This window comes from Lycium barbarum, chromosome 5 (assembly GCF_019175385.1).
Source record: "Lycium barbarum isolate Lr01 chromosome 5, ASM1917538v2, whole genome shotgun sequence".
Taxonomy (NCBI): Eukaryota; Viridiplantae; Streptophyta; class Magnoliopsida; order Solanales; family Solanaceae; genus Lycium; species Lycium barbarum.
The window spans coordinates 65611388-65683476 of record NC_083341.1 but is presented as its reverse complement, the minus strand read 5'-3'; the positions used below and the strand labels follow the sequence as shown (position 1 = coordinate 65683476).

At 39.8% G+C, this 72089-nt stretch overlaps 2 protein-coding genes across 2 annotated transcripts; both read left to right on the top strand.

Annotated features, from left to right (window-relative positions):
- Positions 1–41694: 41694 nt before the first annotated feature.
- Positions 41695–45402, top strand: LOC132639456 (uncharacterized). Its single transcript, XM_060355899.1, has 8 exons — positions 41695–41739; positions 42028–42168; positions 42256–42336; positions 42392–43096; positions 43178–43646; positions 43739–43842; positions 43987–44691; positions 45085–45402. The coding sequence occupies exons 1-8, from the start codon at positions 41695–41697 to the stop codon at positions 45400–45402; spliced, it is 2568 nt and encodes an 855-aa protein (XP_060211882.1).
- A 261-nt stretch (positions 45403–45663) lies between these two features.
- LOC132639455 (uncharacterized mitochondrial protein AtMg00810-like) lies at positions 45664–46974 on the top strand. Its single transcript, XM_060355898.1, has 2 exons — positions 45664–45857; positions 45915–46974. Exons 1-2 carry the CDS (start codon positions 45664–45666, stop codon positions 46972–46974), a joined length of 1254 nt encoding a protein of 417 aa, XP_060211881.1.
- Positions 46975–72089: the final 25115 nt, after the last annotated feature.

Genomic DNA, 72089 nt, shown 5'->3' with positions numbered 1-72089 from the left:
AAATTATATCAAACTGTCTCAGACACATTCCAAACACAACCATATATGTACATATATATCAGAAGCCGACAAGGCTGTCAAATGGCGCAACGACCCAAAACATATACAAACGCACGCCGACAAGACTGCCATGGCGAGTGGGATCATACAAACACACCTATACAGAAGTAGGCACAACCCACATATACGTCTACAGACCTCTAAACAGACCAACCGAATCATATGGCGGGACAGGGCCCCGCCGTACCCCGGAACAAATATATACATATGCAACGAACGAAGATATATACCAAAATGTAGGCTCCGGAATAAGAGGAGCACTCCAAGCAGCAAAAGAGGGTGTCCTAAACTGGTGGATCACCAAACTGTGCGTCTGTACCTACGGGCATGAAACGCAGCCCCCCCCCCCCCCCGAAGAAAGGGGTCAGTACAAAATATGTACTGAGTATGCAAAGCATAAGATGCAGAAATCCAACAATAACTGAAGCATAAGGTACAGAAGGGAATACCGAATCAGTATATCAAAATCGGTACGGAAATCATATGTATAAGTAATGCAAATCAAAATCATGCATAAGGCTCAGGAACGTGGTCACCACTCCGACGCTGGTGCCACAACACAGCATAACTCCAGAAGGTTTCAAATCTCCGTACAACCCCGTACATAACATATCATCACAACAAATCATAAGCCATATCACAGCATAACTCCATAAACGGAACCCGACCCTATGGCGAGGTCTCGGGATCCGTAACATAGCATACTGCCGAATATATCATAGTGCGCACGATCACAAAACCGGCCCGAGAACCGGCGAACGATATCATAATAATGGGCACGAGCAGAGTAGTGCGGAAACTAATGCAATTTACATATCAAAACATTTATAAAACTTGATATAATCATATGACAACCCGTTAGGCAAACTAGTCCGGACAACTGATCAATACGGAGTTTATCTCACAAAAGTACTTCTGAAATCGTATTCATAGTTCAAAATGTAAATCAGAATATCATGGAGTAATCAAAACATCACTCTTTAATAACTAGAGTCATAAGCAAAAGTCTCTTTCTGATATCGTACAGAGTTAAGTTAACTAGGGCAATGAAGGAGACTCGGAGCTAGTGGGCCCACCTCGGTCCAAGTCGAGGCGGCGTACAAATTTTTCAGACATTTGACCTTATGGAATCAACCATGAAAGCTTAGGGGTGATTCGATCATGTTTACGAAAGTTACGAAAGTTTGAACATCTCTTTTCAACAAAGCATAAGTTTCTAATTCAACTTCACTGAATGGAATAGTACTAAAAGTAAACTCGAATTTCTATAAGTAGAATAATCCCCGAGGCTCAAACTCGAACCTAGTACATCTAGGACATGCCAAGAGAAGAAAAGGGATAGCTTTACATGCCTCACTTGCGCCTTACACTCGTCCAAGCTCAATCCCCGTTTCGCCCAAAATCTACAATTGGCCATAGTTGCCAAATATGAGTTGCAAGCTTTTAAGAATTTCAAGTCTTAAATTCATATTGTCTACCGAAATTTCGGCAGCATTTCCCTTATAAATTCAACATCCCCGAGGGTTACTCGACCATAATATATCAACAACAACAACCCAACAATGCCAACCTAACAACCCCAATGACCAATCCGAAAGGCAATATAACATTAATAACTCTCTTTTACATCATTCAACAACATTCATAATATTCAATTCGACGGCTTACATTCAAGCCACAATACCGCTCATACATTCAATTACCAACCTGAACCCATACCAACAATATTCAAGGACATTTTAAACAACTTACACAATATTTCCAACAATCCAACAATTGCTCCAATTTTTCCGAAAACAGTCCCAAACCCGAGAACCTCGCTATACACACTTCCGACTTTCGAATCATGATTTGCACCAATAATCCACATTCTAACAATGCTATTCTCATAAAAATAAAAATTGAATTAATTGCACATAATTCTCCAAATCAATCCGCAACACTTACCATATCAACTTGCGACATTAAACTCTCATTTTCAACATAAAAGTCATCACAACAACCACTAAAACACTAAGCGACATTAATGCGTTCTTTGGCATATAGTATGACCCACATTCGGCTATCACCACACATGCATATATTAGTGATTCTTAGCCATCCTACACACTACAACAATCAAACATGCTACATAAGATCAATTCATCACCTCAACACCACACAACATACACACCCCTCACACGGCTAGCACACCATGCACACGACCCACTTCCAACATACCCTATCTCATGATTTTCATCTATTTTAGCATACCACAACATGCATACAACATTTATAACACATAAAACAAGATCAAATCTTACCTTTCTTCTTCAACTCCACACTTTGCCTAGGGTTTGCGATCTACTAAACGGATGGCTTGATCGCTCCAACAACACTTCCACGTTACTTAGGGACCTCCAATTAGTGGATTTGCACCAAAGAAATATTTTTGGAATGGCTCAAATTGGATTTGGTTTTCCCTTGTTCTTGGCCGAGAGTTTGTTGTTGAAGTTCTTCAACTTCTTGGTTTATTTTCTAAGTGTGGAAGTGCTAGAAGATGACTTAGAAGTCATCTTTTAAGCCCCAATATGAACCCTCCAAGTGTCCATGGTCCACCCATGAGTTGGACCATTTAAAATTGGCCACAAAGTGTGTGGGACTACTTGCAAAGCCACACGGCCAAAGGGCCTTTTTTTTGCATGATTTTCAACTTCCAATTATGTGACTTTTGGTCCCAACTTTTCCTAAGTGTTCCATGCCAACAATTTCATGAACAACTTATGTCTCAAAATAAAATTGAAGGTCAAAAGTCTCGACTTCAAGTCCCGGAATGGTCTTGGCCCTAACTTATCATAGTTAATCCGGATTGTCTCAATGTATAAAATACGGGACATAACAAGTAAACTATACTTTCTAGCTTATAAATCTACAACCAATTACTTATAGGAATCATTCTTTAGTTCATACTTTCTTGGTTAGGATTTTGGTTAACTAAGAACTTAACGGAAATCAGGCAGCATTTCCTCTATATAACTCGCCTAACCCGAACTTTCAATTAATCTCTTGTTATCACAGCAATACCAACAACAACAATAATAGAAATATTCATATCAAATCCTTAAAATCCAGCCCACAAACAACTCAAACAACCCAATAACCTTTCTTAATCCTTTTCCAATCCAATTCATTAGCATCTAAGATTATACACCAAACAGACCAACATACGCTTTGTATACGATACGTTATACGCTTCTTTCCTCCAAATTTAGGAGCCATATCACCAACAACACGACAACAGCAAGAACAACAACACATGAACATAAAACCACACTTTTAATCTTTCAACTCAACAAGAACAGCCCACAACTTTATGAACATTTAATCCAATTCATATTCAACAATTCCATATAACAACTACAACCTTAATTATCATAATTCCTTCACTTTCATCACACAATCAACGACACCAACAACAATTAAACTCGATTAAATCGAAATAACTCCAATTCAACTCAACTCCTAATACCAACGAATTCATGCAATTTCTTACTTCCAATTTCATCTAATACAATTTTAATCTTTCCATTACAACATCTTTAACTCCAATTACATTTCAAGATGAAGAAATCTTACCTTGAATTGATTAGGAAAGATCCTACAATAACTTGCTCAACTCGCACCACTTCTTCTTCCTCACTTCAACACCCCTAGGTTGACGCCTTCTTGACGTTAGGAGATTATAAAAAAAAAATACCATGGAAGCTGGTCGTGAGCTGCTCCAAATCTGCCATGGGCGTGAGTTGCCATGGCATGGAAGCTCTCTTTCTCTCAATTAGAATGGCAATTGAAAATGAATTATATGACTAACATTAGTCATCAACATAGGTATTTATATGTTTTCTATCTATAGGACACGTGTCCCACTATAATGAGTCATCACTTTTATTTTATTTTTATTTTTTTTATTTTAATTCGGTGGGGGCCCCTTAATTACCTAATTAGCTAACTTAATTAATCTTAATTAATCACTAATCTCCACTTAATAATCTAATCATAATAAATTAATCCCTAATCTCCATTAATATTTCTATAATAATTGAAATTTATAACAAATCGTGCACTTATTAAAAATCGGGGATTAAAAGCCCTTGTCTCATATCCCAAAATAATCTTGTCCTTGAACTTACGTCGATTAGCTTACGAATAATCCAACGTACAAAAATACGGGGTATAACAACAATTTCTATAGACCCTCGAAGCAATAACAGGAATATCGAAAGGTGTATCGACAGCAAAAGGGTTCCAACAGCAGTTCAGGTTCCATACCAAAATCGAGAGCAAAATATAGGGTCACATAAGATAAGTTTGAACCCGGATCGATCAATGAATATGCATCAAAGGAGCAAATAGTAAGAATACCAGTAACCACAACGTCAGAGGCTTCAGCTGCCTCCCTACGAGTCAATCCATAAAGTTGAGTTGTTCCCTTATTAGAAGTGTTAGCAACTTCCTTTCCTTTACCATAAACACGAGCATTCTGATTATTAGCAGCATTGCCAGCAGGAAAATTCTTAATAGAAGTAAAAGCAGGCGAATCATTCCTCTAATTGGACATGTTAGCCATCTCACGCAGCCATTTCTGACACTCTCTTTTAATGTGGCCTCTAATCCCACAGTGATGAAAAATACGATCCTCTCACACAGCTGGTCGATTACTACTCTGATAAAATCTGCTTTGATTATTATTAGTTCGCTGCACTTGCCTACCAGAAAGCACATTGGCGTCAGAATAAGCACTAGACTGAGTAGATGCTGAGTACCCTTTCCTTTGTCCTCCATTAACATTACCACTAAAGCCACCCGTAGATCGGGCCTTCTTGCTTTGGTCTCTCTCCACCCTCTTCTCGTTCTTCCAGTTCTCTTGTTTCTCACCAAACCCAACTAATAGTGAGAAGGTGCAAGTAGGAGACATAGCAGTAGCAACACATGCAGACTTAATTCATGGGACCAACCCACGTACATAACGAGTCAACTTATGCTTCTCGGTCGGAATCATGTACAGTGCATATTTTGACAGACGGGTGAACTCCAAGCTGTATTCACGAACAGATTTTGTAGCTTGCTCAAGTTTCTCGAACTTGGTAGCCATAGCAAACTTCTCTTCATTAGACAGAAACCTCTTCATGAACGCCTCCTCAAATTCAGCCCAAGTAGGAGGTACAATATCATTACCTCTTTCAGACTCCCACACCTCAAAACAAGCGTGGGAAACATCTTTCAACTAATAGGATGCAAACCTTACAGCTTCAGAACCCTGGGCATTTATTTCCCTCATTCCTTTGAAAGTCTCATCCATAAGGTGTTGGGAGTCATCCGACTCTTATGACCCGAAGAACTCTGGTGACTTTAAATCCAGAAACTGCTTAAGCCTACCTCCACCATGAGATTCCATACGTCCACGCTGATGCTAAGCTGCAACTAATGCAGTTAGCATTTGGATCTCTATCTGCATTGACCCAATCTCAGGCACACCCGCAGGAACAGCAGGAGCAGGCGGTGCTTGAGGTGGCGCCTGATTCCCAGTGTTATTCCCATTACCAGCGTTTGCTCCCACTAGATTTCAAGTTCCTATGGCGCGTCCTGAGTTACCAGTTTCGGATCGAGTTAGGGCCATTTCTGCATGTTACGAATTAACGAGCGAATTAGAAAAATCCTAAAAGGACTTCAAGCTCTACATCACAATCTAGAATCAACAATAATAGGAAACATCTATAAATGTCCTGGGAGTTTCTCGGTCATACAAGTGATCAGGCTACATAAGGAAAACTCCACTAGACACAGCTCCACTGACACCGATAGCAATCCTAGGATGTATCTAAACCTATGCTCTGATACCAAACTTGTCACGCCCCAAAACTCACCCTACACATGATCGGCATCTGACATCATAAACAACATCAGAAGAACCTAAACATTCAATATCCAACACTAGAACCTGCAAGGTTCACTACTCAAGTACCAGCAGTTTATAGATAAGCAATTAACAATAAAGAAACGTCAATTATTAAATCAGCGGAAGTCTTGATAAAGGTATAACTTAGCCAAAACAGCAAAGTTGAAGCTTTAACAGTAATCCTTCAACTACCCATAGAATGAATGTAAACTATGGAGCTTCAAAGAATAAAGAATGACTGACTAATCATCGGGACGTGGCCCGGAAAACTAATATAAATAAATGGAACGAATAAATAGAGGATGACCCACGAATGAGCATGTGGGCTCACCAAATCAGCAGCAACAACAAGTTCTCCGAGCGCTTTAGTCTCCACGAACTTGCTCTTCTACGTTAGCTAACATACCATCAAAAACAACAATGGTATGCCTGAATACTTCGTACTCAGTGAGTGCCTCTGGGACAATATGACATATAAAAATATGATACAATAATAAGTAAAGAAATCAGTTCTGGAAACCATTTGGAATCTGTCACGACCCAGCTAGGGGCCGCGACGGGTACCCGGAGCAATTACCGAGCACTGCTTACTCTACTGCTTGTCTCGCTCATTTAATACTCTTTTATCAATTTTACATACTAATTGTAGGAAAATCATATTTAATCAAAATATAAAAACTTTATATACATTTGCCTCTCGGCCATCAAAATAGTATACATACATATGAAAACATCTTGTGAGACCATCTAACCCACACTGCGTATCTATGAGCCTCTACTAACATATTGAATACATGGACGGAACAAGACTCCGTCATGCCCAAAATATGCATGTGTGAATGTACATCAAAAGAATAGTCATAAGCACCTCCGAACAATGGAGTGCTATCTATCAGCTGGCAGCTACTGAGGACCTGGGCCAAGCTCTCCTCCCTGTCTACCTGTGGGCATGAACACAGCGTCCGAAGAAAGGACGTCAGTACGAATATTGTACCGAGTATGAGAGGCATACATAATGAAAGGAGACATCAATAGTATGGAAATAACATCAACATGAGACATCTGAATCTGACTGATAATCATAAATGAAGTAACGCATGCTGTCTTACTCATACTCATCATCATAACATGTATGCATCATATGCAAGCTGCTCGTCCATGTCGGAACGGTGTGATAATCAATAATATTAGCCCGTGTCCAGGCCTCCCGCGTCCGGGGTACCATCTCATGCCGCCCACTAGTGGTGTCTGCCCACGCCCGTAGGTCGTGGTGTATCCGTATCGCTACCCGCCGAAGCGGTGTCTGCCTGGCCAACTAGGCCCGGTGTGAAATGCTCATGAAATGCTCAATGTAAATGCTCATAGTAATATGCTTACCATAAAATACTTATCTTGTCATAATGCGTATATAAGACTCATGATCAACTTTACTCTATCGGGGTGACGTAAGGTCGTGATCCCCCGATTACATTATGGAACCATCATGGACGTTCTGCCTCACCTTGAAAGGACTAGTACATAAGGTGAGTGTAGGCAAGGAATAACATCATCATCATTCTAGTGTCATCATATCGTATAACTTATCTCATATAGACATTCATAGGCATAAGCTTTTAACTTCTTAGAATGTAAGAACTCATGGAAGGAATAGGGATTCAAGCTAAAAGATTCATGCCATTATAAAGAAGGACTAGCCTCACATACCTTGTCGCTTAGCTACGTTATCGATCACTTGTCTTCCTTCAAGGTCACGTCGTTACCTTCACGAGAGAATTGGACTAACATTAGTTAATCGACTAAAAGAACGCATCGTTAATTCTAGGAAACATTGGGCAGCACTCCTTTTGTTTATGCTACTTCTCCCATGTTCTATATCAACTCCCGATATTCATAATATTATTCGTAATATCATGATCGACAATCGTCATTTACGTGCGTTTGGCAAAATCCACCATTTTCCTCCAATTTTCCCATATTTCTCCTTATAACTCATCTTTGTGTTTTCACGCGTTTAATACTTGTTTCATGATATAAACATCATTATAACGTATTAATAATCACAACTCTTCAACTTTCATGATTCAATTCCACTATCATTCAATTATGTCACTATTCACTCAATAATGACCCACTTTCTATGTTCTTCTACATTTCAAGTATCTAAGCCTCCCAATACCTTAAACTACATGAAATGATCATTAAACTTACCTTGGATGATGGTTGAACAAGTCTTGAGTCGAAATACTCCACTCAGACAAAACCCTAGTTCCACCTTCTTTGGAGTTCCTTGACTTAGATGAACTATGAAGAGTCTCACACTCTTGATTTCATGAATTTGGGTGTTATTGATCTTGATTTTCACTTGAATTCTTGGTTTGGAGTGTTTGGAAGTTTCTAGAGAGAGAGATTGGGTCGTGTAGTGAGAAGAGGAAATGAGAAAATGAAACTTGGATCATATTTTATAAATGCAAAACCAGTCCCGATGCCATTATACGGTCCATTATACGGTCCGTATAATTGACCGTAAAACTGACTCAGTGATCACCCCTTTCTGTGTCAACTAGACGGTTCATTTGACGGGCCGTATAATTTTATACGGTCCGAATAATCTACCGTAAAACCCACTTTTCCTCAACTTCTTTCTGTGACACTTTAACGGTTCATTATACGGCCGTAAAACCATTATACGGTCCGTATAATCTACCGTAAAACCCACTTTTCCTCAAATTCTTCCTGTGACACTTTAACGGTTCATTATACGGTCGTAAAACCATTATACGGTCCGTATAACCTACCGTATAATTCGCCAGGTCACTGAGTCCTATTTTGTCACTTCGTTTTATCTCCGATCCTTATGGGACCTTCTTAACAGTTGTTCAACACCTCGATACCGATCAAATGAACGTTATCACTCGTCTCCACAACATCGTATACACTATATCCTTGTTAGCCTATTCATTGTACGCTTAACGGGAAAATTTTCGGGGTGTAACATTATTCCCCCCTTTTGGAACATTCGTCCTCGAATGTTAAACACTCGGGATTCTATAAAAATTTCGCCAGAGTTTCCCCTGTAATCTGGCACTACTGACCTGTCACAGCAACCCATAATATCATCGCCGCACAGGGCTACATCACAATATCAACACATCTATGGCCACACACGACCAAAAAAACATAAAAAAAAAATAAATCATACATACCTTATATCGTCGACGTTTCATCTTGAATCTCTTCCGGGGATTGGAACAAATGGGGGTACATAGATTTCATCTTATCCTCTGCTTCCCAAGTCATTTCTTCCCGATTGTTGTTCCGCCATAGAATTTTGACTGAAGCAACCTCTTTATTCCGAAGCCTTCGTACTTGTCTATCTAAAATAGCAATAGGCTCTTCTTCGTATGTTATCTTCTCTGTCACTTGCACATCGTCAACCGGAACTATTCTTGTAGGATCCCCAATACACTTGCGGAGCATCGAAACATGGAATACCGGGTGAACTGATTCAAACTCCGAAGGTAAATCCAATTCATATGCTACCTGTCCCACCTTACGGACAATTTTATAAGGTCTGATGTATCTTGGACTCAATTTCCCTCTTTTGCCAAATCTCATCACCCCTTTCATTGGCGATACCTTCAGAAATACCCAGTCATTTTCCTGAAATTCTAAATCCCGTCGGCGGTTGTCTGCATAAGACTTTTGGCGACTTTGAGCTGTTAACAGTCGGTCTCGAATCACTTTAACCTTTCAACTGCTCAATTGTACTTCTCCGGTTTCAAACCATCCAATTGGAGATCTGCATTTTCTTCCATATAAGGCTTCATACGGGGCCATTTGAATGCTGGAATGATAGTTGTTATTATAGGAAAATTCAATAAGAGGCAAATGCTCATCCCAACTACCGCCAAAGTCCAATACACATGCCCGTAGCATATCCTCTAAGGTCTGAATAGTGCGCTCGGCTTGTCCGTCAGTCTGCGGATGGAACGCCGTGCTGAGCTTAACTTGGGTACCTAGACCTTCTTGAAAGGACTTCCAGAACTTGGCTGTGAATTGTGCCCCTCTGTCTGTAATAATGGCCAAAGGAATACCGTGAAGTCGTACAATCTCCTTGAGATACAATTTAGCATAATCTTTCGCTGAATATGTGGTCCTAACGGGGAGAAAATGAGCTGCTTTCGTGAGTCTATCCACGATCACCCATATAGAATCATACTTCCCTCACGTACGGGGTAATCCTACCACAAAATCCATGTTAATTGCGTCCCATTTCCACATAGGAATTTCTATTGCTTGCAATAAGCCTCCTGGCTTTTGATGCTCGGCCTTCACTTGTTGGCAATTTGGGCACTGTGCTACAAATTCTGCTATGTCTCGCTTCATGCCATATATCAATTTGAGATCGTGGTACATCTTGGTTGCACCTGGATGAATAGAATACCGGGAATAATGTGCTTCCTCTAAAATCCGTTGGCGCAAGTTTGCCACATTCGGTACACATAGCCGGCCTCGATATCTAAGAACCCCTTCTATGGAAACTTCGAATGGAGACTTTTCCTTTTCCTGAGATAGATCTCGATAGTGGAGTAACTGAGGATCTTCATATTGTCGTTCCTTCACTTCCAGATTCAATGATGAAACTGTGGGGTCATGGATGCTAATACCTGCGTTACCCGAATCAATTGGCCGTACGCCGAGACTTGCTAACCGATGGACTTCACGAACCATTTCTCGCTTTTCCGAAGGAACTCCACATAAACTACCCATCGATCGGCGGCTAAGTGCATCTGCTACTACATTCGCCTTCCCTGGATGATATAGAATGTTCACATCATAATCCTTCAGTAATTCTAACCATCTCCTTTGCCGCAGGTTCAACTCCTTCTGTTTGAAAATATATTGAAGGCTTTTGTGATCCGTATAGATATCCACGTGCACGCCATATAAGTAGTGTCTCCATATTTTCAATGCATGGATGACCGCAGCTAGCTCAAGATCATGAGTGGGATAATTCTGTTCATGTTTTCGCAACTGCCTCGAAGCATATGCAATAACTTTCCCATTCTGCATCAATACACATCCTAATCCCACACCGGAGGCGTCATAATACACTACATAGCCATCTGATCCTTCTGGAAGTGTTAGCACTGGCCCTGAGGTCAACCTGTTTTTCAGCTCTTGGAAGCTACGCTCAAAGGCATCACTCCACTGGAATTTAGCCGACTTCTGGGTTAACTTTGTCAATGGGGCTGAAATAGATGAGAAGCCCTCTACAAATCTTCTATAGTATCCTGCTAACCCAAGGAAACTATGAACTTCTGTAGGCGTCGTAGGTCTTGGCCAAGTCTTCACAACTTCTATTTTCTGAGTGTCGACTCGGATACCATTATCTAAAATAACATGACCTAGAAATGCCACTGAGTTTAGCCAAAACTCGCACTTCGAAAACTTTGCATACAATTCCCGATCTCGAAGAACGCTAAGAACAATTCTTAGATGATCTGCATGTTCTGACTCTGTGCGAGAGTACACCAAGATATCGTCGATGAACACGATCACAAAAAGATCCAAAAACGGCCTGAACACATTATTCATTAAATTCATGAACACCGTCGGGGCATTCATCAACCCGAACGACATTACTCGAAACTCATAGTGACCATATCTTGTCCTGAAGGCAGTCTTGGGAATATCTGCTTCCTTAATTCTCACCTGATGATAACCCGATCTCAGATCTATCTTAGAGAACCATTTAGCACCTTGCAATTGATCGAACAAGTCGTCAATTCTAGAAGAGGGTATTTATTCTTTATTGTCACCTTGTTCAACTGCCTGTAATCAATACACATTCGTAACGAACCGTCTTTCTTCCTTACGAACAAGACTGGGGCTCCCCATGGCGAGGAACTAGGCCTTATAAACCCCTTCTCAAGTAAATCTTTTAGCTGTGCTTTTAGCTCTTTCAGTTCTGCTGGAGCCATTCGATACGGAGGAATAGAAATAGGCTCGGTGTTTGGTAATACATCAATGGCGAAATCAATCTCCCTTTCTGGAGGAAGGCCTGGTAACTCGTCAGGAAACACATCTGGGAATTCATTCACTACCGGGACAGACTGGAAAGTTGGCACTTCCGCTTCCTTGTCATGAACCCGAACTAGATGACAAATATAACCTTTGGCTATCATCTTTCTCGCCTTAAGGTAGGAAATAAACCTACCCTTTGGGGAAACTGTATTACCCTTCCACTCGAGTATGGGCTCTCCCGGAAATTGGAATCGAACTACCTTTGTCCGGCAACAAACATTAGCATAGCATGATGCCAACCAGTCCATACCCATAATTACGTCAAAATCTATCATCTCAAGTTCAATTAGATCAGCCCTTGTCTGACGATCACCTATAATGACTACACAGTTATGATATACTTGCCTCGCTATTACAGGATCACCAACCGGAGTGAACACCTCGAAGGGTTTAATTGGCTCAGGTTTTACCCCAACACAATCAGCGATATACGGAGTAATATATGAGAAGGTAGAACCCGGATCAATCATAGCATATACGTCATGGAAAAATATAGTCAAGGTACCAGTGACAACATCTGGGGAAGACTCAAGATCCTGTCGCCTAGCTAAAGCATACACACGGGGCTGAACAGCACCTGAAGTGGATGCTCCCCCTCTACCTCTGCCTCTGCCTGTTGTAGTCTGAGGAGTCTGTGCTGTCGGGCTCGCTGAAGAAGACCCCGCTGCTGAACCTGTGGGCTGAGTCCCCGCTCTATCTCTCGCTGAAGGGCAATCTCTCATCATATGACCAACCGGCCCGCAAGCATAACAAGCATCCGAACCCTGACGACACTATCGGGAATGTAATTTGCCACACTGGCTACACCGCGGTACTAGAGGTCTCCTCTGGCTAAAGTCTCCCCTAGACTGCGAATCTGAGGCCCTCGAACTCTGCCCCTGGTCTGACTGAAAAGAACGGTCGAATCTCCTATCCGAGAATCTGGGAGGTGCACTGGTCGCTGACTGACCTGAGTGCCTGGAATGCGTCTGTCTTGGTCCCCCTCGGTACTCACTGCTCTCCCCCATAGATCTATCCCTCTTACCTTGTCTTCTGTCACCCTCACGATCACTTCTCTGTTGTCGTTGTCGTTCCTCGAGGTTCTGAGCATGGGCCTGTATCCGGGAAATATCCATCCCGTCTTGCAAAGAGGCTGTCAGGCAATCTCTGAACAAGTGTGGTCCTAAACCACTCACAAATCTATAGACTCGGTCTCCCATGTCAGCCACCATAGTCGGAGCATACCGGGCCAATGAGTTAAATTGCATACTATCCTCTCGGGCACTCATGCTTCCTTGTTTCAAATTCAAGAACCTATCCGCTCGAGCTCGGCGGACTTCAGGTGGCAAGTAGTGACGAATAAAGGCATCTACAAACTCTTGCCACACAGGAGGTGGTGCATTCTCCCCTCTTGTTATCACCCAATTCTTATACCATAGTACCGCCACGTCGCGAAGTCTATATGAGGCCAACTCTACAGATTCAGTCTCAGAAGCATGCATAAGTGTTAGCGTCCTCAGCATTTCATCGATAAAACCTTTGTGGGTCCTCATCCGGCTTCGACCCGAAAAATTCTGGAGGATTTAGAGTAAGGAAATCACGGGCTCTTGTCCTAGCTGAACGATCACTTGGGGTCGCATTCTTTCGTTGTGTCTGAGCGGCAACCAACTATGTCAATAAATGTATGGCCTCGGACACTTGTTGACCCGAAGCACTCGGTGGAGGAATCGGAGCTGAGGCTCCTCCCTGCTCTTCTACATTGGGCGCGGCCTCACTTTGTGATTCATTTTCCTTTACATTTGCCGGAGGCTCTCTTTCCACCTGCCTCTTTGTCGTAGTTTTGCCTTTCTGGGCAGCTGTAGCTTTTCCTTTCAGCGACATTTTTCTGAAACCATAACGCACTTTTAGGAAGAATATAACCCTAGACATGGCTCTATCGCACGATCTCATGAGAAGAAAAATGGTCATTTTCCTAAATGCCCTGTAGCCTCTTGTTTATTAGTGTGGCGCGCAACACACCATACACAAGACTCTACTAGACACGGCTTGTAGACACTTCCTAGGGCGAACTGCTCTGATACCACTTCTGTCACGACCCACCTAGGGGCCGCGACGGGTACCCGGAGCAATTACCGAGCACCGCTTACTCTACTGCTTGTCTCGCTCATTTAATACTCTTTTATCAATTTTACATACTAATTGTAGGAAAATCATATTTAATCAAAATATAAATACTTTATATACATTTGCCTCTCGCCCATCAAAATAGTATACATACATATGAAAACATCTTGTGAGACCATCTAACCCACACTGCGTATCTACGAGCCTCTACTAACATAATGAATACATGGACGGAACAAGACTCCGTCATGCCCAAAATATGCATGTGTGAATGTACATCAAAAGAATAGTCATAAGCAACTCCGAACAATGGAGTGCTACCTATCAGCTGGCAGCTACTGAGGACCTGGGCCAAGCTCTCCTCTCGGTCTACCTGTGGGCATGAACACGCGTCCGAAGAAAGGACGTCAGTACGAATATTGTACCGAGTATGAGAGGCATACATAATTAAAGGAGACATCAATAGTATGGGAATAACATCAACATGAGACATCTGAATCTGACTGATAATCATAAATGAAGTAATGCATGTTGTCTTACTCATACTCATCATCATAACATGTATGAATCATATGCAAGCTGCCCGTCCATGTCGGAACGGTGTGATAATCAATAATATTAGCCCGCGTCCAGACCTCCCACGTCCGGAGTACCATCTCATGTCGCCCACTAGTGGTGTCTGCCCACGCCCGTAGGTCATGGTGTATCCGTATCGCCGCCCGCCGAAGCGGTGTCTGCCCGGCCAACTAGGCCCGGTGTGAAATGCTCATGACATGCTCAATGTAAATGCTCATAGTAATATTCTTACCATAAAATACTTATCTTGTCATAATGCGTATATAAGACTCATGATCAACTTTACTCTATCGGGGTGACGTAAGGTCGTGATCCCCCGATTATATTATGGAACCATCATGGACGTTCTACCTCACCTTGAAAGGACTAGTACATAAGGTGAGTGTAGGCAAGGAATAATATCATCATCATTCTAGTGTCATCATATCGTATAACTTATCTCATATAGACATTCATAGGCATAAGCTTTTAACTTCTTAGAATGTAAGAACTCATGGAAGGAATAGGGATTCAAGATAAAAGATTCATGCCATTATAAAAAAGGACTAGCCTCACATACCTTGTCGCTTAGCTAAGTTATCGATCACTTGTCTTCCTTCAAGGTCACGTCGTTACCTTCACGAGAGAATTGGACTAACATTAGTTAATCGACTACAAGAACGCATCATTAATTCTAGGAAAAATTGGGCAGCACTCCCTTTGTTTATGCTACTTCTCCCATGTTCTATATCAACTCCCGATATTCATAATATTATTCGCAATATCATGATCGACAATCGTCATTTACGTGCGTTTGGCGAAATCCACCATTTTCCTCCAATTTTCCCATATTTCTCCTTATAACTCATCTTTGTGTTTTCACGCGTTTAATACTTGTTTCATGATATAAACATCATTATAACGTATTCATAATCACAACTCTTCAACTTTCATGATTCAATTCCACTATCATTCAATTATGTCACTATTCACTCAGTAATGACCCACTTTCTATGTTCTTCTACATTTCAAGTATCTAAGCCTCCCAATACCTTAAACTACATGAAATGATCATTAAACTTACCTTGGATGATGGTTGAACAAGTCTTGAGTCGAAATACTCCACTCAGACAAAACCCTAGTTCCACCTTCTTTGGAGTTCCTTGACTTAGATGAACTATGAGGAGTCTCACACTCTTGATTTCATGAATTTGGGTGTTATTCATCTTGATTTTCACTTGAATTATTGGTTTGGAGTGTTTGGAAGTTTCTAGAGAGAGAGATTGGGTCGTGTAGTGAGAAGAGGAAATGAGAAAATGAAACTTGGAACATATTTTTATAAATACAAAACCAGTCCCGATGCCATTATACGGTCCATTATACGGTCCGTATAATTGACCGTAAAACTGACTCAGCGATCACCCCTTTCTGTGTCAACTTGACGGTTCATTTGACGGGCCGTATAATTTTATACGGTCCGTATAATCTACCGTAAACCCCACTTTTCCTCAACTTCTTTCTGTGACACTTTAACGGTTCATTATACGGCCATAAAACCATTATACGGTCCGTATAATCTACCGTAAAACCCACTTTTCCTCAACTTCTTTCTGTGACACTTTAACGGTTCATTATACGGCCGTAAAACCATTATACGGTCCGTATAACCTACCGTATAATTCGCTAGTTCACTGAGTCCTATTTTGTCACTTCGTTTTATCTCCGATCCTTACGGGACCTTCTTAACAGTTGTTCATCATCTCGATACCAATCAAATGAACGTTATCACTCGTCTCCACAACATCGTATACACTATATCCTTGTTAGCTTATTCACTGTACGCTTAACGGGAAAATTTCCGGGGTGTAACAGAATCATTGTTAAATAGTTACTCAACTTGGTTCAATATGCTTATCAAAACGAATGAGAACCCATTTTTATCAAGTTTACAACTTTCGGTTATGTCCTTTCAATTTGCCAGATTATCATCAGAAATACTTTCACAAAGAGATAAACATATCACATGCCAATACAGGCCCAAGAATGAATCACATCGAAGGGATGACCTTTGAGGTTCCCTAGACATAACTGCGAACCACATCGGAATACTATACTCTTGGTGGCTATCCTTCCTCCCGAATAGCTAGGCATAAACCGCACCGGGGTAGCGAACTCGCAGTGGCCACTCTTCCTCCCGAATTGCTAGGAATTACCACACTAGGATCCATAGTGACTACCCTTCCTCCCGAGTAGCTAGGCCAAACACAACAACAAAGTTCATAGCATAAAAGCCGAATCACAATTCATCTCAAGGTTGTCACATCATCAATTAGCATTTAAGTTCATCATGTCATTATAAAGATACATCATTTCATTGATAATCTTGAAAACGTTTCCACTTCCTAAAACAAGGTTCAATTATCATAGTTCATCATAAAACACCATTACTAACCCTTAGCCATTATTGCTGATCATCTCTTAGAGGAAAATGATTAGAATTACGTATACATGTATAGAGTATAATACAATAAAGGTTTAATGTAGGCTTGTCCCCTCACGCACACCAACCACAATCAAAGCATGAAATAAGATTTTAAAGTATGAAAAGTTCACCTTTTTATTCAATAAAGAACTTTTAAAAAGGAGACACACATCCAAAATAAGGTTTTCAAAAGAGACATACCTTAATTGCCTTGCGCAATTCAACAATTCACTTTTACAACAAAGAACACCCAAAACCCTAGCTTGAGTCACATTGAGAAATATTACCTTGCAACCCTAGGTTTTTCATTCAAGAATCATGTTAAGAATCATGGTTTTAATGCTAGGATTGATTAATAATGTTAAAGATGTTCTCACCTTAATGTTAGAAGACTTGGAGGAAAGATATTCGTCCTTAGGGTTTATGAGAATGTGACTAATTGATAAAATTAACTGAACCCCGCTTTATATACACACTGCTAGAGGCGGGTGAAATACACCCAGAAATACGGACCGTATTTCAAAATACGGGTCGTATTCTTTTTCCGTATTTTACGTTAACAAAAACAGTGGACCACGTAGGGAGGCGGGTGAAATAAGCCCAAGAAATACAGTAAAATACGGGCTGTATTTTTCATTAACCAAAACAGTGGAGTCCAGATTCTCCAAGACGCTTTCACACTTAACCCGGATTTACAGAGTGTTACAGATACCAATTTTCCTGAAGTAGCATGAATTGAAAGAAATATGGAAAGTTTTCCTAGATGCCCTGTAGCCTCTCGTGGATGGGCACGAACATCAACGTACCATTCCACGAGACTCTACTAGACATTTCTCTAGTACTCGTGAGACCGGTAACCTAGGCTCTGATACCAACTTGTCACGACCCAATTTAGGATCGCGCGAGCACCTACCCTTCCCTCCTCGGTATGCGAACCCTCAATCAATAACACATTAATCAAGTAAGGACAATTTGAATATTCCAATAAATAAGTACAATTAACAGCGGAAATCAATTATCTAATCAACTCCAATATTGAAAATGTTTACAACCGTTAAATAAATAAAGACTCTTTTCAAGTTCCCACGACATGGTCTAGACTAGTACAAGAGCAACTAAGTGATACGAATTACAACAACACTATAAGACCCAACCTCTGTCCCGGAATGAAGTGGGTGGAGGACTTCAGATTAGGCATCGCCCATCCCCGAACATGTTGATATCAATCACCTGAAACACTCTACACCAAAAAAGAGTGTAGCAAGAGCAGTATCAGTACAATCAACGTGTACTGAGTAAGTATCATAGGCCGACAATGGTAAGAAACACATATCAGTAAATGAAATCATAAATAAACATGATCAGCGACTAAATCAAGCCCTACGTCTATTTATCGCACAATATGACACCAAGAACCTTAACTCATTCACCTTCCACTAATGACCACAAGCTAGATCCACAACAATATCATGACAATCATATATCATTAATACCATTCATTTTTAGTCTAGGAGTCGACTCTTCACTAAGATATCTTTAGTCTACATCCTTTAGAGGCCCAACATGCAACTGATCCTGCGAACGATCCACAAGATAAACCAACCAGTAAAAGTCACAGATATTCGAAGACAAGTATACATCATCGCCTAAGTAGCATCTAATCCCAATTGTGTCAAGTCTCAATATATCAATCTGAATCCAACATCACAAGTAAGCACCAAATCATTTCAAACAAGCCATAATGCAATGCAATGCAATGATGTATGAATGCAATGCAATGTCATGCCAATGTTGTGTACACATATACTCCGGACGGAAATATCGACATCTAGGTAGCACAACCCAGTGGGATTCGCGAAGTCTAAGTGCCACCCGTCCCGAATCTTTGCCCAACTATCATGCGCCAAAACCCACCCTAGACGTGTGTTATATCCCGCATTTTTCGCATTCGGATAATTTGAGGTAATTGCGGGAGATTAAAAGCAAGACTATAATTTTGATCTTGTTTGGTGTATAAGTTGTTTATAAAAATTTTGAAGTGGGAATATTAAGAAAGGTCAAGGGCATAAAGGGGAATTCGCAATATGACTCGTGGAAATATGAAGGAAGACGAAGGGCAAATTTGGAATTTGGAAATTAATATTTCATGAATTGTAGAACAAAAAAATAGTTGGGCTTGGAAATTTTTAAGGAAATAAGAGGGCCCAACCGGCCATGGGCTTGGGCCAAGCCCATGGGGGATTTAATTTAGGAAATATAAAAGATGACTAGGTCATCTTTGCTCCATAATTCTCTAGAAATTTCAAGAGATCAAAAATAAGAGAAGAGAGGAGAAAGTTCTAGGGCCATTCGGCCAAGCCTAGGATCAACAAGAAATCTTGGAAAAAAATTCTTCAAAAATCATTCTCTACTAATTAAAGGGTCCTTAACAAGGTGGAGTTTTTGTTGAAGCAAGAAAAATTCATAATCATACAAGTTGCCAAGTTGTAGTCAAGTGAGAAGTTGAAGAAGAAAGGTGAGTTTTAATCTTGTTTTATGTGTTATGTATGGTTTATATGTGTTGTAGTATGCCAAAATGGATGAAATTCATGAAGGAGAGAAATATAGAGTATGGACGTGTATATATATATATGTGTAGGAGCCATGCTTCAATTATTTTAATTAGTGTTTGGTTGTTATTGTTGTGAATGATATGTGGAAAATGGAAGTTGAATGAATTTGGAGAGATTGTGGTGTGCATGCTTGATGTTAGTCGTGTGTGTGTGCATGGCATAGGTGGCCGTGAACATGGCTTATGTAACCATGAATGTGTGTTGAATTGTTGAGGAACAATGAGCAAGTTGTAATTAATATTCTAGTTGTCGTGTTGTTGATCATGGTGGCCGAATATGGTGATGTTGTGTGGGACAATCAGATTGATTTTATGTAGTGTTTTGATTGTTGTCGTTATGCGTTCCATAATGAAAACGAAGTTGTAATCGTTGTGGAAGCGTCGAAGAAGTTAATTTGACGTTAGCGTAAATTCTTATAGTTGCATGAATGATGTTGTGAATGTGTAGAATGATGGTGAAGTCCATAAATGTGGAAGAAAGTAATGTATGGATCGCTAGTGTGATTGTTGAATTCATGTTGATAGTTTGGCCGGGTTTGAATTCCCGGATTGTGTTTGACGAGAATTTGACTAAATTGAATGTCGAGGATGGTATATTTACAGAGGAGGTGCTGCCGAAATTTCGGTAGCCAAGTATTACCTTAAGATTTCAACTCTAAGTATACTAATGAGAGTTTTGGGTATAAATGACCAATTTGCAGATTTCGACGAGATTGCGACGTGAATTTGGAATAGCAGAAAGGAGCGGAAAAGGTATGTAAGGCTTCACCCTTCTTTCTATGGCATGTCTTAGTTGTAATAAGTTGGGTACGAGCCTCGGGGACAACTCGGTTCCCCGGAATCCGCACCTAAAGTTTTCCACTTTTTGTTCAATAGAATTGAACTAGAAAGTGTGCCAATTGTTGGAAAAACCTCCTACGCCCTTAGAACTTGTATAAATGGGACCCGATTACCCTAAGACCCTCGCAAGTGACGCTATGACACGTAACATACGTAAATCGTATACGCTACCTCATCCGGCCCGAGGTGGGCCCGTTACTCTCGGATTTTTCTATAGTCGTGGTTGACTTACTTGAAGTAAATCCAAAGGGGACTTTTCATCCCAATCTCGTTACCGAATGATAAGTACTATGACTACTCTAACGAGAGTGTTTCTATGAGGATAATGATAATGACAATGTTAGACAAGAGAATGTACCTTTGATAAGTACGACCGGAACGACTCTATGACTAAGATGACTAAGCTAAGTATCTTATGTAAACATGAAAGTGATACACTAATTTTTTAATCGTATTTATATTTCCTAGTTATATCTTTATTTTCTCTGACTCCAAAGCCTATGACGGTCATCTATGAGGCCCACGATTTCATTCTACAGTTACTGTAATACTATTCTCCGTTGATAGTCTCGCCTTAAAATACTTGTTCTTTCAAGGTAAGACAAAGCTATAACTAGCATTCCATAACGTAATCGGAGGTCACCGACCTTACGTCACTCCGATGGATACATGATTTTCCTTGGCTCTTGTGTGCTTATATGATATATGTATATAAAATAGGTATATGTGTATGGATATGTATATATAAATAAGATAAGTAATTGTATATGAGACGTGTATATGTATAAAAGATAAGCAAATGTATATGTATATGTGTATGGGGAAAGGGGAAGGGTCACTGTTATATCACCACCTGATTCAGCTGGATTCCATCCTGGACGCGGGATATGGGAGATCCGTACGCGGCGTCTGTATATATATAATGCATGCTACCTATATATGATGTAATGTGTTGGGACACCGTTGGGAGGGGGCTTGGGAGAGCCGATGTATTCGGCGTCTGTAAATGTGAATCAAAGATACTGTTCACTGAAATGTACTGTTTTCTGTACACGAGAATAAGTAATATATAAATTTTAATTCCTATGCTTATGAAAAGAAACGTTTCAAAGACGAAAGGACAAGCCTACATGACAGCCGGCCTGAAAAGGGGCCTTCCTATGCACAGGTTACTTTCTCGCCTCGTTATATGCCCTGTGACTCCATGATATTATTAATCGTACTCTATGTTACTGCTTGTATTATTTTCTATGCCTTACATACTCGGTACACTATTCGTACTGACGTCCCTTCTTGTGGACGCTGCGTTCCATGCCGCGCAGGTCAGCAGACAGGTGGACTTGATCCTTAGGAGCTCTGCCAGCAGTACTCTACAGCGCTCCAGTCGTTCCGAAGCCTTATTTCAGTGGTACTATTTTGTGTATATATAATCTCGGGCATGATAGTACTCGGCCCTTTCTATTTATAAGTGTACTATGTCTAGAGGCTCGTAGGCAGATATGTACAGTCAGTCAAGTATAGTTAGATATATGGTGTTTTGGCATGTTAATGTTGTTGTATAAAGTGCTAACGAAGTTTATTAGCCTATGTTCAGAATGACGCTGCTAATGTTAATGTTCAAAAAAAAAAATGTGGCTCTGTTACATGGCTTGCTAAGAGGTAAAGGTAATATGACAGATAAGGGGTGCTCGGTACAAGTATCGGGTACTCATCACGGCCCTAGTCGGGTCGTGACAGAAGTGGTATCAGAGCAGTTCGGTCCTAGGGGTTTGTCTACGAGCCGTGTCCAGTAGAGTCTTGTTTATGGGTGTGTAGCGCGCCACACTTATCGACAGGAAGCTACGGGGCATTTAGGAAATATGACCTTCTTTGCATTCTAAGATCGTGCAATAGAGCTATGCTACCAGGCTTCCACATTCCTTCCCTAATCCTATGTTATGGTTTCAGTAATGCCGCCGAAGAGAAAGGCTACGACGGCCGAGAAATCCAAGAGGGTGACGGGCAACAGAGTTGCACGGGAGCTAGAAGAAGGAGAGTCTCATAATGAAGCTCCCCCTCAGACTGTTCCTGCTTCCCCTGCACCAGCAGAGCAGGGAAGGGTTCCAGCTCCAGCCCCCGCACCTCCAGTTCCACCGCCAGCAGCTCCGGGCCATCAGATGGCAGAGGCCATCCAATTATTGACCCAGTTAGTCGCCGCACAAGCTCAGCGGCAAGATGTAGACCCGGGAGACAGGGCGGTAAGCGCAAGGGCCCGAGACTTTATCACCTTGAAGCCGCCAGAGTTCTATAGATCAATACCAGAGGAGGACCCGCAGAGTTTCATAGACGAGATGCTGAGGACCCTGAGAATTATACATGCTTCGGATACGGAGTCCGTAGAGTTGGCTTCATACAGGCTGCGGGATGTGGCAGTTCTGTGGTACGGTAACTGGATATCATCGAGGGGAGCAAATGCACCCCGTCCGGTTTGGCAGGAGTTCACTGAGGCGTTCCTGCGACATTTCCTACCGTCAGAGGTTCGACGGGCTTGAGCCGATATGTTCTTGAACCTGAGACAGGGAAATATGAGCGTCCGAGAATACAGCCTCTGTTTTAACTCGTTAGCCAGGTATGCCCCAACCATGATAGCTAACATGGGGGATCATGTGCACCGATTTGTGAGTGGGTTTGGGTCCACATTTAGTCAAGGAGTGCTTGACGGCTTCACTCCAGGATGGGATGACTATTACTCGTATTCAGGCCCACGCCCAAAACCTGGAGGAACAGTATCCGCTACGGAGAGAGGAGCGTTATTCAGATAAGGGTTCCAGAAAAAAGGGCAGATTTTCTGGGACTAGAAGTGAGTACAGAGGGGGCAGGCACAGGGGCAACCTAGGTATTCGGGCCAATCAGTGGTCAGTGCGCCACCTCGATTTGCAGATAGGGGGTTTGATCATCCTACCTATTCAGGACCAGGTCAGAGTGCCAAGGCTTCAGGATCCCGGTACAGAGCTGATTTTAGCAGGACGGGGCTGCCCCCACCACGATGTGCTCGGTGTGGCAAGCCACACTCTGGGCAGTGTTACCTAGAAACCGGTGGTTGTTTTGCCTGTGGTCGAACTAACCATTTGGTGCGTGACTGCCCACTAAAGGATGAAGGAGGCCAAACTCAGCCTGCCGGATCGGCAATTGGTTCATCGTCAACCGTGCGCCCTCGTGGACAGACTTCCCAGGCTCCAGCGGGCCGCGGCCGAGGTAGAGGAGGGGCACCCAGTTCAGCCGGTCCGCCGCACCGTACATACGCATTGGCAGGACGGCAGGATCCTGCACCTTCCCAGGATGCGGCTACAGGTACACCATCGGCATTTTCCTATTATATGTATGCGTTAAACTGATCCAGGTTCTACTCTATCGTACGTTACTCTTTGTGTTACTACACATATTGGAAATTTGCAAACTCAGGACGAAACGTGACCGTACATATAGGAAAAAGGTGAATACTGAGGATTGCGAAGGCTAAAATAGTCGTTGAAAGAGAAATATGCGCTACGAGTGCGTTTGAACATCGCCGAGACCCTAACTTGCCCCATATTACGTGATATAGGCAGTGCGGAGGAGTGGAGGCCAATAGACTAGCATTAAGGCACTAAAACACACTGAAGTTTTGAGGTTAAGCGTGTTAGGGTGAGAGCAATTTCACAATGGGTGACCTCCTGGGAGACTTATTAACGCAGGGCCGGCGTTCGGAGCCAATACAATGGACCTACGACATAAAGGCAACCTAAGCTCCTGAAATGGATGTGTTAAGTGACATGTGAGGTACCTACGAAGGAGACCTCCCCGAAGTATCATAGTACACTACGAGGCCAGGTTTAACATTCGAGGACGAATGTTCTAAAGGGGGGGAGGATGTTATATACCGCATTTTTCGCATTCGGATAATTTGAGGTAATTGCGGGAGATTAAGAGTAAGACTATAATTTTGATCTTGTTTGGTGTATAAGTTGTTTATAAAAATTTTGAAGTGGGAATATTAAGAAAGGTCAAGGGCATAAAGGGGAATTCGCAATATGACTCGTGGAAATATGAAGGAAGACGAAGGGCAAATTTGGAATTTGGAAATTAATTTTTCATGAATTGTAGAACAAAAAAATAGTTGGGCTTGGAAATGTTTAAGGAAATAAGAGGGCCCAACCGGCCATGGGCTTGGGCCAAGCCCATGGGGGATTTAATTTAGGAAATATAAAAGATGAATAGGTCATCTTTGCTCCATAATTCTCTAGAAATTTCAAGAGAGCAAAAATAAGAGAAGGGAGGAGAAAGTTCTAGGGCCATTCGGCCAAGCCTAGGATCAACAAGAAATCTTGGAAAAAAATTCTTCAAAAATCATTCTCTACTAATTAAAGGGTCCTTAACAAGGTGGAGTTGTTGTTGAAGCAAGAAAAATTCATAATCATACAAGTTGCCAAGTTGTAGTCAAGTGAGAAGTTGAAGAAGAAAGGTGAGTTTTAATCTTGTTTTATGTGTTATGTATGGTTTATATGTGTTGTAGTATGCCAAAATGGATGAAATTCATGAAGGAGAGAAATATAGAGTATGGACGTGTATATATATATGTGTGTAGGAGCCATGCTTCAATTATTTTAATTAGTGTTTGGTTGTTATTGTTGTGAATGATATGTGTAAAATGGAAGTTGAATGAATTTGGAGAGATTGTGGTGTGCATGCTTGATGTTAGCCGTGTGTGTGTGCATGGCATAGGTGGCCGTGAACATGGCTTATGTAACCATGAATGTGTATTGAATTGTTGAGGAACAATGAGCAAGTTGTAATTAATATTCTAGTTGTCGTGTTGTTGATCATGGTGGCCGAATATGGTGATGTTGTGTGGGACAATCAGATTGATTTTATGTAGTGTTTTGATTGTTGTCGTTATGCGTTCCATAATGAAAACGAAGTTGTAATCGTTGTGGAAGCGTCGAAGAAGTTAATTTGACGTTAGCGTAAATTCTTATAGTTGCATGAATGATGTTGTGAATGTGTAGAATGATGGTGAAGTCCATAAATGTGGAAGAAAGTAATGTATGGATCGCTAGTGTGATTGTTGAATTCATGTTGATAGTTTGGCCGGGTTTGAATTCCCGGATTGTGTTTGACGAGAATTTGACTAAATTGAATGTCGAGGATGGTATATTTACAGAGGAGGTGCTGCCGAAATTTCGGTAGCCAAGTATTACCTTAAGATTTCAACTCTAAGTATACTAATGAGAGTTTTGGGTAAAAATGACCAATTTGCAGATTTCGACGAGATTGCGACGTGAATTTGGAATAGCAGAAAGGAGCGGAAGAGGTATGTAAGGCTTCACCCTTCTTTCTATGGCATGTCTTAGTTGTAATAAGTTGGGTACGAGCCTCGGGGACAACTCGGTTCCCCGGAATCCGCACCTAAAGTTTTCCACTTTTTGTTCAATAGAATTGAACTAGAAAGTGTGCCAATTGTTGGAAAAACCTCCTACGCCCTTAGAACTTGTATAAATGGGACCCGATTACCCTAAGACCCTCGCAAGTGACGCTATGACACGTAACATACGTAAATCGTATACGCTACCTCATCCGGCCCGAGGTGGGCCCGTTACTCTCGGATTTTTCTATAGTCGTGGTTGACTTACTTGAAGTAAATCCAAAGGGGACTTTTGATCCCAATCTCGTTACCGAATGATAAGTACTATGACGACTCTAACGAGAATGTTTCTATGAGGATAATGATAATGACAATGTTAGACAAGAGAATGTACCTTTGGTAAGTACGACCGGAACGACTCTATGACTAAGATGACTAAGCTAAGAATCTTATGTAAACATGAAAGTGATACACTTTTTTTAATCGTATTTATATTTCCTAGTTATATCTTTATTTTCTCTGACTCCAAAGCCTATGACGGTCATCTATGAGGCCCACGATTTCATTCTACGGTTACTGTAATACTATTCTCCGTTGATAGTCTCGCCTTAAAATACTTGTTCCTTCAAGGTGAGACAAAGCTATAACTAGCATTCCATAACGTAATCGGAGGTCACCGACCTTACGTCACTCCGATGGATACATGATTTTCCTTGGCTCTTGTGTGCTTATATGATATATGTATATAAAATAGGTATATGTGTATGGATATGTATATATAAATAAGATAAGTAATTATATATGAGACGTGTATATGTATAAAAGATAAGCAAATGTATATGTATATGTGTATGGGGAAAGGGGAAGGGTCACTGTTATATCACCACCTCATTCAGCTGAATTCCATCCTGGACGCGGGATATGGGAGAGCCGTACGCGGCGTCTGTATATATATAATGCATGCTACCTATATATGATGTAATGTGTTGGGACACCGTTGGGGAGGGGGCTTGGGAGAGCCGATGTATTCGGCGTCTGTAAATGTGAATCAAAGATACTGTTCACTGAAATGTACTGTTTTCTGTACACGAGAATAAGTAATATATAAATGTTAATTCCTATGCTTATGAAAAGAATCATTTCAAAGACGAAAGGACAAGCCTACATGACAGCCGGCCTGAAAAGGGGCCTTCCTATGCACATGTTACTTTCTCGCCTCGTTATATGCCCTGTGACTCCATGATATTATTAATTGTACTCTATGTTACTGCTTGTATTATTTTCTATGCCTTACATACTCGGTACACTATTCTTACTGACGTCCCTTCTTGTGGACGCTGCGTTCCATGCCGCGCAGGTCAGCAGACAGGTGGACTTGATCCTTAGGAGCTCTGCCAGCAGTACTCTACAGCGCTCCAGTCGTTCCGGAGCCTTATTTCAATAGTACTATTTTGTGTATATATAATCTCGGGCACGATAGTGCTCGGCCCTTTCTATGTATAAGTGTACTATGTCTAGAGGCTCGTAGGCAGATATGTACAGTCAGTCAAGTATAGTTAGATATATGATGTTTTGGCATGTTAATGTTGTTGTATAAAGTGCTAACGAAGTTTATTAGCCTATGTTCAGAATGACGCTGCTAATGTTAATGTTCAAAAAAAAAAAAATGTGGCTCTGTTACACGGCTTGCTAAGAGGTAAAGGTAATATGACAGATAAGGGGTGCTCGGTACAAGTATCGGGTACTCATCACGGCCCTAGTCGGGTCGTGACAGAAGTGGTATCAGAGCAGTTCGGTCCTAGGGGTTTGTCTACGAGCCGTGTCCAGTAGAGTCTTGTTTATGGGTGTGTAGCGCGCCACACTTATCGACAGGAAGCTACGGGGCATTTAGGAAATATGACCTTCTTTGCATTCTAAGATCGTGCGATAGAGCTATGCTACCAGGCTTCCACATTCCTTCCCTAATCCTATGTTATGGTTTCAGTAATGCCGCCGAAGAGAAAGGCTACGACGGCCGAGAAATCCAAGAGGGTGGCGGGCAGCAGAGTTGCACGGGAGCTAGAAGAAGGAGAGTCTCATAATGAAGCTCCCCCTCAGACTGTTCCTGCTTCCCCTGCACCAGCAGAGCAGGGAAGGGTTCCAGCTCCAGCCCCCGCACCTCCAGTTCCACCGCCAGCAGCTCCGGGCCATCAGATGGCAGAGGCCATCCAATTATTGACCCAGTTAGTCGCCGCACAAGCTCAGCGGCAAGATGTAGACCCGGGAGACAGGGCGGTAAGCGCAAGGGCCCGAGACTTTATCACCCTGAAGCCGCCAGAGTTCTATGGATCAATACCAGAGGAGGACCTGCAGAGTTTCAAAGACGAGATGCTGAGGACCCTGAGAATTATACATGCTTCGGATACGGAGTCCGTAGAGTTGGCTTCATACAGGCTGCGGGATGTGGCAGTTCTGTGGTACGGTAACTGGATATCATCGAGGGGAGCAAATGCACCCCCTCCGGTTTGGCAGGAGTTCACTGAGGCGTTCCTGCGACATTTCCTACCGTCAGAGGTTCGACGGGCTCGAACCGATATGTTCTTGAACCTGAGACAGGGAAATATGAGCGTCCGAGAATACATCCTCTGTTTTAACTCGTTAGCCAGGTATGCCCCAACCATGATAGCTAACATGGGGGATCATGTGCACCGATTTGTGAGTGGGTTTGGGTCCACATTTAGTCAAGGAGTGCTTGACGGCTTCACTCCAGGATGGGATGACTATTACTCGTATTCAGGCCCACGCCCAAAACCTGGAGGAACAGTATCCGCTACGGAGAGAGGAGCGTTATTCAGATAAGGGTTCCAGAAAAAAGGGCAGATTTTCTGGGACTAGAAGTGAGTACAGAGGGGGCAGGCACAGGGGCAACCTAGGTATTCGGGCCAATCAGTGGTCAGTGCGCCACCTCGATTTGCAGATAGGGGGTTTGATCATCCTACCTATTCAGGACCAGGTCAGAGTGCCAAGGCTTCAGGATCCCGGTACAGAGCTGATTTTAGTAGGACGGGGCTGCCCCCACCACGATGTGCTCGGTGTGGCAAGCCACACTCTGGGCAGTGTTACCTAGAAACCGGTGGTTGTTTTGCATGTGGTCGAACTAACCATTTGGTGCGTGACTGCCCACTAAAGGATGAAGGAGGCCAAACTCAGCCTGCCGGATCGGCAATTGGTTCATCGTCAACCGTGCGCCCTCGTGGACAGACTTCCCAGGCTCCAGCGAGCCGCGGCCGAGGTAGAGGAGGGGCACCCAGTTCAGCCGGTCCGCCGCACCGTACATACGCATTGGCAGGACGGCAGGATCCTGCACCTTCCCAGGATGCGGCTACAGGTACACCATCGGCATTTTCCTATTATATGTATGCGTTAAACTGATCCAGGTTCTACTCTATCGTACGTTACTCTTTGTGTTACTACACATATTGGAAATTTGCAAACTCAGGACGAAACGTGACCGTACATATAGGAAAAAGGTGAATACTGAGGATTGCGAAGGCTAAAATAGTCGTTGAAAGAGAAATATGCGCTACGAGTGCGTTTGAACATCGCCGAGACCCCAACTTGCCCCATATTACGTGATATAGGCAGTGCGGAGGAGTGGAGGCCAATAGACTAGCATTAAGGCACTAAACCACACTGAAGTTTTGAGGTTAAGCGTGTTAGGGTGAGAGCAATTTCACAATGGGTGACCTCCTGGGAGACTTATTAACGCAGGGCCGGCGTTCGGAGCCAATACAATGGACCTACGACATAAAGGCAACCTAAGCTCCTGAAATGGATGTGTTAAGTGACATGTGAGGTACCTACGAAGGAGACCTCCCCGAAGTATCATAGTACACTACGAGGCCAGTTTAACATTCGAGGATGAATGTTCTAAAGGGGGGGAGGATGTTATATCCCGCATTTTTCGCATTCGGATAATTTGAGGTAATTGCGGGAGATTAAGAGCAAGACTATAATTTTGATCTTGTTTGGTGTATAAGTTGTTTATAAAAAATTTGAAGTGGAATATTAAGAAAGGTCAAGGGAATAAAGGGGAATTCACAATATGACTCGTGGAAATATGAAGGAAGACGAAGGGCAAATTTGGAATTTGGAAATTAATTTTTCTTGAATTTTAGAACAAAAAAATAGTTGGGCTTGGAAATGTTTAAGGAAATAAGAGGGCCCATGGGGGATTTAATTTAGGAAATATAAAAGATGACTAGGTCATCTTTGCTCCATAATTCTCTAGAAATTTCAAGAGAGCAAAAATAAGAGAAGGGAGGAGAAAGTTCTAGGGCCATTCGGCCAAGCCTAGGATCAACAAGAAATCTTGGAAAAACATTCTTCAAAAATCATTCTCTACTAATTAAAGGGTCCTTAACAAGGTGGAGTTGTTGTTGAAGCAATAAAAATTCATAATCATACAAGTTGCCAAGTTGTAGTCAAGTGAGAAGTTGAAGAAGAAAGGTGAGTTTTAATCTTGTTTTATGTGTTATGTATGGTTTATATGTGTTGTAGTATGCCAAAATGGATGAAATTCATGAAGGAGAGAAATATAGAGTATGGACGTGTATATATATATATATGTGTAGGAGCCATGCTTCAATTATTTTAATTAGTGTTTGGTTGTTATTGTTGTGAATGATATGTGGAAAATGGAAGTTGAATGAATTTGGAGAGATTGTGGTGTGCATGCTTGATGTTAGTCGTGTGTGTGTGCATGGCATAGGTGGCCGTGAACATGGCTTATGTAACCATGAATGTGTGTTGAATTGTTGAGGAACAATGAGCAAGTTGTAATTAATATTCTAGTTGTCGTGTTGTTGATCATGGTGGCCGAATATGGTGATGTTGTGTGGGACAATCAGATTGATTTTATGTAATGTTTTGATTGTTGTCGTTATGCGTTCCATAATGAAAACGTAGTTGTAATCGTTGTGGAAGCGTCGAAGAAGTTAATTTGACGTTAGCGTAAATTCTTATAGTTGCATGAATGATGTTGTGAATGTGTAGAATGATGGTGAAGTCCATAAATGTGGAAGAAAGTAATGTATGGATCGCTAGTGTGATTGTTGAATTCATGTTGATAGTTTGGCCGGGTTTGAATTCCCGGATTGTGTTTGACGAGAATTTGACTAAATTGAATGTCGAGGATGGTATATTTACAGAGGAGGTGCTGCCGAAATTTCGGTAGCCAAGTATTACCTTAAGATTTCAACTCTAAGTATACTAATGAGAGTTTTGGGTAAAAATGACCAATTTGTAGATTTCGACGAGATTGCGACGTGAATTTGGAATAGCAGAAAGGAGCGGAAAAGGTATGTAAGGCTTCACCCTTCTTTCTATGGCATGTCTTAGTTGTAATAAGTTGGGTACGAGCCTCGGGGACAACTCGGTTCCCCGGAATCCGCACCTAAAGTTTTCCACTTTTTGTTCAATAGAATTGAACTAGAAAGTGTGCCAATTGTTGGAAAAACCTCCTACGCCCTTAGAACTTGTATAAATGGGACCCGATTACCCTAAGACCCTCGCAAGTGACGCTATGACACGTAACATACGTAAATCGTATACGCTACCTCATCCGGCCCGAGGTGGGCCCGTTACTCTCGGATTTTTCTATAGTCGTGGTTGACTTACTTGAAGTAAATCCAAAGGGGACTTTTGATCCCAATCTCGTTACCGAATGATAAGTACTATGACTACTCTAACGAGAATGTTTCTATGAGGATAATGATAATGACAATGTTAGACAAGAGAATGTACCTTTGATAAGTACGACCGGAACGACTCTATGACTAAGATGACTAAGCTAAGTATCTTATGTAAACATGAAAGTGATACACTAATTTTTTAATCGTATTTATATTTCCTAGTTATATCTTTATTTTCTCTGACTCCAAAGCCTATGACGGTCATCTATGAGGCCCACGATTTCATTCTACGGTTACTGTAATACTATTCTCCGTTGATAGTCTCGCCTTAAAATACTTGTTCCTTCAAGGTGAGACAAAGCTATAACTAGCATTCCATAACGTAATCGGAGGTCACCGACCTTACGTCACTCCGATGGATACATGATTTTCCTTGGCTCTTGTGTGCTTATATGATATATGTATATAAAATAGGTATATGTGTATGGATATGTATATATAAATAAGATAAGTAATTGTATATGAGACGTGTATATGTATAAAAGATAAGCAAATGTATATGTATATGTGTATGGGGAAAGGGGAAGGGTCACTGTTATATCACCACCTGATTCAGCTGAATTCCATCCTGGACGTGGGATATGGGAGAGCCGTACGCGGCGTCTGTATATATATAATGCATGCTACCTATATATGATGTAATGTGTTGGGACACCGTTGGGGAGGGGGCTTGGGAGAGCCGATGTATTCGGCGTCTGTAAATGTGAATCAAAGATACTGTTCACTGAAATGTAGTGTTTTCTGTACACGAGAATAAGTAATATATAAATGTTAATTCCTATGCTTATGAAAAGAAACGTTTCAAAGACGAAAGGACAAGCCTACATGACAGCCGGCCTGAAAAGGGGCCTTCCTATGCACAGGTTACTTTCTCGCCTCGTTATATGCCCTGTGACTCCATGATATTATTAATCGTACTCTATGTTACTGCTTGTATTATTTTCTATGCCTTACATACTCGGTGCACTATTCGTACTGACGTCCCTTCTTGTGGACGCTGCGTTCCATGCCGCGCAGGTCAGCAGACAGGTGGACTTGATCCTTAGGAGCTCTGCCAGCAGTACTCTACAGCGCTCCAGTCGTTCCGGAGCCTTATTTCAGTGGTACTATTTTGTGTATATATAATCTCGGGCACGATAGTACTCGGCCCTTTCTATGTATAAGTGTACTATGTCTAGAGGCTCGTAGGCAGATATGTACAGTCAGTCAAGTATAGTTAGATATATGGTGTTTTGGCATGTTAATGTTGTTGTATAAAGTGCTAACGAAGTTTATTAGCCTATGCTCAGAATGACGCTGCTAATGTTAATGTTCAAAAAAAAAAATGTGGCTCTGTTACACGGCTTGCTAAGAGGTAAAGGTAATATGACAGATAAGGGGTGCTCGGTACAAGTATCGGGTACTCGTCACGGCCCTAGTCGGGTCGTGACAACGTGATCGGCATCCGATGTTATGAACAACATCTGAAGGACCCGTTGCACTAGCGACACTTGAACCCGCCAGGTTCAACATTCGCCTCCAATAATTTAATAAATAAATTTAAACGAATCATGATATAAGAATAAAATTAGCGGAAGTCTATAATAACGTAAACCTCAATCAAAATGTATCACATGCCCAAGAGTTAAACAACTCCACAACTACTCACTAGAATGAATGCTATGGAGCTTATAATATAAAAAATGATTCTCTAACACATCGGGATGCAACCAGTTAAAATTCTAAACTAATGAATAAATATAATTAGGGTGTCCCACAAATGAACATGTGGGCTCACCAAGTCAGCAACAACAGCAAGTCCTTCCTAAGCGCCTGAAGTATCAAGAACCTGCTCTTCTCCGTTACTTAACATACCATCAAAAACAATAATGGTATGCCTGAGTACTTCGTACTCAGTGAGTGCCTCGGGGACAATAAGTAATACGAAAATAGAGTACAATAATGCATAAAGAAATCAGTCTTGAAAATCACGTGAAACCGATGTAAAAATAATTATTCAACTTGTGTATCTCGATAAGAATTATCAAAACCGATTATAAAGCCTTTTGTCAAGTTACAACTTCAAATATGCCTTTCAATAGATCATGATTATCAACAACAATTCCATGAGAGAATAAGAACATCACACATGCCAATACAGGCCCAAAAATCAAGTGCATCGAAGGGAGGACGGTAGAGGTTCCCTAATCACAGCGCACTACATCGGAATATGTAATTATCGGTGGCTATCCTTCCTCCCGAATAGTTAGGCATAAACCGCACTCCAGGTAGTGAACCCGATAGTGGCCACTCTTCCTCCCGAATGGCTAGGAAATTACCACACTAGGATCCATAGTGGCTACCCTTCCTCCCGAGTAGCTAGGCCAAACACAACAACAAAGTTCATAGCATAGAAGCCGATTTACAATTTGTCTCAAAGTATGTCACACTATCAATTAACATTAAGGTTCATTGTTCCATTACAAAGATCCATAACTTCATAGATAATCTTGAAAATGTTTCCACTTCTTACAACAAGATTCCATTGTCATAGTTCCTTTTTAAAACATCCATGCCAACAATTAACCCTCATTAACGGCCATCTCTTATACAAGAAAACGATTATGATTTCATGTTGGTATATAGAGGATAATACAATCAAGGCTTAATGTGGGCTTTCCCCCTCACGCACACCAACCACAATCAAAAAATGAAGTAGGTTTTGTATGAGAAGTTCACCTTTTTATTCAATAAAGAACTTTTGAGAAGAAGACATACAACCATAATAAGGTTTTTAAAAGAGAGACATACCTTAATTAAGCCTTACGTAACTCAACAATTTACTTTTACAACGAAGAGCACCCAAAACCCTAGCTTGAGTCACCTTGAGAAGGATTACTTTGCAAACCCTAGGTTTTTCATTCAAGAATCATGTTAAGAGTCATGGGTTTAATGCTAGGATTGATTAATAATGTTAAAGATGTTCTTACCTTTATGTTTGGAGACGTGGAGAAAAGATTTCGTCTTTAGGGTTTATGGGAATGAGAAAAAGTCATAAAATTAACTGAATCTCGCTATCTGTATACACAGTTGGCGGCTGGTGAAATACGACCAGGAATACGGGTCGTAAGCTCTGGCTGTATTTAACAATTAACAAAACAGTGTGCAGTCTTAGGGAACGGGTGAAATACATCCAGAAATATGGACCGTATTTCAAAATACGGGCCGTAAACTCTGGCCGTATTTTATGATAGCAAAACAGTGAGCACCCTAGGAGGGTGGTGAAATACGCGCAAGGAATACGGGTCGTATTCTTGGCTGTATTTTACATTTTACAAAACAGCGAAGTCCAATCCTCCAAGACACTTTCACACTTAACTCGGATTTACGGAGTGTCACACTAACAAACAGACGGGACCCCAGATCTTTGCCCACGGGGGGTTCTCACCGGAACCACTCTAGGGGACCCGTAGAGTCCATGCACTCACTCAATCAACGATTTCGGAACTAACATCAGATAGCGGCCTCTCACTTCACTCAAGTAAAACTGAGCCCAGCTCACTACAGTGTTCATCCAGTATCATCAGTATCTCAATAGTATATCATGAAGAATGAGAGTGAGTTCAATGCATGTATCATTATCAATAATCATGCTCAATATCAAAAGTACCGACAATGGGTACGCCAATAATATATCCGAGTCACAAACACCAACAATGGGTGCGCCAACAATATATCAGAGTCACAAGTACCAACATGGGTACGCCAACTAAATATCAAAGTCGCCAATACCCACATGGGTATGCCAACACTATCATCAATATCTACACAAGTCATACAGAATTCTATCCACGTATCAACATCAAATTAAGGTACCATCGTAACAAAAACAAGTTGTAACAATAATTCCCAATACCAATTACTCACTCGTGGCATCAAGCCAACAAGATAGATCAAATCTATCACAATAAAATATTACCGCTCTTCCTTTATTAGCCTATTAGCTTCGTACAAGTAAATTCACCTCCTACCCACAAGGCATTCTTTCCTACTCAGTCTAGACCTCAATCACCAACCGTTGGTACATTTTATCCTTCCATTTATCAACTGGATTCACTATTAATAGCATAACACACTTAATCACGTATTACAAAAATTCTCATTGTGAGACACAGAAAATAGGTATCACCCACTACTCCCAAGTCATATAAAATCCACCGATACTCACGAAAACCAAATCAAGCACCATAAAGAATCTACAGGACACAAGCCCGAACATACCAATCACGCAACAATACCATCCTAGGATTCCATCCCAAATCTCCAATTCCGACACATGTATTATCCGTTCCTTCTGATACATGAATATGGGAAACTAACCGAAGTCTACCGAAAGGAAAGTCGTAACCTACCTCAGTGTCGAGCGGGTGCCACGAACATCCATTGATTCTTCAATTTGTTCACCACATTATAATTCGCACAAGGAACTTGATATCATCATGAGACCCAAAGTAGGAGTCATCGTTAGAACTCTTATAAAAGATTTGAATTTAAAAAAGAAGGTTGGGGACTTAACCCACCTCTAGATCCCATACCTAACGACAATAGGTGATTTATCAACTTCTATTCATGACTAATGTCAACTCTTCAAGCCACTAACTAGGTCAAACTACCATTTTTATCTATCCCTTAGAAACCCATTTTCAAGATTCATAGTAGAGACCCATTTGTAATCCAATGGGGAAAATGAGAAATTAGGGTAGTAACCATTCTAAGGTGATGAACAATGGAGAAATAACCCAAAGAGTACATATTAAGAACAACTAAGTAATCATCTTTTTAAATCTTAGGAGATTGAGATACCCATTTGCAGTTTCTAGATGAGGGACTCTTAATGAGAATCGTTAATAGGAAGTGAATGGGAGGAGTTAAGGGGGTTACCTTTCCCAAGAAACTATCCATTTTGGCTCCATAATAGCTCTAATGGCGGCTGGTCCCTTTAGGGTTTTGAAAAATGGGGTCAAATCCCGAAATGTCACTTAAATAGGGGAATTCACTACTCGTAACCACTGTAGTGGTCTGAGGCGCCGCTTCTATGCCCAAGGTACCGTTGGGGCGGTCCTTGAGGAATTTTGCTACACCACTTTTGCGGTTGCCCAATCGTTACTGCGCCACCGCTGGGGCGGCATGGATGGCGCTGTAGCGGCACAACTAGGCCCAGGTGGCCCGTATCCAATTTCTTTATACGCAACTCGTACGATTTTCCGCTCAAGTTAACGGTTTCCAAAAATTCAAGAAGGGTCAAGTATGTCTCAATGGGTCAACACCACGAATATTTTGGAATTCATAGTAACGATGAAACGGGTCGTTACATGTAATTTCCAGTTAATCAAATCTTATTGATAAGTTTTTATAATTGTTAAATTTTCTTCATCATGTAATTGAATAATTTTTAAAGAAACATTTACTTATGAGGAAAAAAATAAAAAAATTAGCAAATTCCAAAGGGACACAACTCACAAGTGATTCGATATCCTATAAACAAACATGATAAAGTATGATAATTAACAACTTGGTGAATGATCATATATTGAAAAATATCTTCGTATTTTTATGAATTTGTGAGCGTGTTTTTTTTTATTTACGGATAAAAATAGATCTCTTTTTGTCACGACCCAATTTAGGATCACGCGGGTACCTACCATTCCCACCTCGGTAGGCGAACCCTCAACCAAAAAAACACATTTGCAAGTAAAGAACGAGATTCATTAACCTTCAAGATATAATATAATCGAAAATCAGAAGTTAACCCAATACATTCAAATAATTTAGCAGAAGTGTTTACAACAAATTAATAAATGCACTGACTCAGTTTTTCCTATGACCTAGTCTAGACTAGTACAAGAGTGACTAATGTTGAACCAGAATACAATAATAAACTTAATATACAACCTCCATCTCGAAATGCAAAGGATGGAAGCCTTCAAGATAGGCATCGTGCATCTTCCGAAAAACTCCAACAATCAATTTCCTGAAAAACTCTACACCTCGAAAGGGATGTAGCAAGAGTAGTATCAGCACAATACTAGTACTGGTAAGCATCATAGGCCGACAATGGTTAGAAAAACTTATCAGTAAAAGAGTTCACAAATAAGCATGGTAGGTAAAACTAGGTCAACAGTACATATTACCTACCGTTCGTCGCAACAACAAAGATTCTTATTCTCACCAACTCTCCCCTAGTGATCCGTTTGCCTAATTTACATTATACTCTCTTCTAGCTCGTCTAACATACAGTAGAAAATTTCACTCAAGTATCACAATTCAACTACCATTACGCTATCCACTCTTAGTAACGGAAAGTCATTCCATCATTCAGATATTCATGAATCGCCTCAGTTTAGGAAGCCAAAATATACACTAAGTTAACGTAAATCAACAAAAGTAATTCAAGATCATGGCCTATGGTTATAGCAACTAAGCCCAACTGTGTAAAGTCTCAATTCATCAATATGAATCCGTATAACACAATTACATCACAAGAATATCACAATAGAAGTCACATGCAATGGAATGGAATGCAATAATATATGGAATGTGAATGCAATGCAAATGTTGTGTACACATGTACTCCGATGATGGAACATCACATCTCGGTAGCACAATCAATGGGGGACCCTCGAAGCACATGTACCTTACGGCTCCAGCAACAACCTCGGCAACCGCTACCTCACGATTCTGACAGAAACCTCGATAACCGCTACGTACAACCTCGATTCCGAGACAACCATTGGATATTCGTCCTCACGCCACTCTCATCCAACTGGGCTCAGCGCATAACAGTGTTTCCTCAAGTATCATCAATGTATCAACAATATATCATGAAGGATGAGAATACGTGCAATGCATGAGTTCAATGTCAATAATCAATCAGTATCACAAGTACCACACTTGAGCACCCCAACAATATCATGAAAATGCTACACCATAAGTCATAATAGAACACTATCCTCATACCAAACGACGACACGTATGATACTACCAAATCATAATCAGGATATATCAGTGATCTTTAATAACCAGCACGGACAAGGTCACACAACAATATCACCTCATTCCTTTACTGCCTAACAACATCAATACATGATAATTATGCTTTCTACTTACAAAGTCACCACTAAACATCCAATATAGAATCATTTCACGTTCTTAGGCACATTTTATCCATTTTAATACCAATAAGATTCAATATTAAATAGCACACGACATGTTATGCACATCATACTGGAATTCCTCATCAAAGGGACATAGTAAACTAAGTACCGATCCACTAATACTCAAGGAGAAACCAACCCATGAACCTAGGGGATCTATAGGCCACAAGGCCGAACACACAAATTGCATAATAGTACCATCCTAAGAATCCATTCCAATCTCCAAAATCCTATACATGCATTCTCCGTTTCATCTAATACACGAATATGTAAGTCCAACTAGAGTATACTAAGAAAGGAAGTCGTAACCTACCTCGAGGACGAACAGGAGCGTGAACATCCACTTGGATTCCATCTTCCATCTTCGTAGGGAACCCATAAATCTGAGAGGTCTAGGGATGATAGACCTACTTACATAAGCAAAGCTTGAAGAATTCGGGGTCCTAGGGTAAAATTGACATTCTTAAAATAATAGACCAAGGTTCTTGATTATGCAAATCTCACCTCTTTATGGAACATAAGGTTAATCTTGATCAAACTTACCCAATTAATCCTCATAAGCCATTATTAACCTCTAACAACTTTATCCCATTTAGGTAAATTAGAAGGTTTAGGAAAGAACCCTCATTTTAAGCTTTTCCATAATCACAATTGGAGTAAAAAGATAAAGGAGGTTAAAGGAAGATGAAATAAGGGATTTATGGAGATTTCCTTCTCCATATTTTGGTCTCAAGGAGCTGATATGTCTCCAGATGGTGGGTGGAACTTGGGGAAATAAAAGCTAGGTCAAGTCAATAAATAGGGTTTTAAATAGGGAAAATAACTGCCCGTCAACCACCGTGGCGGTCCCAAAGGCCGTTGTACCGGCACCGTTTCAGCGGTATCCCACCGCTGGGACGGTCCATCAGAGATGTTGCATATTCGCTTCGGCGGAGTTTCAGGCCGCTGTGGCGCCTGCGCTGGGGTTGTAGGTCTGCCGCTATGGCGGTATAGCTGGGCCCAAATTTGATATTTTACATGCGACTCGCACGATTGATCTGATCAAGTTAGCGATGTAAGAGCGTGGAGATTCGAAGGTGTTTTTAAGGGGGTCAATGTTGCGAATTTCCTGGAAGTCACATTAACGACGAAACGGGTCATTACACTTTTGATGTTCATTAACTTTCACTCATTATTCTATGTGTCAAGGTTTTATGTTTGTTAAGTGTAATTTTTAATCTTAGTTTTAGACGAAATTCAAGAAATAACCTATATTCATTAAAATGAATATGAAGAATCAATAAAATTTAGACTCCAAAGTTGTCTAAATTTTATTGAAATATATGTGGAAAAATAATTTAAAAGATACTCCCTCCGGTCTTTATTATATGGTGCTTTTAGTTGGGCATATCTCTTAGAAATTCACTTACGCCTAGAAAATAAGAGGTGTTTTTACTAAATTACTCTTAATTAAATAAGACTTATTTAATATGATTTTTTGATTATGTAAAAATTCACTTATTAAATAAGGTTAATTTAAAAAAAACTAATATCTTTTTAATTATGTAAAAGCTTATTTATTTTGAACTAAACATTAAAATTAAAACAACATATAATACGTATCAAAGAAAGAAATCTAATAAAGGGAAAGAAAGAAATCCTTACAAAATTACAAACAACAATACGCACCAATTACAAGGACCATTGAAGGAGTAGTACGCAGAAAATGAAATAACGATGGCCAAAAAGCCAATTGCATCAACAGCCACGTGCAATTCATCAAAGAGTTTACAAAATTCCAATTGTGTCCCTGTGAGGATGACAAAAAGAGGAGATCCTCTCTTATATTAAGTAGTAATTTTCTTACGTTGTTTTTATATTTCTCACACATTCAACCTATCTATCCACCCTCCAAAAAGGGTTAAAAGAACAAGGGCAAAATTTCCCATTTCGAATAGCTCAGTAAAATTGGCCCATTGCTCTTTGTTTCGAAGCAACCGTCAATAAGAAGGATATATTTAGTTATTTGATTATTGGGAGTGAATTTTTGAACTAGTTGCCTAACGGCAAGGGTATTTTTGAGCAGACAACATTACAAAGTGTATTTTTAGCCCTATTTCGAAATTGACCTATTTTGAATAGGTCAGGGGTATTTTTAGCCCTTTCCCTATAATAAATAGAACAGGATCCGTAGGTTTAGGGGTTTTCTATGCAATCTAGTTACTAGAAAGTGAAAACCTCACTCAGACTGACGAATCAAAGAATAAATGCTTGCTTTCGCCCTAATTTTGTCGCCACACATAAAATAACATTCATTTCGTGATGAAAGAGGAATTAAAATAGGAGAGCTTTGGGCCAATGATTGTATTGTTAAGGGTATGAATACATGTGTGCTTACCCTTAAAGCAACTTGTCTTTCCCGTTGTTCTGGAGGCCTCTACAACCTAGAAAGAGGAAAACTCACACTGATGGATTAAATCATGAAGGCTTGATTGTGAATAACGTGATAATTAATCCAAGAGAGAATATCGGAGAAAAGATTCTAATCTTATTTTCAAAACAACACTAATGATTTTGAGTACAATTACAAAATTCTTTAGTGATGTTATAAAAATAAGACAACTTTTTTTGTTAATATCCTCTCCTAAAATGATATCAGGGAACCAACAAGCAAGTCATGCTTAATTTGATTAATCAGGGTGAGTTTTCTCTTTCTAGTTAATGGAGGCATCGCAGAATGGCTGAAAAAAGTAGGTACCTCAAGGGCAAGCACACTGTATCTGTTAGAATACCTCCAGTTCCTGATTAATAATTTTATTATTTTGGTTATTGGGCCATTTTATTCTTTGTTATTCTTTACCTTGTTTTACATATTCTGTATTGGGCTTGATCCGCTTTGTAAAGTATGAGGCCCACTATGTAAAGGGGGGAAACACAAAAGATCAGACACATTATTCATTCTCAGATTTTGACATAATAAAATTTCTCTCTCTAGTTCTATCTAGCATTTCGAACCCTAGTCAATTTAGACATTACTTTCTTTGATTTTCCATTGTTAACATGGTATCAGAGCCCGGAATCTTGTAGATCCAGGTCTTCTCTTTCTTCTGATGGTGATTTCAAGGGTTTTCGTTGGTTTTTTGTGATTCGATCAGGTCTTTCATCGTTTTTCTTCATATTTGGTGTTTTGCTCATCGACGAGTTTCCTCCGGTAAGTTTTATGCTATCGTTGGTTTTCCGGGTGAAGTTTTGACATTTCCGGTGGGTTTTCCGGTCAAATCTGGTGAATGTGGTACAGATTTGTTCGCTGGTGATGTTTTTTTGGTGCTTTTTTGGTAAAGTCAAGGCTGTTACTTCTTTTGGTAGTGAAAGAAGCCTGGTACTTTCGTTCCTTCCTATAGATAATCTCTGTTTGTGATTGATTTGATTTCTAGGGTTTTGTGTTGATTGATGCTTCATCTGTAAGCAATAGTTTTTTTATATTCATCATGCCTGAGAGTATTTATTCTCCGCTTAATTCGGATAATGTGACTTCAAACGTAGGAACAACTACTGCCTCTACTAGTTTGCCTTTTGACCCTAATGACTACACGCATCCTTGCCACCCATTGTATATTCATCCCTCCGACATTTTAGGTTCCTCTCTAGTTACAGACCGATTTGATGGAACTTCTTGTGGTAGTTGGCGCAGATCTATCCTCATTGCTCTATCTGTTAGAAATAAAATTGATTTTGTTCTGGGAAACTTTGAGAAACCTCCTCGTGATTCACCTCTCCTTAGGCAATGGCAGAGATGCAATGATCTGGTTGTTGTGTGGCTTGCAAACTCTGTCACTAAGGACATTCATCGTAGAGTTGTATATTCTGAACTTGCTCAAGGCATTTGGAAAGAATTAGAGGATAGGTATGGGAAAGCCGATGGGGCAAGGGTGTTTGAACTCAATAAAGATCTAGCTCACATTTCTCAAGGTGCTTTAGATATATCCTCATATTTTAGTAAGTTTAAACAACTCTGGAATGAGTTGGCTTCAATCTCTGTTAGTTCTGCAAATAGATGCACTTGTAGTGGTGGTGCCAAGGGTGAGGATGAACAGAGGGTATACCAGTTCCTTATGGGTTTGAATGAAACTTACATGCAAGTAAGGAGCAACATTCTCATGATTAAGCCCCTTCCTTCCATTGACACAGTTTACAACATCCTTCTTAGTGATGAGAAATAGAGACAAGTCTCAGCTGCTTCTCAATTCACCTCTGAATCTGCATCCTTTCATGCTGGTAGCTCTAGACAACAATTTAACCATCCTCCCAAGCAAATGCAGTTTCAACACACTTTTAGACAACCACCACACTCTTCTTCTTTTAGGCAACAATATAACCCTAAAGTGGATATTGATTCTCTATTATGTAAGTACTACAAGAGAACAGGGCATCTCATGGAAAAGTGTCATAGACTTCATGGATATCCCCCTTCTTTCAAGTTTGGTAAAAATTCTGGTGGTACAAAGAAAACAAATGCCAATGCTGTTTTTTATTCCTCTGATGAATCTGGTACTTCCCCCAAACATGGACACAACTTTGAGAGCCTTGGTCTGAGTAAGGAGAAACATTCCCAGCTTCTGCAAGTATTGAAGAATACGCACATCCATCCTGATGCCTCTCAATCTTTAATGGATTCTGCTCACTTTGCTGGTAGGTTGGCCACTCATAGTGTATTGCTTAAACTTGGTATGTTTTCAACAGTTATTGATAGTTCTGTTTGGATAATTGACTCTGGGCATCAGATCACATGGCTTCTCAGTTGTCCCTTCTCTTTGATATCAAATCATTGTCTATTCCCTGTCTAGTTTCCCTGCCTAATGGGTATAAAGTCAAAGTTACCAATACTGTCTCTCTATCACTTTTATCTAATCTTACTTTACACAATGTCCTTTATGTACCAAGTTTTCAGTACAACCTCATTTTTGTGCATCATTTAGTTACCCAATTTGATGGCATTGCCTAATTTACCAGAACTTTGTGCTCTTTACAGGGCCCTTCTCTGAGGAAGCCTCTGGTCATTGGTAGATTGGACAATGGGTTATATAAATTGCACATACCTGTTGCTGGTGCACCATCTCTGAATTATGTTTCTTCCTTTTTTAATTCCAGCACTGTTTCTACTAGTCTAATTCCTGCTACTGATTCTGTTTCTGCTATTAGCAATGATGATTCTCATTGTAAATCTGCCACTGTTTCTATAAATAAAATGGATGTTGTTTGGCATTATAGACTTGGACATATGCCTTTTTCTAGAATGAAAGATATTTCTGTCATTAACTCATCTCATTCCCCTAAACAGTCATTCCCTTGTTCTACATGCCCTTTAGCAAGGCAAACTAGACTTCCATTCCCAGATAGTGTGACTCATTCTTCCTTACCTTTTCAATTAGTTCATATTGACACATGGGGACCTTATCACTCTCCCACTTCCACTGGGGCAAGGTATTTTTTAACTATAGTAGATGACTACGCTAGGGCCACTTGGACCCACCTTATGGGTGCTAACAGTAATGCCTTTGACCTGGTTAAGGCATTCATTGCCATGGTTTCAACCCAGTTTCACTCCACTGTTCAAACAATTAGGAGTGACAATGCACTTGAACTAGGATCTAGTATTTCTGGGTCTAAATTTTTCTCTGCCATGGGCATCATTCATCAAATGTCTTGTTCTCACACCCCACAACAAAATGGGATTGTTGAGAGAAAACATAAACACTTACTTAAAACTGCTAGGGCCCTACTTTTTCAATCCTCTCTTCCTATAAGTTTTTGGGGAGACTGTGTTCTTACTGCCACTTACCTTATTAACAGGTTCCCCTCTCATCTTTAACAAAACAAATGTCCTTTTCAAATCCTTTATAGTTCTTCTCCTTCTTATTTGCATCTTAGAAGTTTTGGATGTCTAGCCTATGCCACTGTCCCTAAGCTACATAAAGACAAACTTTCCCCTAGATCTATTCTTTGTGTATTTTTGGGTTACCCATTTTCTAAGAAAGGCTATAAGCTGTAAAATCTTCAGTCCAAAACCTGCTTTATATCTAGGGATGTGGTGTTTCATGAAACTATTTTCCCCTTTTCTGTCAAATAGGCTTCTGATCCTCCCATTTTTCCTGCTATTGCTCCTGTCTTTGATCCTCCTGTTCCTTCCCTTTCCTCTGCTAGACATCCTCCAGTTCCTCCTACCTCTTCACCACTTGTTTCCCCTCCTCCTCCTTCTGTTCCTGATGTCAATCCTGATCCTACCCCTGCTTCTTTTGTACCTGCTCCTCCTCCACTAAAAACTTCATCCAGACCTCAGACTCGGCCCGCTTACCTTGATGATTTTATTTGTAATCTTCCTTCCATTCCAGCATGCCCCAGGTCTGTGTTCTCCATGACTGCTACTTTTGATCAACCAATTTTTTAACCTTACACTTATAATCGGGCCGCCTCCATTCATATGTGGCAAGAGGCTATGAAGGCTGAATTCGCTGCTCTGGAAGCTAACCAGACCTGGAATATTGTTGACCTACCATCTGGGAAGAAACCAATAGGGTGCAAATGGTTTTATAAAGTAAAATACAAAGCTGATAGGTCTGTAGAGAGATATAAAGTTAGATTAGTTGTTAGGGGGCATACTCAGGTTGAAGGAATTGATTTTCATCAGACTTTCTAGGCGGTAGTCAAGATGACCACTGTCAAAACCCTTGTTGTTGTTGCTGTCAAGCAGAAATGGCCTCTATTCCAGTTAGATGTCAATAATGCATTCTTGCATGGAGACCTTGATAAGGAAGTCTACATGAAATTGCCCCCTGGTTATTCATTATCTGATAGTTCTTCTTCTGTTCCTTTGGCTTGCAAGTTGCAAAAATCCCTCTATGGGTTAAGACAAGCTTCTAGATAATGGTATTCTAAATTGTCCCAAGCTCTTTTCTCTAGGGGTTACACACATTCCCTTAATGATTATTCCCTGTTTACTGGAAGTTCTGGTTCATCTTTTGTATTATTGGCTGTTTATGTCGATGACATTATCCTCACTGGCACTAATGCCACTGAAATTGACACCTTAAAGTCTTTTCTACACAAACAGTTCCGGATCAAAGATTTGAGATGTCTCAATTACTTTTTAGGGATTGAGGTCCTTTACACTGATTCAGGGGTTCTTTTGCACCAAAAGAAGTTTATTCATGATCTTTTGCGGACTTTCAACTGCAATGATGTTTCTCCTATTTTGTGTCTTCTCGACATGACTGTTAAGTTGAAGCAAAAAGAGGGTGACCCGCTACCTAAGCCTGATGAATATAGATCTTTGATTGGGAAGTTAAACTTCCTTACTCATACCAGACCTAATATATGTTTTGCTGTCCAACATCTCAGTCAATTTATGCAATCCCCTTGCTTACCACATATGAAGGCTGCTTTACATCTTTTGAGATGCTTGAAGGGCATTGCTACCCATGGTATTTTTTTCATCTCCAACAATGATCACTCTGTCTCTGCGTTCTGTGATAGTGACTGGGCTGCCTGTTCTGATACTCGCAAATCAGTTTCTGGTTTCTGTGTTTTGCTAGGTGGATGTTTGGTTGCTTGGAAATCCAAGAAGCAGCCTGTTGTTTCTCTGTCCTTGGCTGAGGCTGAGTACATGGCCATGAGTAAAGTAGTGGCTGAGGTAACTTGGTTGTCCATGTTGTTGTCTGATTTGGTTGTCACCTGTCCTTCCATTCCTGTTTACTGTGACAATCAAGCTGTCATTCACATTGCTCGTAATCCGGTGTTTCATGAGCGTACCAAGCACATTGAATTGGATTGCCACTTTGTCCGGACAAAGCGGGCTGATGGTCTTATACATTTGCTTCATACTTCCAGCTCCACTAAGTTGGCTGATATTTTCACTAAGGTTCTTGGAGGTGCATCTCATCATGGCTTTCTTCCCAAGTTGGGGATTTTGTCATCCTCCAACTTGAAGGGGGGTGTTGGAATACCTCCAGTTCCTAATTAATAGTTTTGTTATTTTGGTTATTGGGCCAGTTTATTCTTTGTTATTCTTTACCTTGTTTTACTTATTCTATATTGGGCTTGACCCGCTTTGTAAAGTATGAGGCCCACAATGTAAAGAGGGGAAACACAAAAGATCAGACACATTATTCATTTTCAGATTTTGACATAATAAAATTTCTCTCTCTAGTTATATCTAGCATTTTGAACCCTAGTCAATTTATACATTACGTTCTTCGATTTTCCGCTGTTAACAGTATCCATACCCCTCAATATTCCTCCCCTAGTTAGTTCTCTCGCCATTTAATTCTTTTTTGTTCACTAAAAAAGAGATGAACGCATGTGTTTTTATGTTCGGTAGCTTTTCTTTTATACGCGACTTAACCAAAGTAAAAAGATTTGTAGTCTTAAATAATTTTTTGAGCAATCCAATTTTTTGATTACACATTAAAATGTATTAAATGTGCTTTATTTATTTTTTGACTATTAGTTTTTCTAGATGAGCACAAAATAAAAACAAGCCTTAAACTGAAAATCCTCGATTAAATATCTCTTTACATAGATAATTATATTTACAGTCAATCCTCTCTATAATTGTCATTCGTTATTACATCATTTCACTATAACGGACTGATTATCTCCGGAACCGATCTTTCATGTTATATTTTACTTCTCTATAACAGCATTCGACCTGTAACAGTAGTGGCATTCATTATAGCGGTACACTCTTTGTAAAACTATCTCTCTATAATAGCCATACTCAAATATTATCTAATAACATTTTGTAAAAAATGTATTATGTATAAGAATAAAATATTAAAATATTTATGGTAATCATCATTAATGTCATTCACATAAAAAATTTCAAGAGACAACGGATGCAGAAGGTGACAACAAAAGTGTTGATGAAGAGTCTCAACCTATTGCTACTCGGGGTAAGATAGAACAGTCAACTGTTAAACTCCTGTTTGGGCAAACTTCTTCGTCAATTGAAGTGTATATTATTAATAAGAAACTGAAATTTACGAAACAACCTAGCTACAGTTGTAGAACTCTTACATCAACCTTGAAATATTTAAGTTCTCAATTAATTTTAAATGCATATGTTCTTTAGATTTCGTTTCTTTATCGGCATGGTACAACTAGTAATGGATTTATTTATTAATTTATTAGTCTTTTCACTTTTTAATTAAGGGAAAGTCACACAAATACAACTTTTTTAAATAGTAACTAAAACTATTACAACTACTTTCAAAAGATTACATAAATACAACTTATTCAAAATTTTAACTTCTTAATTACAAAAATATAACTTTTTTAAATTTCTAAAATATTAATAATACTTAATTTTAGGAGTTACTACCATTAAAGCATATCCACTTTTTACTTTCTTTTTTTCAAAAATATTGGACTGTAATTTTCCAAATAAACATACAAAAAATCAACTTCAAATCCCATATTCCATCTACCGTTTTAAAAAGACTTTTTTTTCTTTTGTTTCCTCCTTTTTATTCTTCTTTTTTTAATTTCACTTGATGATGATTCAATTATTATTTTTTTGACTAAAAGAAATTATTGGAATATATTAATATTAATAAAAGTACATGAAAAGATATGGTATATGGAAAAATGGTATAAGAAATGTACATGAAAATATACCTTAAAAAGTATATGGTATATTCAAATTGGTATATTTAACTGAAAAGATGATAACAAATATTTGTGAATAAAATAGTAGAAATTAGTATATTTAAGTTTGTATATAGTATATAATATAATAATATTATTTGGGTATATAGTATATAATATTACGATATACCTAATCTATGAATATATTACTCTATGTGCCAACCAATTGTACTCTACAATAACATATAAAATATACAATACATAGAAAGAATAATATAATTATTTATGGATTACCACTAAATAGGATCTTAATTAATAATTGACACCCCAACCCATAAAACTTGGCTTCCTTTCTGCTATCACATATTAATTATTCAATTTTTTTCTCTCTCTTCCCTGAAATAGGAAAATTAACTCAATTAAATTTATATTTGTATATATTTAATATCATAAATATTTGATGATACTGCAAAGGAACTTTTACTAGGTTAATAACCCTAGCAAGGAGGTTGTCCAACTCAGAACAAGTCCAAAAATAGCCCTAATTCCACCTCGGCTCAGCGGGCACATGAACAGGACCACTGTCTGAATTTGAACAATCCGCCTGTGTTATTCTCTACCTGACCTCAGTACCATCTTTGGTGAATCCTAGCTAATTAAATCATTTTCACCATAATACCTAGTAGTTTAGTGTGATATAGTCCAACACAAGATTTTTAGCATGTCATTTAGGCTAAATATGACTATGTAAATTAAAATTTAAATCTAAATAAAATAAAACAAAAACAAATTACCTAATGGATGGAAGTTGTGCTCAGCAGAGATGAAGGTATAGTAAACAACAAACTTTTATTATAGAAAGAGTATTTTTACAAGTAGAGAAGGGGGTCTGTCAAAACCTACCTTCTTTCTTAACTAAATGATCCTTTTATAACGGATCAATATGAAAATTGAGAAAATAGAAATGGCCGACAAGTGGCCAAAAAAAATAAAAAGTAAAGCAAAATTATGTGGTAGCTTTTTTGAAAAGCAAAATACAGATAACAAAAACTATCTAGAAATTTGAAAAAGAAAAATGCAATAATTAAAGGAAAGAAAGAAAGAAAACAAAGTGAAATGATTGAAAAAAAGAAAGAAAAAACTTGCTTTATTAAAGAAATTTTTTTATGAAAGTCTTTGTCTGCTTTTCAGCATTATTGTTGAATACTGGGTCAGTTTATCACTTCTTCTTTTCTTTTCTTTTGTCTTTTGCGGAGGTGGAAGATTTTTCCTTCTGAATTTTGAATTGTGCCAAAAACAAATTCTACATCGTCTGGAGCATCATCTCCTTGAGATTCTCCTATTAAACAGGTCTGATCTTCATCATCGTTGTCGTTGTCTGTGGTATTACCAATAGATGCCATGGATATATCGAAGGGCATCTCAATGTCCGGCTTTTGTACTAAATCTTTTTTTGAATTCTTCCATATAAGATGCTATCATTTCTTCTCGGGATATAACCCTTTTTTTCATCTGGATTATTCTAGCTATGTGCTGGAAGGGACTGGGAATTTCCCTCTGTTGTCTGGAATTGATTGAATCTCTATATCTTGCTATAGTAGCTTCAATCTGATCTATTAATTCTTGGTCAGGAATATTACCATCGACTGTTTTTTGAATAAGTTTCTTCCAGAATTTTGTATAAAACATTCGGTTAAGACAAGGAAGATTTTGAGGGGTATAACCCACTTCTACTGACCATTTCATAATCCATGAAATAGAAAATTCAATGAATAAATACATATTAGTTATTCCATCAAAGAATGTAGTATTAGTTTCCAACTCTATTATCTTGGGGGAAACTTTAACCCATTCAATATATAAACTCTTGAAGGGTTCAGGCAATATTTTGATTGTTGGACCATAATGAATTCACCATTAGCAGAACCAATTTGGTATGCCTTGTTTATAAACATTGACACATATTTTTATAAACCAAGAATATTTTTTATTATTATTTTCATATAAAAGAACTTTATTAAAGCCCTCGACGTAGTCCCAATAATTAAATTTAACTGGGATCTTTTGCTCAGGATGGATATAATCCCTTTCCTTGAGAGTGCTTAATCCCCATTTAGTTGGAGAAAAACCTTTTTAATAATAATTTTTGAAAAGTTATAAACTTTTTTGCTATCAGCAAGATAAATATGTTGAAATTCTGTCAATCCCATGGAAGAGAGAATCAACTCATAATTCATCTGATACTTATAAGTATGTGTAGCGTATGACGCAGCATCAAAATACCTTTGCATTATTTTCCAAGGTTCATCCTTCCATTGTAGATCTTCATTTTCTAAGAGAATTATTAACTCTCTGTTTTCATTTTGATCATATGAGTCTGTGTCCTCAAGATCATCTTCAATAAGGGCACTAGAATATGAAGGCGACATATTATCATCATTCTTTTTGGATTTTATGAAATCCAGATATTGTTGATATGTTATTTCCTCCTTGCTATTACTGGAAGATCCTGCAATATTATCAACAATAAGCCTTTGGTTACCCATTTGGGCAAGAACAGTTCCTCTGCCTGTTCCTTTGGTCGTTCTTCTTCCTCCCTGTCCTCTATTAGAGTTAGGGCTATACTGCGGTCTCATCCTGTAGATAACATAATGATGAGGTTTATGAACTCAAATATTCTCGTGTAAGAAAATCAGGAGACTATTATATGAACCTTTTCTATAACGAATTTCGAAATCAAATGGCGCTAATAAAGCTTGCCATCTTGCAAACATCTGTTTAGAAACATCCTGTTTACAATCATTATTAAACATAAATTTGGCTGCTTGACAGTCAGTTTTATTAAAAAATTTAGATTATATAAATCACCTTGAAATTTAAGAACACATTTTACTATAGCAAGAATTTCCTCAGCCACAGTTGCATAATTTTTTTGGCAAGTATTCCATTTACCAGAATAAAATTGAACCAAATACTCCTGTTTATCTTCCGGGGAATATTGTTTTAATATCCCTCCAGATCCAATATCAAAAGCATCTGTCTCAATGATTTTTTGCCAATTAGGATTGGCTAAAGTAAGACAAGTAAGGTTATGTAACGACCCGTTTCGTCATTCCTGTGACTTTCGGGAAATTCGCGACCTTGACCCCCTTTAAAACACCTCTGGATCTTTAGCTGTTAAATCATTAACTTGATCGTATCAATCGTGTGAGTCGCGTGTAAAATGTCGAATTTGGGCCCAGTTATGCCGCCATAGCGGTAGATCTGCCGCCCCAGCGAAGGCACCACAGCGGCCTGGGACTCCGCCGAAGTGGAGATGCTTTATCACTGATAGACCATCCCAGCGGTGCCGCCACAGCGACCAATTGACCGCCACGACGGCTGACGGCTAGTTATTTCCCTATTTAAACCCTATTTATTGACTTGACTTAGCTTTTATTTTCCCAAGTCACAACCGCCACCTGGAGATAATTTCAGTTCCTTAAGACCAAAATGTTGGGAATAATTTCCTTAAAACCCTCTATTCTTCTCCTTTAATTCCTCTTTTTCTTCTTACACCATTTGTGATTATGGCAAGCTTAAAATGAGGGTTTTTTCCTAAATCTTCTAATTTTCCTAAATGGGTTATAGTTGTTAGAGTGTAAGTTGGGTAGATTAACCTTGTGTTCCATAAAGAGGTGAGATTTTCATAATTAAGAACCTTGGTCTAGCAAATTAAGAATGTCGATTTTACCCCTATGACCCCGAATTCTTCAAGCTTTGATTATGTAAATATGTTCATCATTCCTAGAGCCCCTCGGATCTATGGATTCCATACGAAGATGGAAGATAGAATCCAAGTGGATGTTCGCGCTCCTGTTCAGCCTAAACGTAGGTTACGGCTTCCTTTTCGGTAGACTCCAGTTAGATTTACATATTCGTGTATTAGATGAAACAGAAAATGCATGTATAGGATTTTGGAGTTTGGGATGGATTCTTAGGATGTTACTGTTATGTGATTGTGTGTTCGGGCTCGTGGCCTGTAGATTTCCTAGGCTCATGTGTTGGTTTTTCCTTGAGTATTGGTGGACTTCATGTAACTTGGAAGATTAGTTATTCGGTCCTTAGTTTACTATGTCCCTTTGATGAGGAGTTCCCGTGTGATGCGCATAACTTGTCCTATGCTTTTAATAGTGAATCTTATTTGGTATTGAAATAGATAAAATGTACCAAAGATCGTGAATTGATTCTAGTTCGGATGTTTAGTGGTAATCTTATGAGTAAAAAGTGTAATCATCATGTATTGATATTGTTAGGCAGTGAAGAAATGAGGTGATATGGTTATGTGACTTGTCCGTATTGGTTGTTGGAGACCATTGATATATCTTGTTCACGATATTGTGGTATCTTGCTTTTGACGATTGATACGAGGATAGTGTTCTATATGACTTGTGTAGCCTTTTCATGATATTGTTGGTGTACCCATGCTTGGTACTTGTGATATTTATCTGATCATTGACGTTGAACTCATACATTGCATGCATTATCATCCTCCATGATATACTGTTGATACATTGATGATACTTGAGGAAACACTGTGATGAGCTGGGTTTAGATTGGATGAGAGTGACGTGAGCGTCGATACCCTATGGTTGTCCAGGAATCGTGGTTGTGTGGTAGCGAATCCCGAGGTTTGTGCTGGGATCGTGAGGTAGCGGTATCCAGGTTGTCTCCGGACCGTGAGGTACATGGACTCTACGGGTCCCCCATGGGTTGTACTACCGATACGTAAATTGTTTCGTCCGGAGTACATGTGTACACAGCATTGCATTGCATTGCATATACATTTCATACACTATTGCATTGCATTGCACTGCACTTGGCTTCTGTTGTGATATTCTTGTGATGTACTTGTGTTATATGGACTCAAATTGAGTATATTGAGACTTGACACAATTGGGCTTAGTTTCTATAACCATAGTCCATGATCCTAAATTACCTTTGTTGACTGTTCGTTGATCCAGTTGTATGTGTTGGTTCCTCAAATTAGGTGAATAATGAATATCAGAATAACGAGATGACTTCAATACTGAGATTGAATAGCATAATGATATTTGACTTGTGATACTTGTGTGAAATTGTCTAGTGTATATGGGGTGAGATAAAAGAATGTAAAATGTAAGTTGGGAAATCGGATCACTAAGGAAGAGTAACTGAAATTAAGAATCTTGATGTTATGACGAGCCGTAGGTAATGTGCATTGTTGACCTAGTTGTACTTACCATGCTTATTGTGAACTTTTTTACTGATATGTTCTTCTAACCATTGTTGGCCTATGATGCTAACCAGTACTAGTGTTGTACTGATACTACTCTTGCTACATCCCTTTTTGGGGTGTAGAGTTTTCCAGGTTCTTGATTGTTGAAATGTTCGGAAGATGCACTGTGCCTATCTCGAAGGCCTCCATCCACTTCATTCCGGGATGAAGGTTGGGTCTTAGAGTTATTATTGTATTCCCGAATCCACATTAGTCGCTCTTGTACTAGTCTAGACCAGGTCATGGGAATAGAAAGGAGTCATTGTATTTATTTAGTGGCTGTAATAACTTCCGCTATTTGGTTTAATATATTGGTTTGATTTCCGCTGTTAATTATTCATATCTTGAAGAAAATGAATTTTGTTCTTTACTTGGAAATGTTTATTTTTTTTGTTGAGGGTTCGCCATGGTAGGTGCCCGCGCAATCCTAAACTGGGTGGTGACAGGTTATTAACCTTTTCCTTGATTTTTCGAACTGCTTGGGTATGACCCTCAATCCATGCTTTTGCAATCTTTTTCAATCTATCATATAAAATAGATATATCTTTTGCTAAATCTTTATAAAAGGGGAAGATATAATTTAAACTTCCAAGCAATCTTTGAAGCTGAGTTTTATCAATAATAATATCAGGAAATTTAGAAGCAAATTCAATACTTCAATTAATAGGAATTATTTTTCCTTTTTCAAAATTGTGACCTAAAAATCTGACTTTTGTTTGAAAAGAGACATTTTTGGTTTGAATATAACCAACCCATTTTGAATTATGATTTTCTTGAATATTCCAAGATGTTTGAAATGCATTTCTATAGTATTCGAAAATACTAGGATATCATCAATATATACAATGATAAAAATATTATAAAGCATAAAAATATCATTCATAATATTTTGAAATTCTGAAAGGGCATTTTTTAATCCAAATGGCATAACATTCCATTCGAGTTTCCCTACAGGGACACTAATAGCAGTTTTGTATTTATCTCCTTCGGCAATTTGAATTTGCCAATATCCTGATTTTAAATCAAATTTTGAAAATATAATAGCATTATGGAGTCTATCCAATAAATCTTTTTTGTTTGAAATAGGATATCTAATCTATTCAAAACTCTATTAAGAGGTTATAATTTATACCTAATCTTGGAACTCCTCTTTCCTGTTCAACATGTTTATCGACATAAAAAGCAATGCATGACCATGGAGACTTAGAAGGCCTTATAAAACCTTTTTGTAGAAGGGAAGAAATTTCCTTTGTACGAAATTCCAAATATTCATAATTCATTTGACATGCTCTTGCTTTAGTAGGGATATTTGCCTCATGAAAATTATCTTCATATGGAAGAGTAACCACATGCTTCTTCCTATTCCAAAAAGTATTAGGGTGTTCGCTACAAATTTGTAATGAAAACTAGTTTTTTATAAATCAATTTTTTGTTGTAATTTGGGATTTTGTAAAATTTCTTCAATATTTAGATTATAAATTTCTTGTTTGAGAAAATTGACTTGCTGATGTTTATTCATCACCTTGTCTTTTATTTCATTTAAAATCCTTGAAAAGGGTGAAGTTATAAACTGGTATACAAACCTTTTCCTGGAAAATATAAGCTTTTGGTAATGTAAAAGTAATTCTTATTTTCTCCTCATTAGCAGATCGAAGATTATGGGTAGTTTTATGAAAATATTTTGAGGGAATTAATCCTTCCTGAATATAGTTTAAATCAACTCCACTATCAACTAGAGTAGTAAATTCCTTTTTAAAATTATAATCAATTAAAAGAGTAATTTTAATTAAAAAAAAACTTTTGAGAATTAATAATCTCCATCGTTTTAAGAAATTCTCCATGCTCCCTATAATATTATGCTTTTTGAGGGCTAGGATCTCCTTCTTGAGATTATCAATCTCTTTTTCCAAATTTTGCGTTGTGGTAGTACATATAATATTTTTCCTTTGTCCAAGAAGTCTTTTAACTTCAGACATGGTATATGGACCTGGTGTCTCTTGAATTTGTACCTCACCTTTAATTTCAGGTGTTTGACCAAATTTATCAATAATTTGAGACCTGAGCTCTGAATCTTTGACGATTTTTAATAAATCCACTAGGTTATTACCATCTAAGACATTGATATTCAATTCCTTGAACTGAGAAAAGATATTATAAAATTCATCTTCGTCTTTGTTGCCTCTACTAGTACAAGACTGTCCTATTTGGCATTATGCGCATTCCTCATCTGAATCCGAAGAAGTATAACTCTCATTTTTAAGAACCCTAATATCTTCATTTGAAGTAGAGTCCTCTGATTCATCTTAATCAAAACCTAAATCTTCCGATTCTGAATTTAATAATAACTTGAATAATGATTATTTCAAATCGTCATCAATGTTAAGGCTCTAAATTTTCTCCTTAACTTTGCAATCTTTATAATAATGACTGCCTCTGCCACACTTATAACAAACCTTAGGATTTTTGGATGTAACGACCCGATTGGTCGTTATAGTCTTTTTGACACTTTTGACCCGAGGGGACCGTTGACACGCTTCCCTAGGTGCTCGGGGTCGATTTTGGTGACTTTTTGGGAGAAATTGGCTTTAAGCGGAAAAGAGTTGATACAAAGTTGATTTTTGGGTAAACGGATCTTTTTCAGAAATTCGTCGATTCTGAGAGGTCTGGATGATTATTTAGAACTTGTGTGCATATCTAGTTCGATTCCCAATGCACTCGGGTGCATTTTGTGACTTAGATTGGAAAATTAGAATTGTGGTATTGGGGGTTGACTCGGTCAACAAGACCTCCCTTGAGAATTTTGAGGCCACGAGTGCGTCCGTAGAGTGTTTTTCTGTGTGTCTGTATATGTTGTTTGTGAGCAGTGGCCACAGGAGTTAGTCCGAAATTCGGGTTGAGTTGTGAAATTTGGGATTTTTTCTGGTGTCCGGTGCCCGCTTTAGTAGCACCAGCACAGCGGCAGCGGTACCGCTATGGCAGTCACCCTGCCTCTGAAGCAGCCTTTGCCATTTGGACATGACCGCTGCAGCGATTATGGCACCGCTAGGGTGGCGGCGCCGGCGGCGCTGGAGCAGTAATCTCGTCGCGGAAGCGGGCGACGGGCAGTTAGTTCATTAAATAAAGTGTTAAATGCCCTAAGTCCCTCATTTATTGCTATTCCAAAATTTGAGCTTTTGGGAGCAATTCTAGAGTATTCTTGGAGAAGGTTCTTGGTGGTAAGTCCTTCTAATCTCTTTGCTATTCCATTACCCCTAATCATCTTAGAATCTTTTTATCTTGTTAGTTCAATAAGTGATGGAAGATTAAAGTGGGTTTAATGAATTTTTCCTTCTAGGCTTCTAAATCATGAATTGTTTGTTGGGTTAGCTTCTTTAAGCATTAATTTGATGACTAGAATCCTTTATTTCATAATTTCTTCCTAATTAGAGGTTAATTTGTGGAATTGGAAGTTAGGGTTTATACCCAAATTTTGGGGTTTTGCTTAGAATCTGAAATAGAGTGAATTGTTGATTATTCTAGCTTGATAATGATGAGAATTAATCGCCTATAGGTTTAATTTCATGTTGGGACCTTTAGATCCCTAATTTCACCCTTCTAGTTCATAAACCTTATTCCATAGGTTGGGGATTTGGGTCTTGATAGAAGTACGGTTTGTTTTGATGTTCTCCTTGATTCTTATTCCATGATTCAACTATGCTTAGAATTTCTTGATCTCTAGGCTCAAAGGAAAGAAAAGGCTAAGGAGTGATTATTGGGCCTTCCAGGTAGGTTACGGTTTACCCTATGGTGAGACTTCGTTTAACGAAGCATATATTTAGATAATATTGTCGGAGAAAGCATGTAAACCTTTGCGTATGAAGTTGGGTTGGATATTGTCTTAGGTTGGGCCTTGTTGTGTGGCTGGGGCTAGTCACCCCGTTGTGTTGTGACTTGATTTGCTTTATTGTTGTTGGCTTGATGCCATGTGGTGATAGTAGATATTGGAGACTATTGATACATCTTGTTCATGATTTTGTGGAACCTTACTTGTTGACGCTTGATACGAGGATAGTATTCTTTATGGCTTATGTAGCCTTTTCATGATATTGTTAGTGTACCCGTGCTTGGTACTTGTGATATTGATCTGATTATTGACATTGAACTCATATGTTGCACGCATTCTCATCCTTCATAATATATTGTTGATACATTGATGATACTTGAAGAAACACTGTGATGAGCTAGGCTCAGTTGGATGCGAGTGACGTGAGGACCGATAACTGATGGTTGTCCCGAAATCGTGCTTTTATGGTAGCGATTCCCGAGGTTTGTGCCGAGATCGTGAGGTAGTGGTATCCAAGTTGTCGCCGCACCATGAGGTACATAGACTCCGCGGGTACCCCATAGGTTGTGCTACCGAGACGTCGATACTTCTGTCGGGAGTACATATGTACACAGCATTGCATTGCATTCACATTTCATACATTATTGCATTGCATTGCACTATGGTTTGACTATGATGATGTTGTTGATATACTTGTGTTATTGGATTTGGATTGGATATATTGAGACTTGGCACACTTGGGTTTGGATGTTATACCCTAGGTGATGACGTGTACTCGGTTTCTAGCTTATGTTTTGTCACACCCTAATCCCAATAGGGTGTGATGGGCACCCGACCCCATATCCAGAGCCGAGCGAACCCACAGACTTTCATTTCATATATAATCTTTCCGGACTTTTAATCAAATAGAATGTAATACACAGTAAAACTTACTGAAACATATATATATATATTGTAGCTTTCAAGTCAAACCAATCTGTAATCATACGGACTTTATAACGTGATACGAAACGACATATCGGCTGATGGAGCCGCTTACTAAACCGACATACCATACCCACGACTCTGTCTGCAAAGTCTCTAACATTAACAGAACTTTTAACCCATATATTCTGACTCGGCAGTTCTCCGGGAGCAAATGGAGCTTGCCATCTTCGCTGGAACATCTTCCATAATATCTTCAACTCATCTGGGAGTACCTGCGCGGCATGAAACGCAGCCCCCGAAGAAAGGGGGTCAGTACGGAATATGTACTGAGCATGTAAGGCATGAAACACCAAAAAAAAAAACGAATCCATAACCGAAGTAAAATGTACAGAAGGTGAGCACAATAACCAGAATACCAAAGTGTTGCATCTGACGTACAAATCATACATAAAAGGTTCCGGAAGACAAATACGGCAATCAAAATGCCAAAATACTTTGCTTTCTTTTGAAAAACATTTCTGTCTCATACACACAGAAAATCAAACACACAATTACCGCGGCCAAAAGTCCAGCGGTCACTATCACACATACCGCGACCAAGTGTCCAGCGGTTAGCATCCCAAACTCGACATACCGCGGTCAGAGGTCCAGCGGTCAATGTCGCAGATACCGCGGTCAGGGGTCCAGCGGTCAACATCATATAGTGCGGCATACCGCGGTTAGGGGTCCAGCGGTCAATGTCGCACACACCGCGGTCAGGGGTCCAGCGGTCAATACCACACAGTGCGCACAATAGTACAAGTGCCAACTTTATTACTTTCCAAACATAAGTCACACATGCCAGAATCATGCATCACACAAGAATCGTATATCAGGAAAAATACAGAAGGTAAGTAGCTTATCCAGAATATCAGAATACTTACTTTTCAACCACAACTGATGCATATCAAATTCATGCAAAGGGCACAGGAACATGGTCGCCACTCCCGTCTCTGGCGCCATAACACACCATACTCCAGAAGATTTCATAACATGTACACGGTATCTCGGGAACTGGACATATACCACGAGAAACCGAGAACCAGTCACATCATAATCCATATACACAGTAACTGGGGACGGACATATACCACAGTACCCCAGAACCGTACACGGTAACCGGAGATGGACATATACCACAGTACTCCGGAACCGAACACATCATACTCCATATACACGGCAACCGGGGACGGACATATACCACAGTACCCCGGAGCCGGACACCTCATACTTCAGAATTACATACATGGAACCCGACCCCTAGACAAAGGACTCGGCGAACCATACGCACGATACATACCAGCCCGGAACTCGGTGAAAGGGATCATAGCATATATACGAGCGGAGTAGTAAGAAACTAGGTGCACATAAGTTAAAAGTCGATGAAGGAATCGAATGTATTATCAGGATATTCGTAACGGATTATTTATAACCGAATACTTATTTCGGATACTTATATCAGATTACTCATAGCAGACTCCTCATATCGAATTACATGCTCACATCAGGATATTCGCATTAAAGAGCTTTCCAGTGACTTATGGAACGAATCAAACGGAGTCTTAGTTTCATAGACGAAAGTCTTATTTTTATATCATACAAAAATAGCTCAAGTGAGACAAGCGAAGGAAGTTTCGGAACTTGTGGGCCCACCTCGGGTCAAGTCGAGGTGGCGGATATAAATTACAAACATTGGACTCTATGGAGTCATCCAAGAAAGTTTCAAAGCAATCCGAATACACTTGTGAATGTTTTGGATGTTTAGACACTTTTCCAACAAAACATAAGAATTATAGTTTAATTACATTGAACGAATAGTATTCAAAATCAAACTCGGGTTTCGATGGGCATAATTGTTCCGGAGGCTCAAGTCTTGACCTAGTATACATAGGACATGCCAAAAGAAGGAAAGAGTGAGCTTTACATACCTTAGTTGCGCCTTACGCTCGTCCAAACTCAATCCCCGTTTCGTCCAAAATCTACAATTGGTCATAGTTGCCAAATATAAGTTCCAAGCTTTTATGAATTCAAACTTAAATTCATAGTGTCTGCCCAAAATTTGGCAGCATTTCCCCTATACATATAGCATCCCCGAGACTTAGCTCGGCTCAATATATCAACAACAACAACCCAACAATCCAACAACACCAACAATTACCACAAAACGCACTATAACATAAATAGTCCTCTTTTCTTCATAGTTCAACGACTCCCATTCCAACTTCACACTATCAAACTAATATCAACATTTTCCATATCCATTAACTAATTCAAGATTATTCAAACATATTTCCATAGCATTCCAAACAATATTCATGAATTCAAGTGTTTCCGCCAATTCCATATTCCATCTGAAACTCCTACAAATGCGACAAAACCATCACAACACATTTTTCTACTTACAAATTCATAACCAACAACAATAATCCACACTTAGAATCTTACTTCCATAATTACATCAAATCTATATTAAAATCACATAATTTCCCATAACAACCCACAACCATTTTCAATACCAACTTGATTCACTAAACCCTTATTTACATCACAAACACCACAACAACACAACTAACAAACTAAATGGAATTTAATTCATCACTTTCCATCATCACCATGGCACACGGCCATGCACCTACTCACACACATACACGGCTATGCCCACACACATCACAACTCCACAATTCTCATCTAATTCCAATCCTTACAACATATATACTTATTCCATATCACAAAAGAATAGAAATCTTAACTTTTTCTTCAAACTTCCACTTGCCAACACAAGCACTTCCTTGCCTTAAAAATTATACCATGTTGAAGAGCATCCTTGAGTTAGTAATATTGCTACGAAATCATGATTTTTGGATCAAGATTGATGGACTTAAAAAATTTTGTTTCTTTTTCTCTAAGGGCCTAAACCCCCTTGATTTCTTTTGCTCTTGCTCCATTTTGTTTTGTTTTCTTGAAACTTCTATGGATGAGCATGGATTTATAATTGCTCCCTTATCTTAATCACATGACCATTTAAAGGGTTTTGGGCCAAGGCACATGGCCGGCCACCCCCTTAAGACTTGGGCCTCATTTTTCTTCTCTTTTTTTTTTGGCCCAATTCATTGTGGAACTTATTTGTAATTCCCGAAACAAATTTCCAAAATTCCAAATTTTGCCCTTGGCCTTCCTCCGTATTTCCGCAACAATATTTCTCATAAATATCACACACATATGTTAGATAAAATAAACATAGCCTTATTTCTTTCAAGTCAAACTCATTTCTAATTTTCCGAATGCACAAAACACGGGATATAACATGTTTGACTTGTTGATTTTCCTATTTATCTTACTTTCTTGTCTGGATTATGTTAGCTAAACTTAGTCGGCCTATGATACCTACCAGTATTGTGATTTTGTACTGACCTGCACTTGCAGCATTCTTTTATGAATGCAAAATTCCAGGTGGGATCGACCTCCGTTTCTTACGGCTGATAGTCGCTCCGAGAGTTGCTTAGAGTCTACAGGGTGAGCACGATACGTCCGCTGCCTTGACGATTCTTCTTATTTATGTCTTATTTTCTATTCCGAGACATATTCAGACTTGATGCATTATTGATATTCCAAACTTGTATATGCTAGTTAGATGCTCTTGTATGGATTAGACTAGACTCTGCGTTGTATTTTCCTTACTTTCGTATATTTTTATATTATTATCGTCAAACTTACGTGATTTTATCTCTTTCGCTTATTGAATTAATTGATTGTGTTTTTACTATCGTTAGGTTGAGGGTTCGCCTACCGAGGTAGGAAAGGTAGGTGCCCGCGCGATTTAGCTTAATTAGGTCATGACAAGTTAGTATCAGAGCCCTAGATTACCCGGTCTATAATACAAAAGCATGTCTAGAAGAGTCTCGTGGATCGGTACGATGAGCTCTATACTTATTTTCGAGAGGCTATAAGACATTTTAGGAAATTTCACCTTTTTTCCTTCTTTCGTGCTACTTTATTCTAATTGGTATCTGGAATAATCGAATTGGTATCTGACTCTTACCTCTTCTCTCATAGATGGTGAGGACTCGAGCTACTATAGCCCGAGATCAGGTGCCAGAGCTCGCAGCTGGCTGGCACCAGAGGGCAAGCGACAGCCAGAGGGCGCGGCAGAGCTAGAGGCCACGGGGCTACCCAGGCAAGGGTAGCGCTCCTGCGGTAGGACAGCGGCGTGAGAGATCTCTGTCTCTAGAGCCTGAATATCAGCAGGTTCGAGACCGGGCCGCCGAGGATGATGTGGCCCCAGCACGGACATAATCTGAGATTACTTCTGATCAAACTATATAAGATACTATGGCCCCTGTTCTACTCCATCTAGATGCCCATCAAGCTGTCGCTGGTGTTACTACCCCAGGCGGAGGTTCGCAGACCAGAGTTGGGGCGCAGACCCCTGAGCAGAGACCTACTCGAGTGGCACACCCCGTTGTAGCTATGGATCCTCATATTGATACAGTACCATCCCCGGGGGATGATCTTAGACCCGTGGCAGGCCATGTTATGAGCTTGACTGAGTTTGGAGGTTTAGGAAGTAGGAGCCGCCGAGGTTTTTGGGTACTTCTGCAGAGGACGCTTATGCGTTCATCTTGGATATGCATGAGTTGTTACATAGGATGGGGATCATAGAGTCCCATGGGGTTGACTATGTTTCCTACTAGTTTCGCGGCGATGCGAAAACTTGGTAGAGGTATTTTGTTGCTTGTAGACCTGAGGGTTCTCCTCCCCTGACTTGGACTCAGTTCTATCGGGCCTTCCTTGAGAAGTATGTGCCTCGAGCTTTGAGGGAGGCGCGTAGGGATGAGTTTCTATATTTTCAGCATAGGGGTATGTCGGTGGAGGCCTATATGACCCGTTATCTGTATCTGGCCCGTTATTCCCCTCTCTTGATCCCTATTGAGCCTGATAGGATTAGGCATTTTGTTGGTGGGCTAGTTGGTTCTCTTCAAATTCCTTGCCTTCAGATGGAGGCTATGGGGGTTTCCTTCCAATCCATCGTTGAGCATGCTTCTTTGGTTGAGGCCGCTAAGGCCCGTCCATTTGGAGGGGGTGGAGAGAAGAGGCAGCGTCAAATTGGGAGTTATGGAGGCTCTAGTTCGAGGGGCGCTGGTCAGTCTTCTAGGTTGTATCAGCCATATTCTGGCCACCTTGTACATTCCGCCGTGCAGGATTCCTTTAGTGATCCACCCAGGCAGAGGGCTCTAGAGAGCTCGTTTTCTCGACCAGTAGACAGGGTTGTTTCAGCCGGGTCCTCAGCTTCAGTTTATCAGTCTCCGCCCCCTCAGGGCTGTTTTGCATATGTAGAGCTATGGCATATTGCTAGGAGAATTCCCCAACCTAGGCGGGATTATCAGTCTCAGGGGACTCTGACATCTGTAGGTCGCCAAGGAGGTGCTTCTCAGTAGGGTAGTGCTCCTCAGTGGGGCGGTGCTCAAACAGGCCGCAGCGGTTCTCAGGTTTCTAGAAGTAGATCCCAGGTTGGTAGAGGTGGATCTCAGTCTGGACGTGGTGGGGCCCAGTGTTACTCATTCCCTGGTTGACCCGAGGCAGAGGCCGCAGATGCCGTTATCTCAGGTACCGTTACTGTCCAACATAAAGCAGCTTCCGTGTTATTTGATCCTGAATCCACTTATTCATATATGTCTGGCTATCACGCCGTTGATTGGGATTTGCCTTGTAATAGCATAGCTATACCTTTTCATGTGTCTACTCCGGTTGGAGATTCTGTTGTCGTAGATCGAGTTTATCGGTCTTGTTTGGTTACTTTAATAGGGTATCACACTGGGGTGGATTTGATGATTCTTGACATGGTGGACTTTGATATTATTTTAGGTATGACCTGGATTTCTCCTTACCATGCGATCTCGAATTGTTATGCCAAGACAATCACATTAGCCATGCCAGACATTCCTAGACTTAAGTGGAGGGGTACTCTTATCCCCCGCTCTGAAGAAGATCATTTCCTTCTTTAGGCGAAAAAATTAGTCAACAAAGGGTGTTTAGCTCATCTGGCTCATGTGCATGACACTACCGTTGCATCTCCACCCCTTGAGTCCATTCTTTTTGTGAGTGAGGTCGCGAAGGTATTCTCGACCAATTTGTCGGGTATGCCACTCGATCGCGACATTGACTTCTGCATTGAGTTGGATCCGGGCACTCGCCCTATTTTTACTCCGCCATATCGGATGGCATCGGCTGGGTTGAGGGAGCTTAAGGAGTAGTTGCAGGATTTATTAAGAAAAGGGCTCATTAGACCGAGTGTCTCCCCATGGGGTGCTCCTGTATTGTTTGTGACGAAGAAAGATGGATCCATGAGGATGTGCATTGATTATCGCCAGTTGAACAAGGTTACTATTCGGAACAAGTGTCCTACGCCTCGGATTGGTGATTTATTTGACCAGCTTCAGGGTGCTTCAGTGTTTTCGAAGACTGACATGCGTTCAGGCTACCACCAGTTGAGGATCAGGGTTGAGGATATTCCGAAGACAGCCTTTTGGACAAGATATGGTCATTATGAGTTTCTGGTGATGTCATTTGGGCTTACCAATGCCCTGGCTGCATTTATGACTTTGATGAATGGCATCTTTAAGCCATTACTTGATTCCTTTGTGATTATATTTATTGATGATATCTTGGTTTACTCCAAGAGTAGAGAGGAGCATGAGAGCCATCTCCGTACTGTACTTAGGTTGTTGAAGAAGAATAGCTTGTTAGCTTAGTTTTCGAAGTGTGAGTTTTGGTTGGAGTCTGTGGCGTTCTTGGGCCACGTTGATCATGGTGGATCCTCAGAAGATTGCTGTGAGAGATTGGACGAGGCCTACTACTGTGGCCGAGATTTGTAGTTTTGTGGGTTTGGCCAGCTACTACCACCGATTTCTAAAGGATTTTGCTTCTATTGCTTCGTCTCTGACCAGATTGATTCTGAAGGATGTTTCCTTCCAGTGATCCGATGATTGTGAAGAGAGCTTTCAAAAGCTCAAGACTCTTTTGACTTCAGCTCAGATTCTAGCATTACCCGTGAAGGGTAAGGATTTCGCGGTCTATTATGATACTTCCCGTTTGGGTTTGGGTGCTGATGCCGGAGGGTAGAGTGATAGCCTATGCTTCCCGTCAGTTGAAGATCCATGAGAAGAATTACCCTACCCATAATTTGGAGTTGTTAGCCGTAGTCTTTGCTTTGAAGATTTGAAAGCATTGCTTGTATGGTGTCCATTATAAGGTTTTCACCGATCTCTGTAGCCTTCAACATGTGTTTACCCAGAGAGATCTTAATTCCAGGCAGCGTCGATGGATGGAGCTCCTGAAAGACTATGCCATCTCTATTTTATATCACCCAGGGAAAGCCAATGTTATTGTTGATGCCTTGAGTCACAAGGTAGTGAGTATGGGGAGTTTAGCTCGATTGATTATTTCCGAGCGCCCGTTGGCCATGGAGGTTCAGAATCTGGCTGACAGTTTTATTCGCCTTGATATTTCAGCCTCAGGCAGAGTTTTGGCGTATGTTGATGTGAGGTCTTCCTTACTAGATCAGATCCGGACTCATCAGCTTGAGGATGCTCAATTGAGCATGATTCAAAATAGAGTTCTGAGGGGAGGAGGCCATGATTGATTCTGAAGGCGTCTTAAGGATTAAAGGGTGCGTGTGCGTCCCTCGTGTTGGTGATTTAATTCAGTTGGTCTTGACTGAGGCCCATTGCTCTCGATATTCCATTCATCCGGGGGCAACTAACATGTATCGTGATTTGAGGCAGCACTATTGGTGGCGTCGGATGAAGAGAGATATAGCCAATTTCGTGGCTAAGTGTGGTAATTGTGAGCAAGTTAAGTATGATTACCAGCGACCAAGTGGTGTACTTCAGAGGATGCCTATTCCCGAGGGGAAGTGGGAGAGGATTGTTATGGATTTTGTTGTGGGTCTACCAAAGACCCTGGGTAAGTTTGACTCGATTTGGGTGATAGTTGATTGGTAGACTAAGTCCGCTCATTTCATTCCTATTCAGATTTCCTATACCTCGGAGAAGTTAGCCTAGTTGTACATACGGGATATTATGAGATTGCATGGGTTCCTATTTCTATCGTATCTGATCGGGATACTATCTTCACTTCCCGTTCCTGAGGACTTTTCATGAGGAGTTGGGTACCCGATTGGTTCTTAGTACAGCTTTCCACCCCCATACCGATGGGCAGTCCGAGCGAACCATTCAGGTGCTCGAGGATATGTTGAGAGCTTGCATTATTGATTTTGGTGGTCATTGGGATCAGCACTTTCCTTTGGCAGAGTTTGCGTACAACAACAGTTATCACTTGAGTATCGACATGACGCCTTTTGAGGCTTTGTATGGTAGGAGATATAGATCTCCGGTTGGCTGGTTTGATGCTTTTGAGGTTCGACCTTGGGGTACAGATCTATTGAGGGAGTTTCTTGAGAGAGTGAGGATGATTCAAGCTTTTGGCAGCTCAGAGTCGACAGAAGATGTATGCGAACCGGAAGGTCCGAGATTTAGAGTTCGTTGTTGGTGACTAGGTTCTATTGAAGATTTTACCCATGAAGGTTGTTATGAGGTTTGGGAAGAGAGGCAAGTTGAGTCTAAGGTATATTAGGCCTTTTGAGATTTTTGACCGTGTGGGCGATGTTGCTTATGAGTAGGCCTTACCGCCAGGCTTGGCGGGAGTTCATCTGATTTTTCATGTGTCTATGCTGAAGAAGTACCATGCCGATGGTTCTTATATTGTTCGTTGGGACTCGATATTTCTTGATGAGAATTTGACCTATGAGGAGGAGCCGATTGAAATTCTGGATAGGCAGGTTCGGAAGTTGAGGTCGAAGGAGATTGCTTCTGTAAAGGTGCAATGGAAGCATCGTCCTGTTGAGGAGGCTACTTGGGAGACTAAGTCCGACATACGTAGCCAATATCCTCAGTTGTTCCCTAATTTAGGTACTTCTCCATTTTTTTCCTTCTTCGCTAGAGGACGAGTGATGGTTCAATTGGTATCTGATGTAACGACCCGATTGGTCGTTATAGTCTTTTCGACATTTTTGACCCGAAGAGACCGTTGACACCCTTCCCGAGGTGTTCGAGGTCAATTTTGGTGACTTTTTGGGGAAAATTGTCTTTAAGGATAAACGAGTTGACTCAAAATTGACTTTTGGGTAAACAGAGCTATTTCAAAAATCCGTCGATTCTGAGAGGTCCGGATGATATTTAGAACTTGTGTGCATATCTGGTTCGGTTCCCAATGCACTCGGGTACATTTTGGGACTGCGGTTGGAAAATTGGAATTGAGGTATCGGGGGTTAGCTTAGTCAATGAGACCTCCGTTGGGAATTTTGAGGCCACGAGTGCGTCCGTAGCATGTTTTTATCTGTGTCTATGTATGTGGTTTATGCGCAAATGGCCTCGAGAGTTAGTCGGAAATTCGGGTTGAGTTGTGAAATTTGGGAATTTTTCTAGTGTCTGGTGCCCGCTATGGCGGCACCAGCACCGCAGCAGCGGTATCGCTATGGCAGTCACCCTACCGCTGAAGTGGCCTCTGCCATATGGGCATGACCGCTGGGACCACTGGGGCGGCGTCGCAGGAGCGGTAATCTCGTCGAGGAAGCGGGTGACGGGTAGTTAGTTCATTAAATGAAGTGTTAAATACCCTAAGTCCCTCATTTATTACTATTCCGAAATTTGAGCTTTTAGGAGCAATTCTAGAGTATTCTTGGAGAAGATTCTTGGTGGTAAGTCCATCTAATATCTTTGTTATTCAATTAACCCTAATCATCTTAGAATCCCTTTATCTTGTTAGTTCATTAAGTGATGAAAGATTAAAGTCGGTTTGATAAATTTTTCCTTCTGGTGGCCGTCCATTCGACATAAGTCTTGAACTCTCCAGAATGTTCCACAAATCCACTTGGGCTTCCAAACCTTTTGTATAACTCTCTAAAGGGTATGGTTGGACCCTGGGCCCAATTGGCGTAGTTTAAGGAAAGTATTTTGTAAATTTGGGAGCAGTGTGTTTTTCTGGGATTAAGGCATTTTGGTCGGGTTTCTTTCTTCTTTTCAATCCCGAGCTTACGCTAGTCAACACGTCCTAAACTCCCCTAAGGTAGGCGTCATCTCGAAGTCGTCCCAAATTGAAAAACCATCCTATCTCTGTCCCAAAACCCGGTGATTACCTCTGTCAATTCCTTGCAACCCGTCATAGTCATGATGGATGTCAAATTTCCTACATGACATGAAATCTCCTTTTTCTCATCCGGGACATTTAGCCCCACCAAATACGCAGCAACTCTGGTGTAGTTAAAACCATGTCAAAATTCAAGTTGATCGACATCTACAAAACAGAAGTCAAGGTTGATTTCCAACCCCCCCCCCCCACCCTCACCCCCACCCCCACTAGGCAATGGTTCTATTCATAGGCATATTACATGTTTCCAAATAGCACATAATATGAGATGCGGTGTTTTCGGGTCATAGATCGTACTTGACACGGGGTAGTATTCCTATCGGGTTTAGATACGTCTAAAATATCCAAACCACCAGGTCTACTTCATATTCGGATTTAGCTTAGCTCTAACCTAGGCATATGCAAGAGAGGATTTTTCGAATTGACCTTGAACCCGAGCGGATTACTCGGGTTGAACCGTTGTAGGCCGTTAGGTGACTGCACACCAACTTAACATTTAACGTGTTCCAAAGAAAGGGTGTTTCGGGTTTTTTAGTGAAGGCTAGACCGCAATCCTGCGTGTCCCCTTTGGAACCATGCTTTTTGCCAGGAGTGGCGGAGTTTGTGATATGAAATGAATGACAATTATAATTGCGGAATTTAAACACATAAGCAAATAAATACAGTTAAAATCACATTATATTGAAACCCTTATGGTTAAAACCGAAGAAATCCCTAGCAGCGTCACCATCCGCTACGGTTCACTTTTACGCGGGCGCATAAAAGCTACTAAGAGGTTGTTGATGCTCTTATTAGATTTTATGTTTTTTAGAGTCCCCACCTAATTTATTAAGGGAAATTAGGAAAAACTGAATTTAAAGATATTTTCAAGAGAGAGAAAAAGTCTTATTGGACCAAAGTTTGAGGTAAGGGTTCTGGTGATCCCTTAGGGAAGGTTTTACGCACCCTAATATTAAGATCCGTAGAATACGGTTGATCAACGAGCTTCAATGTGTGATTTTGTAATTATTTGCTTAAAACTTGTTTAAAATCCCGCAAAGTGTCATTTCATTCATATAATTAATTCAAGAAAATTTTGGCAAAAAGTTCCCTTTAAAAAGGGGTTTTTGGATTTAAAAATCCGTGTAATTGTTTAACTCACTTTATTGCTGGACTAGGACACACTCGGGATTTCTCCCGAGTAGAATCGTTATTATTCTAGTCCTAATAAAATGAGTTTAATTCTTACGAGCTTTATTATACGTATATATAAAGTATAGATATATATATATATATATATATATATATATATATATATATATATATATATATATATATATATATATATATATATATATACTAGACGGCTTATGCCCGTGCTGCGCACGGGCCCAACACTTTAGATTATAGTACATCTATGTGTATGTAGTTATCTTTGAATAGTGATTATATATATTTATATATAGAGAGAGATAGAGAGTATATGTTATGTTTAAAATATGATTAATATAACATTGTAGTTTGTTCTCCATATCTAAAATTTTATTATATTAATATTTGCTACGAATACAAAATCGGCAAATTTATTAATATTTTTTAAAAGAGAAGACTTGTAATTTTTTTTAACATTGTTTATTTTTTTTAATATGGATTCACTTTTTTTTTTTAATATTATTTGATTTTGTTAATATGGGTTCACTTTTTTTTTCTCATAAGTTTAGATGTGGTGGGTTTCACTTTTTTTTTTTAATACTGGATGATGTTTAATATGGGGCCTACATTTTTTTTAATATTAATTGTTGTTTAATATATATGGGGCCCATAATTTATTTATTTTTATGAGCCAGTTTAATACGGGGCTCAATTTTTATTTTTTTTTATATGTACTATGTTCAAAACACAATTGATATAACATTGTAATTTGTGTTCCGTATCTAAAACTTTATTATATTAGTGTTTGCTAAGAATACAAAGTCTGCACCTTTTTTTTTTATGTTGCTTGATTTTGTCAATATGGATACTATGTTCGTATTTATAGGTACTATGTTCAAAACACGATTGATATAACATTATAATTTGTGTTCCGTATCTAAAACTTTATTATATTAGTGTTTTACTAAGAATACAAAGTCTGCACCCTTTTTTTATATATATTGCTTGATTTTATCAATATAAAATACTATGTTCAAAATACGACTAATATAACATTATAATTTATGCTCCGTATTTAAAACTTTATTATATTAATATTTGCTACGAATACGCATGATGTTTAATATGGGGTCCACTTTTTTTTAAATATTAATTGTTATTTAATATATATGAGATCCATAATTTTTTAATTTATGCTCCGTATTTAAAATTTTATTATATTACTATTTACTACGAATACGCATAGTATTTAATATGGAACCCTTTTTTTTTTAAAATATTAGTTGTTTTTAATATATATGGAATTCATAATTATTATTTTTCACAATTTTTTTTATGACCTGTTTAATATAAGGCCAAAATTTTTATTTTTATGGGGCCCATCACAACTACGACGAAGAGGGACGACCAAACTCCCTCTTCTAAGTAGTATAATAATAAGAAAATTACAAGTTATTAGTTTAAGCCCAGTTTAATTACTGAAGCCCATCAAGTCAAATAATATTCTAAGTCCAGATCTGCCATGCCTCAAACTTGGTCCAACATGCTCATTTTTTTTCAATCCAAATTAAGTTTTGGGCTTCCAGGCCCAAATCAGTCTTTAATCAGATCTTTCCAAACCCATTTCTTCTCGGTTTTTGCCAATTTTCAGAGTCATACGTTCCAAAGTACCCCAAGTTCAGAAAAATTGTTTTTTAACATACAAAAGACTACAATTTATTCCTCAGTTCAGCTCTTTTGTTCTTTGAAACCAAAACCAAATTACCCGACAACTTTACTGTTTAAGCCACGGGCTTGAGGCCCAAAACATTTTCACTTGTCTGATTTGGTTCTATACTAAGTAAAAATCTATATATTATTCCCTAAACCAATCATACTATTAAACCAATTTTGAATCTGGAAATCAAGTAAAGTTTCTCGTTTTATGCCAAGTTAATAGTTAACCGTGTTCAATAAATTGATCTTTTGGGTCGACTCTCCTAAAAAACACTAAGTGTTTTCCTAAGCTCTACATCCCCGAGGGTTTCAATAATTATAAAGTATTTACAAATACAATTTTGCACAAATAATG

Bases quoted from the DNA above. Each gene is read 5' to 3' on its own strand.
- LOC132639456 (XM_060355899.1), top strand. From the start codon at position 41,695: ATGGCTGAAAAAAGTAGGTACCTCAAGGGCAAGCACACTGTATCT. The intron at 43,097-43,177 runs GTAAGGAGCAAC...GATGAGAAATAG, and splicing joins TGAATGAAACTTACATGCAA to AGACAAGTCTCAGCTGCTTC. The intron at 43,647-43,738 runs GTAGGTTGGCCA...TCTGGGCATCAG, and splicing joins GGATTCTGCTCACTTTGCTG to ATCACATGGCTTCTCAGTTG.
- LOC132639455 (XM_060355898.1), top strand. From the start codon at position 45,664: ATGACCACTGTCAAAACCCTTGTTGTTGTTGCTGTCAAGCAGAAATGG. The intron at 45,858-45,914 runs GTTAAGACAAGC...TCTTTTCTCTAG, and splicing joins TTGCAAAAATCCCTCTATGG to GGGTTACACACATTCCCTTA.